Source organism: Dipteris shenzhenensis, chromosome 18 (genome assembly GCF_047967505.1).
Source record: "Dipteris shenzhenensis isolate YYH24624 ecotype China chromosome 18, Dip_SZ_1.0, whole genome shotgun sequence".
NCBI lineage: Eukaryota > Viridiplantae > Streptophyta > Polypodiopsida > Gleicheniales > Dipteridaceae > Dipteris > Dipteris shenzhenensis.
Genome location: NC_141613.1, coordinates 24866158 through 24938246, shown reverse-complemented (window position 1 = coordinate 24938246; position 72089 = coordinate 24866158).

Here is a 72089-nt window from a genome sequence, read left to right as displayed (position 1 = left end):
AAACAAGCACGGCTCTAGAAGTTGGGATACAATATGGGCAATGACACCACCCCAATACTCTTGAAACCTATGATCTACAATTAAACACAAGGACACACCAAACGTGAGGAATCTTAGCAGGTTGCTCACCACCCAACCATGATATCTATGAGATGCGATCTCGAATTTGGAGAAGTCCCCTTTGTGCCATGAGTTGAGCTACTGGCACAAACTCCCAACCAGATCTTGACCAGGCTTGTGTCCCATACCACCAAGTTGCGCCTAGAGGCTTGGGATGCGATCTTGAATCATGAGATGTCCCCTCTGAGCCACAAGTTGAGCTACTTGCACGAACTCCCAACCAGATCTTGACCAGCTTGGTGTCCCATACCACCAAATGGTGCCTAGAGGCCTGGGATCTGCTGTTGGGCCTTGGGCTATGCTAAGATGCAAGCATGCGTCCATGACTCAATCCAAGATTGGATCTAGTACCTAGGAACAAGACTTGCTCCCATCGTTTTGCTAAGAACTGAACTTTTGGGCCCCTTATATAGACTCGGGCCCAATGCACCAAAAATAGCAAAGACCTCTAACTGGTACCCTTGCCACTCAATTGGAGAATCAAGCCTACCTAGCCCTAAGCCTCCCTAGGCTACCTGAGCTAGTTTTGTGTACCCCAATACACATCAAATACCAATCCGTGCACATGACATACTTCCCCTTCTCTAAAAACTCACTCTTAAGTTTGCTAGAAAACACAAGAATGTCCTCTGGAGGTTAGGCAATGTCTCCCATGTTGCATCCTCCTCAACAAGATCCTTCCACTTGATCTTGTATTCTGTGATAGTTCGAATACGAATATGTCTTTCACGAAATTCAAGAATACTCTCAGGTTCATGTGGAATAAAAGTCAAATCTATAACTTCTATTATTTCTTGCGGAGAAACAATTTGATCATCCGCACCCAGTAACTCTTTCAATCTACTGACATGAAACACTAGATGTACTTTAAAATCATGAGGAAATTCTAGTCTATACCAATTGGTTAACCTTCTTTGTATTGCCATCATATTGTACATGATATGAGGAACTCATACTTAGAGTAGTTTCCAACTTCTCCAAAACAATTGTCCAAAATTTCCTTGTAAACTTAGAATCCCTGTCACTGACTATGTCGGATGGCAAACCATATAGATTAAACAATTGGTCCACAAACTCGTGCGCTGACTAAACAACTGAAATGGTCGATCTAGTAGGTAAGAATCTAGCCATCTTTGTCAGACGGACAACTATAACTCAAATGGAGTCATGATGCTCATGCATTCTAGGCAAACTGGTAATAAAATCCATGGAAATACTTTCCCATTTATTACCCGAGTAAAGGCACGCATCTTAGGCGAACAAAAGGTACGTTTCGCAAGAGACAGAGTCGGAGGTATACCTGGATGTCTAGCAATAGGAGCATCATGACACTCCTAGAGTTTTATTTTCGACGATCTAAAACATGTGGCACACATATCTTTCCATTTCGGAACAGCTTGTTCCTAATCATTCAATGACCTCCCATCGCTTGTACCGTAGGTGGCACAATCCCTGAGTCGTAGTCAACCATAGAGCTCCCATCCTGGAATTTTTGCCAATAAGAACTGAAGTGAGTATCAGTTGCGCAAAACTCTCTTAAGGATTGAAATAGGCCTGAGGATATTTTCGTAAATAACATAGCATTTACAAACTTGACTTAAGGCATCCAGCACACTATTCAACGAGCCATTTCAATAACATATTTCAAAATCAAAATCTTGCATTAACTCTGCTCAAATATTTTGGAGTAAGAAATTTCATTCAAAATTTGGGGAACTAACCTTACAGCCCATATTCTCCTCTTTCAAGCACCACTATTGGTTGACAATGCATCCATAGATTGCAATTGTCTTTTTCTCTCCTTTAGTCCCAAAGGTATTCCCTTCAACTTTAGTACTCGTTCTATCAAATTCTGAACTTGGCCATAGATAGACCTTTCCAAATCTTGTTTGCTTTCAGCGAGCTTCTGGATTGATTCTTCCAATTCATGTCACTCCAAGTCCAGTGCATGTGCTTTGTCACTAAGTTCTTTGTTTTGCAATTGGAGATCCTGCATACTATTATGCATTTCCACAATAGTAAAATTTCCCAAATGTGCAAGTTCTTTTGCTTGGGCTCTCTACACCTCGCTTGCTTGCATAGCCAATGTCTGAGAATGGTTCAATCGATTGCAATAACCGAGCAATCCAGCATGTCCCTTGCCAAAGAACCGAACAATATCATGCACTATATGAAAAGGAGGACTCTTTTGGGTAGTAGGGTCTCAAGGATACAAGTTTCCATCCTCCCAAAGGTCTCAAGATGCTTCTTCCCTTGCAATCAAAGACTGTGGAGTACACTTTGAAGAGTTTCACTATATCCCAAACAGCGTGTGCTTGCATAATTCTGCCTCCAGTTGTAGGTTCACATGGTACTTGTTGGATATGTCCTCGAATGGTGCCATGAGTACTCAAAGAGAGGTATCAGTGATGCGGGCTAAAATGTAGGGGAAAGCTGGAAAAGATGGAGCAGTGAGAGGGAGAGAGTAGCAAGGAAGAGGGAGGAGGAGAAGCAGATGAGGGCAAGAGGAAGAGGAGGAGGAGAGTAGGGCGATAGGTGTAGAAGGGAGGGAAGGAGCTGCTGTAGAAGGGAGGAGGAGGGGAGAGATGCTACAGGACAGAGAAGGAGGGGAGAGATTCTGTAGGAGGGAGGAGCAGAGGCGAGGGAGCTTGGGCGGCTCGAAAAGGAGGGGAGAGGAAGGAGGAGGAGGAGGGGAGAGGGAGGAGGGAGGAGGAGGAGCAAGACGGAGGCGGAGAGAGGAGGAGGGACGGGGAGGGAGGGAGAGGGAGAGGGAGGAGGAGGGAGGGAGGGAGGGAGGGAGGAGGGAGGGAGGGAGGGAGGAGAGAGGGAGGAGGAGGAGGGAGAGGGAGCGAGGGAGAGAGAGAGAGGGAGGGAGGGAGATTTGAAATTTGAAATTCGAATTTCAAAAAGTGGCCCCCTCCCCTCATTGATGGGGGGAGAGGTGGGCTCAAATGTGGGCTTAACCCACCTAGGTTGGGCTGGTTAGGCCTCTTTGGGACTCTTCAAGCCCCTTGCATTAGCCCACTAAGGATTCCCTAATCCATTCCTTATGAGGCCCTTTTGAGACCCCAATTCTCCCCTAATGGGTGCAGGCTAAAGCTTGTAAAGACTCGAGAATGGTATTCTCCTGAATGGCTTGATGTTGCTTCCTCGAATGCTACCACTAATCGTGACACCACAGCTCGTCTTCTTCGCTTTGATGGCAATGATCAAATGCGTTCATCTCCAACTACTTCTTGATGCTGCTTTGCAAGGAGTCTTCTTTCTTAATCTCGTTGTTTCTCCCTTCACAAACGTTACAAAAGTGTCTTCCATTACCGTTTTGATACCATGCCATTTCTTTCCTCAACCTGCAATCTATTCCTTGTGCCCTGACTAAGCTTTTCAACTTTCCTATCTTGCAGCCTCTGTCTGCTTCTCTTGCAAGCCATGGTGAGCTACATGTTGCCATGGCAACGATCATTGAAAGACGACAATGCCAAACCAAAATAGAGAGAAGCTAGATTGTGAGGCGAGCAAAGAATAGGAGACAAATTACCCGAAAGACAACAATACCAAACCAAAGATAGCACAAGGTCATGTCGAGGTGCATGCGGGTTGCAGGGCGGAGGCAAGTTGCAGGTACTTAATCTTCCAAGATTTGACGGGCAAGAGGTGTGAAAATTTGAAATTTATGCGAGTAGCAAAAATTTCAATCGTCGGTTTTTCCCCCTCCGACGATACACGTCAGCAGAATTGGATATCCCAAATAAGTGCAATGTGGCCTTAAATGCTTCAAAACACAAATAGGCAAAAGGGCATGCTATTGGGTTTGATGATGTGTATTATGAAATGCAATAACCTTTGGCATGCTTATGAGCCATATAGCAAGCAAGTGCATGGAAAAAGAAACAATTCAAAATTGTAAATAGTGTTGTATTTATTAAAAGATCTTTGCACATGCAAAAAGAAACAATTCAAAATTGTAAATAGTGTTGGATTTATTAAATAGTACAAATAGTGTTGGATTTATTAAAAGATCTTTGCACATGAACAAATTGCACATTTTCAAATTCTTCCATTTTAGGCTAAATCTAGATACCAATATCAACAACTATCGATGTTTTAAGACGACCATGTAGTAGTCCCACTAGTTTGGATTCCAAATTTTTAATCCGTTTTGGTTTCAACAAATCAAAAAAAAGTCATGGAGTGTGCCCTCAAATGGGTGTTCATCACTTTAGCACAACATTGGAGGCCCATTAACACATACCTAATGTTCTCATTTAGGTGTGTTCGTGGGTTGAGGAGAAGCTCACATAGTGTACTTTTGAATGATTACTTGGTTGCATGTATATATAGAAGAAAAGTTGATGTTTTTGAATAAATTGCTATATCCTATAGTCTTTAAGATGCATGCTTCACATGCTACAAAGCACTAGTAATGCTTTAACGAATTCATTCCAAATTGTTATTGCATAATTTTTTAGTTTCCACTTCAAATGTTATCGCCTCAAATGCTCACACCAATCATGACACCACAGCTCGTGTTCTTCACTCCGATGGCAATAATCAAATGCGTGCATCTGCAATTGCTTCCTACTGTTGCTCTACAAGGAGTCTTATTTCTTCTTGTTGTTTGTTACTCCCTTTGTAGATGTTGCAAAAGTATCTTCCATTGTCGTTTCGATACCCTGCCATCACTTTCCTTGACCCACAATGTGTTCCTCATCTGTTCCTTGTGCCTTTTCAACTTTCTTGTCTTGCAACCTCTGTCTGCTTCTCTTGCAAGCCATGGCGAGCTATATGTTGCCATTGATGCCCTGGCCACGATCAGTCCAAAATAGGCCCAGAGAAGCTAGCTAGCAAGGCAAGTAAAGATTAGAAGACAACTTACACAAAAGAAGATGTCCAATGCCAAACCAAAGTTTGCACAAGGTCACGTCGAGGTGCATGCAGGTTGCAGGGCATTTGCAGGGCAGAGGCAAGTCGCAGGTACTTAATCTTCCAAGATTTGATGGATAGGAGGTGTGAAAATTCAAAATTTGTAGGAGTAGCAAAATTTTCAGTTGTCAGTTTTCCCCCCTTCGGCAATACCTATCAGCAAAATTGGATATCCCAAACAAGGGCAATGTGGCCTAAAATTCTTCAAAACACAAATAGGCCAAAGGGCACGCTATCGGGTTCAATGCTGTGTATTATGAAATGCAATCACATTTGGCATGCTTATGAGCCATATAGCAAGCACGTGCATGGAAAAAGAAAAAATTCAAAATTGTATATAGTGTTGGATTTATTAAAAGATCTTTGCACATGCATAAATTTCACATTTTCAACTTCTTCCATTTTAGGGTGAATCTAGATACCAATACCAACAACTATTAATGTTTTAAGATGGGCCACCATGCAATATTCCCATTAGTTTGGATTCCAAATTTTTAATCCGTTTTGATTTTCAACAAAAATAAAAAAAAGTTATGGAGCGTGCCCTCAAATGGGTGTGCATCACTTTAGCACAACATTGGAGGCTTGTTAATCCATGCCTAGTGTTCTCATTTAGGTGTGTCCTTGGGTTGAGGAGAAGCTCACATAGTGTACTTTTGAACGATTACTTGGTTTCATGTATGTACATAACAAAATTTTGACGTTTTTGAATAAATTGCTATATTCTATAGTCTTGAGGATGCATGCTTCACATGCAACATAGCACTTGTAATGCTTTAACGGTCTCATTTGAAATCCTTATTCCATAATTTTTTGGTCTCATGTTCAAGTTTGGAATGTGTACTACAATTTGAAGACAAAGTTTGTCGAATTTTATGAGCAATGCATAGGTTATGGGTCATGGAAGATACCTATATACAAAAAATTCCCTGAACCTCACCAAAACTGGCTACACCAAAGCAAAGAGGAAGCAAACAATGACCCTTTATCACTCATTGTAGTAATTTGATCACTTTACTAATACACAAGAGGTATAATCTAAGAAAAATAATAAAAAAAGTACGCACAATCTTAGATACGAAGTCTTTTATCTATGGTCTATTGACCTTAGACATGTTTAGAACGATTGAACATAAGGTGAAAACACAAAGTGGGAGTTGAATAGCCCATTTATCACTTAGTTTTAAAAGAGAGTTTGATTGAGTGTGCATGTGCTTTCTAAGTTAGGAATGTAATTTTGCATCTTTGTAGGAAGTGGTATACAAGTGTAAGGGGTTCATTTATATTTTATTATTTTAAATAATTCATTCATTCTATAAATTCTTTCTTTCATTCCTACAAGAGAGAGAGAGAGAGAGAGAGAGAGAGAGATTTTACTCCTATTTTTTGATCGATTTTATTTCTGATTTCCTTGTTTATCTTTGCTTAGTCACCTTCTTTCTTTCTTCTTCCTTTCTTGTTTTCTTTCTCTCTTTTGTATTCGATGTATTTTAGTAAGCACTGGGTTTGGAAAAGAGACTCCGCGGGTCTTTAGCAAGCTAGTATAGCTGCTTATGCTTGGGCACCGATGACATGAGTGTTGCTTTCCTTACTAAGTATGTCTTTCTTTTGTTTTTAAAAAAATTTGTTATCTATTTCATTCTCTTTCATTTTCTATGTAGATTTTTGAACTTTATAAACATAAAAATTTCTAAATTTGTATGATTGGATATATTCTAGTTGTACAAAGATATATGTTTCTATCACCTTAGTGGACATGAGAATTCTTTGAATTTTTGTCCAAGTGGTGATCAACTATTCAACTACATTGAATTATCTTACGTGGGTGCAAAACCCCAACAATTAAAAATTCTCTATTATTATTTCTTATCATTTTGTTTTATTCTTTCATTTTAATTTTTTCTTCCTTTCTTTTTCTTTTTATTTAGTTTTTTTTAATTTCTTTATTTAGTTAACTTTAATTTTATCATTTTTATTATTTTATAAAAAGTGAGCTTTTGCTTATTGTTTTAGTTGCTCTTAGCAACTTTTTGTGTTCCTTTTGTTTATTTCAACGATCATTTCTCAATTCTTGTCTTTGGTAGTGTTGTTCTCTTCTTATTTTATTTTATTATTTTTTTAAAATTTAATTTTATCTTTGTATCTATCCTCTTCTCTTTCTCCTTCTTGGTGCTTCTAGGATGAAAAAGCCTGAGAGTGGCCTTGGAGCCTTGACTAACCCTACCTACAATCGTGGATGTGGGGGGTATATTGGCTTAGTGATACATGCTATGATGAATTTGCCTTTCTGTGCAAGCGAGCCCCCCCCCTAAATGCTAGTCTCGCTCCTGCTAGACTTAGGGGATATAATAAGGGAGAAGATGCCTTGGATGGACAGGGAGACTTCAAGCAAGCTCCCCAATGTTGGATTGCCTGACCTCACCAAACAACATTGGAAATGCTAGTGATGGTCTTGTCTCTTTGGTAGGTGATTTAGTTGGGTCTAGGTCGATAAATCAAAAGAAAAAGTTGAAAGAAACATATCTTTAACCTATTAACCATGGGCACCAAAAAAAAGAGGAGAGGACACCTGGCAGCTTGGAGGAGAAGAGCTTGCCATGTGTCACAAAGAAGGAGCTCTTGGATGGAGGCTTGGAGGGGGGAGGACGTGGAAAGACAAGAGGGAGGCTTTGGGGAGGAGGTGGAAAGAGAAGACGCAGCTTTAGGGGCAAGGAGGAGATAGAAGGTCAATGGAATAGGTGGAAAGACAAGAGGCAAGCTTGGAGTGGGGAGGAGGTGGAAAGACAAGAGGCAGCTTTGGGAGGAAGGAGAAGATGGAAGGTCACTGGAATGAAAGGAGGAGATGGAAGGTCTCACAGCCATGGGTTAAGACTTAGCCAAAATTAAAGAATCAAAGATCCACCTTCAGATGTTGAGTAGTTGAGGATGGTCATGCATCTTTGCCTGTGCAAAGCACGGGTTCAGTACTCGTATAGAGAAAGGTATAACTTTTTAGCTAGGTGAAACATGAATAATATTCATGATTTTGAGGAAGAGTGGTCTAACGTTGAGGGTTTATTAGTTAGCACACATCATAAAAATAGTAACATAAGAATTCTTAATAAACTAAGATGTCTTAGAAACAAGATCTTAAGACTTCTGTTCCTGTTAGTCCTATTCATGCCAAGTGCTATCTAGATATCCATTTTTGTGGAGACAAGGCGTTTGGAGGTTAGCAGGGAGGTTTTCCCACCGCTATTCAGCATCCAAACCTCCATGGGTAGAGTTCAAGGCAAAGCGTACTCCTGGGTGGAGTTCAAGGCTGCGCAGGTATAGAAGGCACGTCCAAATTCAGCTATGCAGTTTCAACGTTCGCTGGTTCCATGTGGCCGCTCAATCAGCGAATTTTCCATGTGGCCGCGCTCTTAGACTTTCATATCCAATGACGGCAGGATTTCTGCCTCCGTTATCTTTGAGGGGATCTTTGGTACCTCTTGCTTCACCATCATTTCTTGCTTTGGGAAAGGTGGATCGTGTGAGATCCAGGGGATGAGAACTTTGTACAAAGGCCTGAAGATACGACCGTATACTCGACAATAAGCAATCTATTATTTAAAATCGACGGGAATGAGTCGTGACCGAGTTTGATTTATACTTTATATTACGGCGATTTTTTGTAGCAGGCTGCTTCATGGAAACTCAGCACTGAAAGTTGGTCAAGCACATTGCAACAAAAGTGTAATCTTCTAAGATGCAGAATTACGTATTGCGCGAAGGTGGTGCGTTGAAAGCTGCTTACCCCAATGGTGGCAGACCGCTTATCTCGCAAACATGCTCCTTTGAAACTTTCATATTTTTGCATTGCTTTTTGTCGAACGTCGCGGTAGGAAAACAGACGGGACACCAAGTATATGGACCGCTGTCAACATTAAAGACCAACATAATGATTTCTTTCGTAATTCTGAGAAATCTCAGTTTTGGGCATTGCTTTTTTTAGGGAGCAAGATCAGTGCTAAGACATCTTTTTTGTGACCGTCGTGCTCGTTTATATTCTCCTGGGTAAGCGTGCTTGTGATTTTGATCAGCTGTGGACCATACATAGAACAAAACTGTGTTCATAGACGAATTGACTTGATTGGACTTCTACTGTACTCTACAGAGTCGGAACTTTAAATTCCTTCCCGAGCTGATGTTTCCTTGTTTACGTATACATCTCACGCCGAATGTGATATCCCTACCTCCCCAAGCTAAAGCACGCGCTCAACTTTAAGTCAGGGCAGGTTCTTTTCATTTCGTCACTAAAAACATCGAACCACAAACATCGCACAAGCTCAAAGGTGAGGGACCCTGCGGACTTGACTACCAGAAAAACATATATGAAGAGTTGTAGCAGCCGAAATTGTTTCTACTTTTTCCTTTCAGGATAACGAATCTTGTAGATGAATTAGAACCACAGGTTTCCAGTACAGGATGGACGGTCAAATCGACTGATCAAATCACGATTTAGCTCTCTGCAATCAATCCTCAATGAGGTATTTTAATGCATTGAGGTGAAAATGAATCGATCGTGCAGAACTCAATCCAGTTTAGACGAATAGTCGATGCTGATTGATATGCACTATTTAAAGTAGGCTTTCCCATTCAAATGCGCTGGTTTATGTCGCTACGCAAGGAGAATTGGATGGACATCAGGCTAGGAAACGCCCTGACACAAGAGTTTATTTCTTTTTGTTTGTTTTTGCACAGATCGGAGGGTCTAGAAGAGTCGTTGATTTGAGTTGAACAAGAAAACTTTATTTCTTTTTGTTTCTTTTGAACGCATGCACCTCATGCCAACGGCTAGGAATTATAGCGTGATGAGGGTTGTAATGGTCGGTAAAGGCCTTTGATTTGAGTTGAGCCGAGCTGATTTGACGCAGTCCACAGGCTATACAATGTCTAAAATATAACTATACTAGAGAAATCCGTGAATGTGGTGTTGTCTCGTCTTGTAAAGCCTGAGCTTATAGCCTCTAATCTTGATGATCAATGCTTGTGACATCTAGGATACTTCATTCTTGTGACATTTCTACGACACTAAAGATGGGCCTACAAATCGTCGTGTGATATGGACCCTTCGTATGCATGAGGTATCTTAATAGAAGATAACATCAACTATACCATATCAAAGTCACATATTCAAGAAATTAACTACGTATGCACCTAGTCATCTTAGCATCATTACTAGTGCTTAGAAGGGCACTCCAAGTTGAATTACACAAAATATTTGCAAATACATAAATATATATATATATACTAGGGACAATTGGAGCACTTTTAACTCTACATATCTAGATATCAATTTATTCTCTAAAGTGTAAACTCTACATATAAAGATGTATTTAACATGATTAAATTATAAGATTATTTATTCTTTGACATTAAAAAACAACTAATTGTAAAACTCCAAGTAACACATGCAGATTTTGACACTATTTTTCAATGCTTATTTTGAAAAAATGATGGGCATCAAAATAAGAGTTAATAATTTTGTTAGACATATAAGCATCATTATTATCATTGGTCTAAGCATCTATGTTAGAGTCATGGATTTCTACTTTTTCCTTGAAACTATTGGTGAAAATAAAAATGAGTGCATTCATGTCCCTTCTTGAACATATAATGACATATATATACATAATGGATACTGTAACATGGAATGATCATCTTCCTTTGAATCCTATGAGAACTTGGTCTCAAAGTGTTGCTTTGTTGCTCTCCCTTGCCAGTTTCCTGATCCTCTATTAAATCAAGTTTCCCACAATAAACATTAAAGAAGTCATTTGACATAAAGCTTTAAATCTTGTCCTCTCATGTTGATTACCTTGGCTTGGGTTGTCCATGCACAACAAATGTAGAGGTAGCTCTTTGGATTTCAATTCTCCTCATTCTCAACTTTGTGTCCTTGAACATGGATCTCTTTTGAGGTCCAATTTGGAGCACATACCACAATTTTCCATCCTATCAAACAAGTTAAAAACAAGCTAATAGAAGTACGTTTATACTACTTAATAGGTAGTTGCATTGAAAAGAGTAATTGATATGCATTTGTTTGCTAAAGTCAAAAGATGGGATGTTATAGGTTGGTAATGTTTGAGGAGCACATATGTGTATTTGATCCACCAAGACCTAGTGGCATTAATGTCATGCATGCATATCATAAGTGGGTCCTAAGCGGATCCAAATTTCTCGTCTTCCATTCTTGTAGTCTCCCCTCATTCCTTGACTTCTTGAAGAGCCTGGCTTCAACCATCTCAAAGTGCATTTTAGATGCAATGTTTACAGCACTTGCAAAATGATTGAGCCTCGAGGGGTTCACCTCATAAGATTTTAGTGTACCACGTGCATTCAAAAGGAGGGATATTTTAATTCAACTTTTGGGGAAAAAATTGTAGGATTAAAATAACAACAACGGTCTTTTAATTTAAAAAATCCATTAGTCAATAAGTAAAGAGGGGTGGTTTTATTAGGGTAAACATTTTAGTTGAGGGGTTTTAAAAATACCCCTTTTCATGCAAGTAATACCTAGGTTTTCTTAGTAGTGCATCCCCCAAGTATTGGGCTATAATAGGCTCCAACAATTCTAATGGTTCCCTTTTTCATGTGTAAGGGACACTTCTTTGTAGTGTCAATGGCAAACCTTTTGCCAACTTCATTGTTTATAAAGGTTCCTAGTAGATTTTGAAGTGCAACAATATTACCTCCTTGTTGTAAAATTCATTCCCAAATCAAATTGCCTTTACTTTTTCCCTAACTTTGCAAATGGACACTTCCACATCAAAAGCCACTCCTCCTCAAGGAAAGAATTAGGGGGGAAAATGTTATCTCAATGGCGAATTTAGAGGCTTCTCTAGGTCGGTTGTGCTAATTTTTAGAGTTCCAAGTTTAATATTTTAACTTGAATACGCATGTGCTATTTTTAAAAGCTTTAAATTTGATCTCTCTCTCTCTCTCTCCTCACACAGCCTGATTCCACTCTCTCACTCACCTCTCTACTATCTCCCCAAGACAATCTCATGCGCTTGCCGAGGTCATTTGAAATTCCAATTTTGGGCTGATCTCCCACACCTCTGGGAGTCGCCTCCTCTCCTGTGCCTTGGGGACCCATTTTGTTATCAAACCCTCCCTCCTAGACCTGCGCCTAATCAATTCCCACCTTCGAGAATCGTGCCATCATCAACTCATCTGCTTCGAGACCCGCATAGTCCCTGCCTCCCGGTTAGTCTGCCTCCTCTGGAGTCTGCCTCGCTCGTGCGCCACCATGTGGCACCTCTAACCTTTCCGTCCTACCTACACCATGCCATGTGTGCATGCTACTTGGTGGTTCTCCTCTCTCTTCCCCCCCTCCCTCCCTCCTCTCTCTCTCGTCCTCCACTCGATGACACATTGCACAACCCAAGCTTCAGTTTAATGACACATGGCACCAAGTTGGCCTCCTCCCTCCTTAATATATAGTACGATGATCATGATGATCGTGCAAATAGCTTGAGCATCACCTTTGCAATCTTCTAGTTTGCTTAAATGGGCTTAAATCTTTACTAACTGGAGTTCTTCCAAGCATTCTCTTTATCACATAGAAAAATACATGCCTATACTAGGCATAGCATGTAATCCACTACATCCAGGACCATTTAGTAAGGTGGGATGAATCCAATACCAAATGTACCCGATGTCTCCACCAAAATATGTGACATGAAGTTAGGGGTAATAAAAAGTCACGCACCTCTTAGCTTCCTACTGCTTTCAAACTTAGTGACAGAGATCTTTATCACTCAAAAAGGGGAAATAAAATTGAAACTTTCACGCTAAGAGACTCCGCCACACATTCTTCCCTTTCTTCCCTTAGATGCGAATGAAGATGGTAGCATCCCAAGTGATTTTGTACTCTAGATAGGGAGAAGGAAAGGATCAACAAAGGCCATAATCTCACCAAACCAATATGTGCCAAAGAGGAGAGCGATACGTTGTTGAAAGAAGATCTTGTGGCTCAATATGATATGAACTGATATATATCAAGGAGTTTGAATGGGCTAACTGAGTCAGATGGGATAGGTTCTGGGGAAACATTGCACCTCCTTCATAGATATCTCTACAATTAGCTCAAAACACTCTACAAACTGTCATCAAACACAGAGGCCTATACCTTCTAGTAGAAACATGATATCAAAGATTCAAATACATGTAGAGATGCGCCTTGAAATGTAAGTTCTGTAAGAAACAAATAAGCGGTTGAAACGTTATGGACATTTTATTAGAAGATAGTAAAATCTATTCAAATGCATGTAGAGCTGTGCCTTGAAATGTATGTTTTGTAAGAAATAGAGAAGCGGTTGAAAAATTATGGACATTTTATTAAAAGAGAGTAAAAACTATCTTTAAAAAATAGTCACACACAAAGACTTATACCTTTTTAGTTTGAGATGTGATTGCCTTAAAGAGAGCTTCATAGTGATATAAGTTTCATAAAAAATGTAGCATTGAGGAAAACGTTATGAGCAAAATATGGATAGGGGGTCAAACCATCACGAAAAACACCTACTCCTTCTACTGATGCCGACCTAGGACTGAATACTCCCTCCATGCTCAGACTTCATCAATGATTCAAGGCCCATAGAGGTCTCTTAGGAGGTAAGTCGTGGCTCGAGAAATGGATAAACCATGTATGCACAATGAGCGGCCGAATAGACATCACTTTTGAAGACTTTGGAAGAGAGAGCAATGGAAAAAGGGGAGAGACACTCAAGAGAGAGAACCTCAAGTGACCTTCATTACCAATAGAGTGAGACTCCACTTAAACACATCTCAAAACACTATAAATGAAAGGGATAAGAAGAGGTTTTATACATACAAGAGGAGGCGGGAGCTCCAAGATTATTCTATACAAGAGGGACAGAGAGGGATAATGGAAGAGGCTTGAAGAGACTAGAGCTACAGAAACATGAGGCTCAATGGTCGAGGCGATGTTGAACAAGGGAGAGGAGGGATCCTTTATATAGATTTTGTCACCCTCTTTCACCCATTTAATGTTGCTGCCTATAGATTCCTTTCCCCATCAATCATGCACAACAACACAAAGCAACTATAGACGCGCTTGGTAGACGCGCAAAATAGCGGGCGCGTCTATAGGCGTCGTTTTAGTAGAGAAATTACGGGCGCGTCTATTAGCGCGGCTAAATGCTCGTCTCTTTGCGCGTTAATCCCCGCGTTTATTTGCGCGTTAGACCAAAGAAAATACGGGCCCGTCTACCATCCCATTTATTAGCGCGTTTATTTACGCGGGTATTAGCGCGTTTATTTGCGCGTTTACATTGAGAATCAGACGCGCATTTAGACGCGTAAATAGACGCGCTCCAGAGAATACAGAAAGTGAGATTTTGGTGTACATCATTGCTTTCCAAACATTGCCCATGATTACCAAAGCACATAATTTTTTGCAAGCCCACATATACAAGAATTAAGGGAAATGAGGAGAATGAGACAATATGTAAAATAGTTTTGCTAATATCAATTGTGGGGCTACGGTTCAATCTCATCCTCAATGAGATCAACCCTTGCCAAACTATCTACTTCAAAATCCAAACAAGTGTTTAGATCTACAAATACATTCAACCCACTACTACTTGTGCCACTCATGTGCTCATCGAAATCAAGATCTCCAATGGTAGGCTCGTCTTCACGAGTAATGCCGGCCTCAATATCTATATCTCCTATCTCATGATCATCCTCCTCTCTTGTATCACGGTCATCATCACGTCCATGGCCATGATCATCCTCCATATGCTCCATATTAGTAAATGTACTATACATCACTTTGGAACGTGGCATAATAGGTATGACATGCCACCACCTATTATTATCCACCATTGGTTGATAGACAACCTAATTCAAACACAAATACAATCATGTTACTTTTCTTGCATCAAATATTTAGAAGCGAGTATTTTTATGTGTGTGCACAGTACCTGTTCACATTGTTGCGGTAGTATTAGTGTGTCCTTCCTACTTTGCCAAAACTTTGTGGAGTCAATAGTTACAAAGCCACTTGCATGGCGTTTGATTGTTGCATTAGGGCCTCTTTCCACCACGTCCTTAAACCACTTTACATTGAAAACATACACAAAGAAGTGTCGAAAGTCAAGCATAATGATATCTTGGATTATGCCACAATAATCATCCATGACTCCATTGGCTCCCTCAAAGCTAGCAATGATGCCGCAATCTTGTGTGTTTCTCTTATCATCAATCCGTTGTGTTCGAAAATGCTTGCCCTCACACCATATAGCATTGAACATAGTGCACTACACCAAGAAAAAATCAATTAAATAAGCAATCTAAATTATAAAAAGCTCCTAACTTATACATAACATTCTATATACCGACCTTGCTCATGCATCCCCTAGCATACTCCCATTCTTCCATTGTGATATGCATCCCCTCGTCTTTCTCTGCTTTCTCCATTTCATCAAGTAGCCAATCCACATGAATATCCTTTGGAAGTGCTCTTAGACGCTGAGGGTATGGCACACGAGATCCGTGGTGTGTACGAAAGAGGGCCCTTTCTTCTTGTCTTCTTGTCTTTGCATCCTCGTATCTTGTCACCCATCTTTTCATCACATCACTATTAAGCACGCAAAAGAGGTTGATACTATTACGCAACTCCGTGTCTATTACTTTGTTGCATCCTTTTCCTTGAGGCACAATAGAGGTCATCCTTAGGTCTTCATCATCTCTCCATAGTCGTGGGAGAGAGCTATCCACATCAACAAGAAACTCAGAAATATATACAAGTGACTCTTGTACCAACCAACCCTCGGCCATGCTACCTTCGGGTCTTGCATTTTGTCTCACGAAGCCCTTCAAGGTCTTCATGAAGCGCTCGAGGAAGAACAACCATCGTGCATGTATAGTACCGCATATAGCAATCTCATCCACCAAATGTACTATGAGATGTAGTTGGCTTGTGAGAATAGAACGTGGAAATGTCTCCTCCACTAAACAAACCGCCTCCACCGACATAACTCGAGCATTCTCAAGCGTGGTGGGATCTATTTCCTTTGAGCTCACATACCTCACAAGCTCGCCCATCTTGTAAATACAATCTTTCACGTCCTTTGATGCACTACGTGAAATGCTAGTAGGTAGTATGAACTGAACCCGCGAGGAGGTGGTTGATTAGTTGCTTATAGCTATTCACTCACAAATTTGAAAGGAAAAAGATATTATGCATATAAAATACTTACTTGGAGCATCTTGTGCCAATCATGAGATTTCAAGCCATATAATTGCTCTACACCTCTTTTCTTGCTCTTTGTAAAGGCTCCCTTCAAACACCTCATGCATCCAGTGGGAGTACGAATTGTAGTAATAGCGCCCTTCACCGTCGCCATCTCTAGCTTTGATAACATCCACGGTGCACGAGGTAAAAAAACACGCCCATTTGGTCTCTCTTGAGGCCAAGCTTCACGCATCCTTCCTGTGGTACGTAGATCCTCCCTTATGCCTGCCGAATCTCGTGTCCCATTCAAATGCTCCCAAATGGTAGATGCCACATTCTTGAAGATATGCATGGGATCGAGCAGGTGATTGATCTTGAGGTGGGACCAATATGGTAAACGATAAAAGATGGAGTATCTAAACAAAATATGGTGTTAGCGTGCAATCCTCACTTTCAACCAATATAGCCAATCTTTACTTCCAGCCAATAGTTACAAATCCTTACCGGCTCATGCCAAGTGGTGGAGGAGTCGTGGAACCGTCCCAAATTCTCATCCAATCTCCCGCGGTGAGTGATTGTGGGAGGACTTCATTCCAAGGGGCAACATATCTAGGATGATCAGGTGGGAGAAATCGATGGTGATTCTCATAGATGACCTTATTTAATGCGTCTGCCCGTGAGGCAACTAGCGAAGGACCACAAACAGGACATGCATGGTAACCCGATGTAGTGAGACCTGAAACAATAGATGCAATTAAGAGTGGAAGGTGGGTTTAGGGTGCCACGTCCTTGCCTATTCATAATTAAAAAATGCAATGCTTACCTGAACACTCGCCATAGCCTGGGAAGTCATGCATCGTCCACATCAAGACTGCTTTGCAGTTGAAGTCTCGTGACGAGGGAGACCTGCTCACATCATGCACCTCGATACCTCTCCAAAGTATCTCTAGCTCATCAATCAAAGGCTCCAAATAAACATCAGGATTTTTGACTTTATGCTTCCCTGGAATTAGAAGGGACAGCATGACATGTCCTTTCTTAATAGCCATAGAGGGTGGAAGATTGTAATTCACCAATACCACTGGCCATACACTGTAAGACGTGCTTTTGAGACCAAATGGGTTCACACCGTCCATACCCAATCCAAGTCTCAAGCTCCTAGGTTCTTCCTTGAAGCTTGGCCATGTGTCTTCAATATGCTTCCACGCAGGAGAGTCTGCAGGAGTTCTCCACTTGCCATCGGTTGATCGATGGGAGGAATGCCATGACATGAGCTCTGCAATAGATTTGCACTTGAACATATGTTGGATGCGAGGGATTATGGGAAAATGTCGCAATACCTTACGAGGCACGTCCAAGGTTTTGATATCTGCTCTATATCTTGCCTCTCCACAAGTAGGACACTCTCTTGCATCCTTATGTAGTCCACGAAACAAAACGCAATCGTTGACACATGCATGGATGCGCTTGTAATCTAATCCTCCAAGAGAGGTCACATGTTGCCTTGCCATATCTCTTGAGGTCGGTAATTTATTCTCCCTTGGAAGCATTTTACACAATAGCCTGCACGTGAAGACCATAAATGAGGAAAAGCATTCGAGTAATTGACCCACGCGCATAATTCACCATGTTTGCAAAATCAACTTTAAAGCTTACTTGAGTAATGCATTCAACCTTGCATTGCTCCATCCATAGATGGTTTGCAAGTTTAGTAACTCAAGGGAGGCATGTAGAACAGAGAATGTACACCCCTCAAACAGTGGAGTCGATGCTGCGGTAAAAAGATCATCCTGCTCCATGCTATTATCCCTCCCTTGATGGACATATAAATCCCGCACCATATCATCAAACACCTCCTCCTCTACGGCTTCATGAGGTAATGGTGGAGGGCTACTATCACCATCACTCCATGCATCCGTAACGGTCCCTCCTGAAGATCCCACCTCATATCGCCGACGCTTCGCTTCCTCACGACGGGCATAGGGTAACATGTGCGGGTGTGGCACTGCATCCTGTATCAAATTAAAACGGGATCATTATAACTCAAACATATGAACACCCATAGATATCTCAATCAACCTTAACTTACAAATCCTTACCCTGTTTACGGTCACATCCCATTCTCCATACTTTGAGATATGATTGAGCGTAATCCTGCGTGCACGATACATGTTTCCTCGACATCGATCACACAGACATTTGATTTTTTGCTCCAACCACATTTCGCGATGGTGGATACGGAGGGATTCATCCTCACTGGAGCTGCTTGTTGAAGATGGAGACATCCTACAAACAAACAACCCACCAAATTTGCTCTTCTTCAAATGCTTAACTTAAAAAACTCTGTGTTGCGTCTATCTTCGCGTCTATAGTCGCGTCTAATTCCGCATCTAAATGCCCATCTACTCTGTGTATTTTAACGCGCATTTAGACGCGCTAATAGACGCGCCTACTCTGTGTATTCAGACGCGAATATAGACGCGCTAATAGACGCGACTATACCCGCGACTTTTTCGGCGCGCCGCTCGCTTTGCTTTTCTTTTAACTACTTAAACTTCGCGAGCGGCTTTCCTTCTTCTTTATTAGCACTTCTATAGATTCGAAGCTCCCATACACAGTTCCAAGCTTTCACTCAAGACAAAAGAGCCGTACATACACAGCTTGCTTCCAAGCCTAAAGAAGAGGAGGAGTACGAACAAGGAGAAGAAACAAGCTTGGAAAAGAAAGATCCTTCCATACCTTTTTCCAGGTAAGTCCTTTTGAAGTTGTTCTTGCTTGCCTTTTCCAGTTTTGTACTCTTTCGCATCCACGAAACGCAGCATCTAGGTATGAGCGACACGTTCTTTTGTCGGGCGAAACGTCCTTTTCCACTTTTGAGTATTCTCGACTGTCGGAGTGCGTGTATAGAGGCGTCTGAGAGCGCGTCTAAACTCGCATCTACAGGCGCGTCTATATGCGCGTCTGAGAAGAGCCAGACACTCACAGACGCGAATATAGACGCCTCCACAGACGCCATGTTAAACGGAGTTTTAAACGAAGTTTTAGACGCGATTTTAGACGCGCTGTGTAACGCACTGTTAGACGGATTCTAGAACGGATTGTTAGACGCTTTTTTAAACGGAGGGTTAAACGAAGTGTTAGACGCTCTGTTAGACGCGTTTATAGACACGCAGATCAGACGGGTCTGTAGACGCGCTCTGACAGAGCCTCTTTTTTTTTTCCCCCCCTTTCTTCTTAGCTCCCAAAGTAATAGATTTGTTTATTTTTTTCCAGTTCAAGATGTGGCCAGGAAGTGCTTCTAGCTCACCTGATCCGCGGGAATCGATATGGAAGGATTTATATAATCTTTTAGGACACCCTCCTAGTCCTGCGGAGTTATACGGGTACATGACGGGTACCCTTAACACTCCCCAGGAGTCGGCAGTACAGACTCCGCTGAGAGCGCGTCTAAACTCGCGTCTACAGGCGCGTCTATATGCGCGTCTGAGAAGAGCCAGACACTCACAGACGCGAATATAGACGCCTCCACAGACGCCATGTTAAACGGAGTTTTAAACGAAGTTTTAGACGCAATTTTAGACGCGCTATGTAACGCACTGTTAGACGGATTCTAGAACGGATTGTTAGACGCTTTTTTAAATGGAGGGTTAAACGAAGTGTTAGACGCTCTGTTAGACGCGTTTATAGACGCGCAGATCAGACGGGTCTGTAGACGCGCTCTGACAGAGCCTCTTTTTTTTTTTCCCCCCTTTCTTCTTAGCTCCCAAAGTAATAGATTTGTTTATTTTTTTCCAGTTCAAGATGTGGCCAGGAAGTGCTTCTAGCTCACCTGATCCGCGGGAATCGATATGGAAGGATTTATATAATCTTTTAGGACACCCTCCTAGTCCTGCGGAGTTATACGGGTACATGACGGGTACCCTTAACACTCCCCAGGAGTCAGCAGTACAGACTCCGAGCCACCCCACACCGCCTGAGATCACCCCAGCGGAGTCCGCACAGCCGTCTTATGCCCCGTCTTATGCCCCTTCCCTCGTACCGTCTTATGCCCCTTCCCCCATGCCGTCTTATGTACCGTCTTATGCCCCTTCCCCCATGCCGTCTTATGTCCCTTCTGCCATCCCGTCTTATGCCCCTTCCCCCATGCCTTCAGGAGGTCCTTCTGCCTCAGCGAGCCGTCGACGTACTCCCCAGCTGTCGAGACTCGGTTCTCCAGCTACGAGTGGTCAGCGTAGTCCCGCGCGGTCCCCAGCTACGAGTGGCCAGCGTACGAGCTCGACACGACAGGGTAGCAGGCGTAGTAGCAGGGAGAGCGGTGGCGGATGCTGCTTTGGGCCATGTGGAGGTGAGGAGGAGGATGATTCAGATGATTTAGACGTGCCTCTGGGTGATGGTACGATTTATTATGACATCACCCAGACAGGAGGCATCTTGATGGATGCGCGGGGGAAGGACATAATGGCCTTCATGCGCTCTGTAATTGCTAACAATTACAGAGATTGCTTTATCCACTATAAAGACCACCCAAAGAGGTTGGCTGATGAGACCCTCGCTACTGTTCGCTCTAGGTATCCTAACCCCCCCAATCGCCAGTTCACAAATAAATGGGGGAAGTCAAAGATTGTTACGATACTTAGCAATAAAAGATCTTCCCTTAAGAGGCAGGCACTAGCGGAGCTTGCCAGACTTGAGGCAGGTCAACCTCCAAGGGGCCCGCCCCACACCGCTCAGAAGCGTGAGTGGAAGAAGGCAATGAAGTCAGCGAGGGAGGAGCCCAGTCTGCAGCACGTGGAGGCACGGAGGATCCAGATGGAGGAGTATGGGAGCGCGCATTTTGGAGCAGGGGGTGTTGACTCATGGGAGGCCCAATTTGTAAGTATCGATCTCAAATTATATTGCTTATGTAGTTTATTAGGAGGTTGGTTGTTTCTTTGTACTAATCCCTCCACAAAGTGTATCGCGGTCATGCAGCTTGAGATCGTGGGCAGATACCCTACTCCAGTGGAGACAGCCTACCACCGCCACCATCGCAGAGGAGATACATGGAGGCACTTCTATGATGACGGGTTGATTATTGAGGAGCAGTATACCCGAGCTACTGGACAGGCCCCCCAGGTATTTGAAAGTAATTAAATAATGCCAAAATTATAAGTAAAGATTTGATTTTTCATACATTGATATATGTTGTCCCTTGTTTACAGGGCACCCTTGCACAAGACGACGAGGAAGACGAGGAAGGAGGTGCAGAAGGCAGCGCAGAAGGGAGCGTGGAAGGCAGCGAGGATTAGTCGTAGAAGTAGTGCTACTATTCTTTTTTGTACTTAAAGCCATTGGCTTGGCTTCGTGCCTCTTGTATATAGACTCCTCTTATTTTTTGTACTTGAAGCCACATGACATGGCTTAGCTTCTTTATTCTTTGTACTTGGAGCCACATGACGTGGCTTACCTTCGTGCTATATGTATATACAAGCACTTTTTGAGCTTTCAATTTTATTGCGTAATATTTTATTTGCAATTGTAATAAAAATGCTGTTGGCTGTAAGAATTGAATTACAGAATGTGGATATGGGATTCTTGTAACTATATAGCATACACAACATACACAGTATTCTGTAAAAATTTTTTTTTAAAAAAAAGGCACGGCTATCAGTTCGTTTAAAAACGCGTTTATATGCGCATCTGTCTGTTCGAAATGCGTTTATACGTGCGTCTATCACGGCGTTTATAGGCGCGACTATATATGCGTGTATAAGCGCGTCTATACGCGCGTAAGTTTGATATATAGACGCGCTAATAGACGCGGGTCTCCTGACGCGCAAATAGACGCGCCCGTAAGTTTTTTATTTAGTTCATGAAACGCGTCTGTGCGCGCGTCTATGGGTGCTTTGTCTTGTTGTGATGTAACCCCGTGTGACACCATCCATGTCATTTTTGGCTACTCTTGACATGTGTCCCATCAATAGATGCTCAAGACTCTTAAAATATTGAGAAAGTCAAGAGTCTCCCCACATGGAGCCCATAGGGACCCTTTTTTTTCCAAATGTCCACATCCTCTTGACTCAACATAGGAATTCTAAAAAGATGCCTCTTGACTCCACACTCCCCCACATATGCTTGACATGTGATCTCTCTTACATTATTGGAACACATGGATATGAGACCCACTCTTTATATGACTCAGTCTTCCTATTTTCTAAAATACCCATAATATCCCATATACTAATAATTTTAACCCCCTATCAAGGTATTTATCCTTCATACACATGGTATTTACAATGATCCATTCTACTCATCCTCTCAATTCATACAATATCTTAGAAAATAGAAATAAGTGCGAGCTACTAGGCTATCACTTGATACTCACACTCTTATCAAACATAGAGAAAATCAATACCAATGCCAAATAAAAGATATCAAATTTTGGCGTCACGCATGTCTTTGGATTCCTTATGGACCCCCCTTTCCTCCTTTGTTTGAATAGTTTCCCTTTAAACTTCATCGGCATTTAACTTCTTCCTTATACACATGTTAGGGTTGTCCTTAGGATTGAGAGCTTTGGATAGTAATTATGCATCTCTTTGAACCATGCCCAAGAGTGGTGCTTCCACGTACCATCATGCCATATAATATATGATGGGCATGAAGATCTATGGGTTGATAATGTTTTGATTATGGCCTATGCATATTGATTTGATGTGGCCCAAGAAGTAGACTATAATTAGCTCAGTTGGTTACAATATTCTTTAAATGTCTAGAGCTTGATGAGGTAGCTTGCCTGGATGACTTGATGATGATCTATCGACTTGGATTTTAGTAACAGTGATAGTGCTTTGGTAGGATTCAAATACTGGGGCTTCAAAAAGGCTATAAATGGTACTCCATTCATTGGTACTTGGTTTACCAACCCTTGTAACTCATTCACAAAGTACCACAATAGTGTAAAGTATTCTTTGACTATATTGAGGTCCAGTTCTTTTCTAATGTTGTTGATAGGAAGATGTAGGGCTAGCTAGCATCCTCATTTGTCTAAAATGGTGGTAGTGTTGTTGTGGGGATCAAAGTTGGTGATTAAGGGAAAGATGGCCATTAGGTCTAGATGCCATTCATGCAAATCCCAATTGATCTAGGTATGACATCCCCTTAGGATCTTGTCAGGATTGTAATAACTCGAGGGTGTGGTACACAAGCTTGAATTCAGCCCCTTTGTGAGTGTACGTGTATGTTGAGTAACGTTGTGGCCTTTGAGTTTCCAAAGCCACTATTCACCTAGCCATGGGGAGTCTCTTCTAAGGGTCATGTTGTTGTACTGCATGGGCCACTCTTGTATCATAGGTCTTTTCTCCTACTCACAAACATGGATGATTTTTTCACGTTAGTTTTGTTAAAAAGTGAAACTTTTATATTGGTGTCAGAAGTTTGTATGCCTTAATAAAAATATATATTTGAAACATTCGCCAAGATTTGAAACTTATATGAAAAAAAAATTCAAGTTTCACCAGGATTTACATATTTAACTTCAAAATTCAAAAGAAAGTATAAAATCATACTTAATTTTTATTTAATTCAATGAAACTTAAAAAATATATCAATGAAAAATATATGTTTAAAAAAGAGTTTCATTGATATTCTATATTAATATATAATCATAGCTTCAATAAAAACATCCATGTTCACAAGCTCACAAAATGTGTACCATCGCTACCATTATTTTTTATCCACTCAAGGGGAGGGGGGGGGGGTCAGTCTTCATAAAAAACCCCATATAGCATGTGTGAGCAAGAATACATGTATAAAAAATACCCCTATTCTTTCATTTTTACATTTTTCATCTAATTGATTAACCCCCTCTTGCATGTACACATTTTGCAATTGTAAAACTCTCACATCCCTCCATAAATATACACATATAGATTATACTAAGTTGCTATTTTATAACCCCCCTTCATGCATGTAAGTCCCCCTATTAAATAATACCCCTATGTGCACTAATGTGCTATGCTGCATGTTTTGGGTGACTCCCCCGGCTCCCCCGAGGTGATCCAAAAGAAGTAATTATGAATGAGCGAGCTTTCTCTAATGCATTTTTTGGAAGCTGTCATCAATAACAGCTAAGGCCTATAATTTGTATCGGCATAGAGACACATTAATCTTTCAAAACATATTGAGGCAATGTAAAAAATCTTCTCCTGAAGCACATGAAATTGTTATTAGCACATGCATGTTATTGCATGTGCTAACAAGTACATGCAATTACAAGCATTCCATGTGCTAAATAGCATCTGGCAGTGGTAGATGAAAGTGCTGATAAGCATTGCACTTGTGCTAACAAGGATGGAAGGTGCTAACAAGCATTGCAGGTGCTGGCAACCACAACTGGTGCTGGTAGGAAGTATAGGTGCTAAACAGCATATGGAAGTGGTAGATGAGAGTGCTAATAAGCATTGCAAGTGCTATCAAGGATTGTAGAGCCTAACAAGCATGGTGCTAGCAACTACAGGAGGCACTGGCAAGAATGGCATGTGCTAACATGCACAAACATTTCTTGCCAACACATGCTAAGAAGCACATGAAATTCTTGTTAGCACATGCCTGTTATTGCATGTGCTAACAAGCACGTGCAATTACAAGCATTGCATGTGCTAACTAGCATCTGGCAGTGGTGGTAGATGAAAGTGCTAATATTCATTGTGAGTGCATGTGCTAAAACCCAAACTAGAAGCGTTTGTTGCCAGCACATGTTATCAAGCACATGCAATTGTTATTAGCACATGCATGTTATTGCATGTGCTAACAAGTACATGCAATTACAAGCATTGCATGTGCTAGCTAGAATCTCGTAGTGGTAGATGAAAGTGCTAATAAGCATTGCACTTGTGCTAACAAGGATGGATGGTGCTCACAAGCATTGCAAGCGCTAACAACCACAAGTGGTGCTGGCAAGAATTATAGGTTCTAAATAGCTTATGGCAGTCACAATAGATGAGACCATTAATAAGCATTGCAACTGCTAACAAGGATTGGCGGTGCTAACAATCATGGTGCTAGCAAGCAGTGCAGGTGCTTGCAATAATGGCGTATGCTAACATGCACAAACATTTCTTGCCAGAACATGCTAACAAGGACATGCAATTCTTGTGAGCACATGTCTATTACAAGCATTGCATGTGCTAACTAGCATCTGGAAGTGGTAGATGAAAGTGCTAAGAAGCATTGCAATTGCAAATAAGGATTGCAAGTGCTAACAAGCAGTGGAGGTGCTAGCATCTGCAAGTGTTTGTTCTGAGATCAGAGTGCTAATTGCAAGTTATAGCCAAGATTTATAGTGCTAACAAGCATTGTAGGTGCTAACAAGCGTTGATTGTACAGAGATTCTGGATGCAGACATCAAGGTTGTAGAATATAAGAGAGCCCAAGAGATTTACGAAAAAGATGAATTTATGATCTGGTGACTACATATCGTGATCATACTTACCAAAGCTTCAAGAAAGCTTGATTGCAAGGACATCCTGACAAGATTATGGTAGCCCCTTCAATGTAGTCTGAAATGATTCGTGTCATTGGAGAGAGAGCGAGTCCACATGAGAGAATACTACGACTCAACAAGGATTCTTGGTAATGGAGCAGGCAAGAAGAATCCTGCAATTGTGTGTGGGTGTGTATGAGAGAGAGGTAGTCCAGGCACTAAAATGTCACTTGCAACAACAACAGAGTGACTGAGAGGGAGGACAATAGTTTCTGGCGATGGAACAAGCAGGAGGAAGATTGCACCTCTGTTAGAGAGAGAGTGGAGCAGGTAGAATGAACACTGCACCTTTGTGCATGAGAGAGAGAACCTGTAACTGAAATTCAAATTCAAAAGATAGATACACTCCACATATGGGCTAAGTGTAACTGCTAGTTAACATTATGCTCACTTACAAACAAAGCCAAAACATACTATTCAATTGTGCTTCTTAGCATTGTCCATGGACATGCTTTTTTGAGCGGGTTAACATGCTTCCACCCTTCATTTAGATCTGTGTGGACCAGTGCCAGTATTATCTAAAGGAGGAAGTCAATCTTATATGACATTTATAGATGATTGTAGCTGAAGAAATCTAAGGCTTTCAAATGTTTCACACAGTACAAAAGCATGGTTGAACTTCACACAGGATGCAAAATCAAAATGTTTAGATCTAATAATGGAGGAGAGTACTTGAGCTCAGAATTCAAAGATTTCTGCAAGGAGACAAGAACTCGACGAGAATTGACAGTTCCATGCACTCCTCAGTTGAATGGTTGGCAAAACAAAAGAACATAACTACAAACAATTCTGCTCGCATGATGCTATCTAACAGTAATTTGGATGCAAGATTTTGGGCAGAAGTTAGGCATACTACTATATATATTCAAAATTGTCTTTTGTTGAAGTCACTTCCTCTCACCACTCCTTATCAACAATGGATGGGACATCGACCAAATGTCTCCTCTTTTCATGTGTTCGGGTGCTAGGAATTTGTAAAAATCTAGTCCTCCCTCATCTCCAAGTTTGATCCAAGAAGTCGTAAGTGCATTTTTGTTGGTTATCTCATTGATCAATGTGGACATAAGTTGTGGGATCCAATACAATCTCGTATGATCATCAGCATTGACGTTCTTTTCTCGGAGGAGATATTCACTAGTACCACAAATGCTTCTAGTACATGCTCTTCCTATGATTTTCTTGATAATAAAGTAGAGCATGTACTTCGTCCATCATAGCATTTGGTTGACATTGATTTGTTCAATGGATCAACACACCCGGTTGTTTGTAGCAATCAAGTGATCCATCAATAACAATCACACTTGGTCATTAACTAATATTCCTTCTAATTGGATCTTCAAAACAAAATTTCATGCTGATGGTACATTGTTGAAGTACAAAGCTAGATTAGTAGCCAAGGGCTATTCTTAGGTAGCAAGTCTGGACTATTTTGACACATTCTCCCCCTTGGTAAAACTCACTACCATCCGAGTTCTTCTTGCCTATGTTGCCCAGATGGATCTTGATATACATCAAATGGATGTCAAGACGGATCTTGATATACATCAAATGGATGTCAAGACCGCTTTTCTCCATGGTGATCTTCATGAAGAGGTATACATGGCTCAACCACCAACTTATGAGATTTCTAAATTTTCTCATCAAGTGTGTGGACTTCAAAAGTCCATCTACGGCCTCAAACAAGCTTCCCAGTCATGGTTTGAGAAAATCAATTTCTTTCTGAAAAGTCTTCAATTTGTTTCGTCCTCTGCAAATTCCAAACTTTACATTCTTAAACAATCGTCATATCTTCTATCTTTAAGTCATGTTAAGCACCAGCTTCATTCTCATTTTGACATGGTGGATTTAGGTTAGTTAGGCTATTGTCTTGGCATGGAAGTCATTCGTGATCGTCCTCACAGTCGTATTCATCTGTCTCAAACGAAGTACATCCGCGATCTTTTGTCTAAGTTTCGCATGCTTGATTGCAATACTGTTGCTGTGCCTATGGACCCCGGTGCTCTCGCTTTGCTACATTCTTCCTCTGCAACATTGTCTAATTCGTCATCTCCTCCTCCTTATAGGAGCCTGGTAAGAAGTTTGCTCTATACAATGGTGTGTTTTTGGCCTGATATTGCATTTGATATTATCACGTTATCTCAATTTAGTTCAACCCCTTCCTACACCCATTGGCAGCACCTCAAACAGGTTGTTCGTTATCTTCATGGGTACTCGAAACTATGGACTTCTCTTTCAGCGCGGCAAGAAGAATTTACATTTCATGCTTATTCTGATGCAAATTGGGGGACAGGAAAAGCTGCAGGAAGATCGGTCACAGGGTGAACATTGTTTCTTGATGAATGAAACCACAATCACTTGGCTCAGCAAGTCACAGAAAGTCGTTGCTCTGTCTCCACCAAAGCTGAGTATCTCTCTGCATCCACTGCTTTAAGGGAGGTTTTCTGGCTTCGCCGATTGCTTGCAGATATTACAGGACTGCTCTCTGGGCCAACTACCCTTTGGTGTGATAATCAGAGTACTATTGCAATAACCAGGAATCCGGTACTTCATTCCCGCACTTTGCTCTTCACTATCATTACATTTGTGAATTAGTAAAGGATGGTGTGATCATTGTTCAGTACCTCTCCACCACTGATATGCTAGCCGGCAAAACTCACAAAGCCGCTCCCTAGACCGCGGTTTCAAATGTTTCGATCTCCTCTTGGGATGACACTGTCTTCTCAAGGTGTCACATAAACGGATCAAGTTTATTCTTCCGTCGTGCTTGAGGGGGGATGTTGGAACACGTGCACGCAACGTGTACGCCTCAATTGTAATGGAGAACTGCATGCATGTCACCATTACTCCTGTATGCATGCTAGGTAGTAGTTGTTAACATGCAAATAATAGTTGCAAGCACGACCTAATGACAAGGGAAGCTAGCATTCACTTAGAGCACGAGCTAGAGATGAATTGGCCGCCTCAACCAGAGGCGATGATTAGGGCCAAAGTGCTACATATGAGCACCGATGTAGTGGTTTCTTTATGCAATCTTTGATGTGTGTTTTCGTGTGTGAAGGCGATTGGTTGTTTTGTATTCTCACTGTTTTTCATAAAAAACAGCATGTATTCAACTGAGGAAGACGGAACGATTCAGATGTAACCTACAGACATGATGAGGGTATCGTGAATCGATGAAATACTGCAGCTGGTCCATGTAGATCTCCTTAGGAATGTCTCCATGAAGAAACGTGGTCTGCATATCCAGGTGATGAATTTCTAGATCGAGTTGTGAGAACCAACCTGTCTCCTGGACCACACGGATCTCACGGATTCTTCATTTACATTAATATTCAATTTATGTAAAAGTGTTTAGCATTAAGATTCTACAGAAGGAAGCGTGAAAACTGCAGAGCAGCAGTAAATCTTACGTTTTACTTGGATCGCTATAAGTTACAGTGCAGTCGTTCAACTAGGGTAGTTATGTCGGTAGGACAGTATGAAATGCTGCGAATGAAGAAGGAACATATTCTACCTCTCACCGACGGAGAGGACCTTCTCTATATTAACACAGGGCAACTGCCCGATTACAACTGCCAGCCATGTGGCACTACACCTCACACCTCCCCGTTTTAGGTGAAGACCCTGACAAAGGGTTTGAGATGGCACACATGAGCACAGGTGGTACTTCCATTTGATAAGCGTTGGAGCTTAAACGTGTATCTGCAGAGGCGATGTAGAATTTTGTGCGTCCCTGATTGTAGTGGCGTTGTTGACGGGTCTGAGCGATTTGGAGATTTTTTAACAGTGTTGTTCGGAGAATCGGCTGGACTTGTTGCAAATGGTTATACCGATCATTGGCATCTCGAAATCTTGTTGGAATGATCAGATCAGGAATCTGCGGTGGAAACTGTGGGTCTCTTCTGTAAAAGAGCTTTGAATGGAATGTAGGGAAAAATTATCTGATCCTAGTTATCGTGAGACGGGCTGATGTAGACCTTGATCATCTGCTTGAATGTTTTGTTAAGTCGTTCAGTGAACCCGATAGTTTGATGATGATGTGGACTGAAAAAAGTGGTTCACACCCAAGCATTTTGCTAAGTGCCATAACTTGGGACGTGAAGTTGAATTCTTGGTCAGACAAAATTGTCTTTGGGCATGAATGGCGAGACACCACATTGTCAATTAGGAACTTTGCAACTATATTGGCGGAGATATCTGGAGCTGCTACAGCTTCACACCAACGAGTTAAATATTCAGTTATCGTGAGACGGGCTGATGTAGACCTTGATCATCTGCTTGAATGTTTTGTTAAGTCGTTCAGTGAACCCGATAGTTTGATGATGATGTGGACTGAAAAAAGTGGTTCACACCCAAGCATTTTGCTAAGTGCCATAACTTGGGACGTGAAGTTGAATTCTTGGTCAGACAAAATTGTCTTTGGGCATGAATGGCGAGACACCACATTGTCAATTAGGAACTTTGCAACTATATTGGCGGAGATATCTGGAGCTGCTACAGCTTCACACCAACGAGTTAAATATTCAGTTATCGTGAGACGGGCTGATGTAGACCTTGATCATCTGCTTGAATGTTTTGTTAAGTCGTTCAGTGAACCCGATAGTTTGATGATGATGTGGACTGAAAAAAGTGGTTCACACCCAAGCATTTTGCTAAGTGCCATAACTTGGGACGTGAAGTTGAATTCTTGGTCAGACAAAATTGTCTTTGGGCATGAATGGCGAGACACCACATTGTCAATTAGGAACTTTGCAACTATATTGGCGGAGATATCTGGAGCTGCTACAGCTTCACACCAACGAGTTAAATATTCAGTTAGAGAAATGATGTATTTATTGCCTGCTATGGACTGTGTGGAAAAGGAACCATAACATCCCATGAAACCAATTCAAACGGTTTTGAAACATGAATACTCTGTAGGAGACCTGGTGGCTTAGAATGTGAAGGTTTAGTAGATTGACAAATAGGACAAGCTCGGAGATAGTCTGTGATATATGTGCACATATGAGGCCAATAATATTGTGTGCGGATTGCTTGCAAGATTTTATGGACACCCAGATGATCAAAAAGTAGATGAGAATGGAAATTAAAATGAAGATGTGGCGACTGTGGGACGAAAAGCCTCGGATCTTGATGCGGAGGGACATAAAAAGGAGGTTATCCTTAATTTAACGGTTTTGGTCAGGATGTGGTTTGGGACTATTGAGATGAGAGATGATCTATGCGACTTGAGGATCGGCTTGTTGAACAGTTGGAAAAGTGGAAAGGTCGACTGGATGGACAGAACAAGGTATTTGGAAAATAGCCATCAGTGTTTGAGATGTGGGAGACAACTCGAGTGTGAGGTCCACAGGAGTATGCTGGACCTGTTGAACTTCATGACTGTTGGACAAAGCTTCAGCTATTTTTTCCCCTCTCTGTGTATATTGTATCTTAAAGCAATAGTCGTGAAGGCAAAAAATCCAGCGCATGGAGCGCCCCGGAGGGTGTTTCTTCTTGAGTAGAGGTATAAGAGGTCGGTGATCAGTTTCAACTATTACATCGGTCCCATGAAGATAAGGATAAAGTTTGGAAAAGGATCATATAATTCCAAGAAACTCTTTCTCTGTTGAATAATTCTGCTCTAAAAATGTTAGTGCTCGGCTGATGTCGAATAATTCTGCTCTGAAGATGTTAGTGCTCGGCTGATGAATGGTATGGGTCTGAGGTTGCCATCTTCTTCTTGAAGTAAAACTGCTCCCAAACCCTCATTAGAGGCATCGATCCATAATAGAAATGGTTTTTGAAAATTTGGATATTTGAGTACCGATGAGTTGGCCATAAGGGCTTTCAATTTATTTATGCTTCCACGCAGGTAAGTGACCAATGGAACTTTGTATTCTTTTTAAGGAGATGGCGGAGTGGATGAGAGATACAAGCGTACTGTGGAAGAAACCTTGTTGTGAACTGGATCATTCCGAGAAACCGTTGAAGCTACTTTCGATTTTGTACAATAGGGTAATTAAGAATGGACTGTACCTTGGCTGGATCCATTTGTATGCCGGCTGCAAAAATAATAAAACCAACAAATTGGATAGATAAACAGGGCCGTTTTTGGGTTGAATCTTGAGATTGTGTTTTTGAAAGCGACGTAAAACTTCTTCTAGAACATGGACATGTTGCTCTCAAGTTGTGTGAATCAGGACATCATCAAGATAGACAATAAGAACTTTTTGTTGCATCGAATCATGGAAAATGACGTTGACCATATGTTGAAAAGTACTTGGTGCATCCGAAAGGCCAAATAGCATGACATCAAATTGATAGAGGCATGTGGGAGTGCAGAATGTTGTCTTCTTTGCATCTTCAGGCACAACAAGACAAAGCACCCATAGACGCGCACACAGACGCGTTTACTGAACTAAATAAAAAACTTACGGGCGCGTCTATTTGCACGTCTATTTTCACGTCTGGAGACCCGCGTCTACCAATGCGTCTATATATCAGACACGCACGTATAAACGTGCACTTAGACGCTTAAATAGACGCGCTTATAAACGCATTTATAGACGCAAAAATAGACGCTTGTCGAACAGACAGACACGCTTATAAACGCGTTTATAGATGCACTGATAGACGCGCTTTATTTTTTATTTTTTTTAATTTATAGAATGCTATGTATGTTGTGTATGCTGTATAGTTACAAGAATCCCATATCCACATTGTGTAATTCAATTCTTACAGCCAACCGCATTTTAATTATAATTCCAAATAAAACATTACAACTCCAAAACGCAATAGAATTGAAAGCTCAAAAAGTGCTTGTATATTTATATAGCACGAAGCTAAGCCACGTCATGTGGCTTCAAGTATAAAAAATAAGGAAGCTAAGCCACGTCATGTGGCTTCAAGTACAAAAAATAAGGAGTGTATGTACAAGAGGCATGAAGCCAAGCCAGTGGCTTTAAGTATAAAAAAGAGTAGCTAGCACTACTTCTACGACTAATCTATGTTCTCCAGGTCCTCGCTCCCTTCCACGCTCCCTTCTGCGCTCCCTTCTGTGCCTCCTTCCTCGTCTTCTTCATCGTCTTGTGCATGGGCCTGTAAACAAGGGACAACATATATCAATGTATGAAAAATCAAATCTTTACTTATAATTTTGGCATTATTTAATTCCTTTCAAATACCTTGGGGGCCGTTCCAGTAGCCCGGGTATACTGCTCCTCAGTAATCAACCCGTCATCATAGAAGTGCCTCCATGTATCTCCTCTGCGATGGTGGTGGTGGTAGGCTGTCTCCACAGGAGTAGGGTATCTGCCCATGATCTCAAGCTGCAAGACGACACACTTTGCGGAGGGATTAGCACAAAGAAACAACCTGCTAATAAACTACATAAGCAATATAATTTGAGATCGATGCTTATAAATTGGGCCTCCTATGATTCAACAGTCCCTACTCCAAAATGCGCGCTTCCATATTCCTCCATCTGGATCCTCCGTGCCTCCACGTGCTGCAGACTGGGGTCCTCCCTCGCTGACTTCATTGCTTTCTTCCACTCACGCTTGTGAGCGGTGTGGGGCGGGCCCCTTGGTGGTTGACCTCCCTCAAGCCTGGCAAGCTCCGCTAGTGCCTGCCTCTTAAGCGAAGATCTTTTATTGCCAAGTATCGTAACAATCTTTGACTTGGCCCATTTATCTGTGAACTAGCGATTGGGGGGGTTAGGATACCTAGAGCAAATAGCAGCGAGGGTCTCATCAGCCAACCTTTTTGGCTGGTCTTTGAAGTGGATAAAGCAATCTCTGTAATTGTTAGCAATTATAGAGTGCATGAAGGCCATGATGTCCTTCCCCCGCACATCCATCAAGATGCCTCCTGTCTGAGTGATGTCATAGAATATCGTACCATCACCCAGAGGCACGTCTAAATCATCTGAATCATCATCGTCCCCACCACCACATGGCCCAAAGCACTGTGCCATGCATCCCCCACCGCTCTCCCTGCTCCACGCTACCGTGTCGTGTCGAGCTCGTACGCTGGCCACTCATAGCTGGAGACTGCATGGGACTATGCTGACCACTCGTAGCTGGAGAACCGAGTCTCGACCGCACAGGAGTATGTCGACGGCTCTGCGAGATAGAAGGACCTCCTGACGGCATGGGGGAAGGGACTCCTGCCCATTTCACAGATGACGCGCATCTTGCGCTCTGCTACTCCATTTTGCTGTGATGTATGCGGCGGGGGTTTCTGCCTCTTGATCCCGTGACTTTTGTAGTAACTTTCGAATTCAGTTGATGTGAACTCTCCACCTCTGTCTGATCTCAATTTCTTCACCTTCCTCCCCATTTCTTTCTTGACCATTACATGCCATTCCTTGAACTTACTAAAAGCCTCGTCTTTAGTCTTCAGGAAGTATATCCATATCCTTCTACTGTAGTCGTCGATTAGCGAAATAGTGTATGGTTTCAAATGAATACCACGTTCACACACATACACACACACACACACAGTAATTCAGCCCATCCTCACAAATCGGTTGACAAAGAGACGGTGCAAAATACAGAAAAGATAGTTTATGCATCAAATGTGATGGTGCACATAAAGTTTTGGATTGTCCATTCCGTAAAATCAAAGGAACAACCCCAAGCCTGGAAAGGGTAAAGCATAGGTGAAGGGGAATTTTCAGGACGTGAGTCCATTCTGTAAAACTGAAGGAACAACCGCAACAAAACAAGATGCTGACAAGAGTGACAAAGTTAATTTCAATGAGATAATAGTGTGAGTGGAACTTGCATAGAAAGGAAATAGGGCTGGCTTGTCACCAACACTACCCCAAGCCTTCAGAAAGTGTGGTCTGGATCATTCTCCCTCACATCCTCAAATACCTCTTCCACCTACGCTTTATAGGTGAAGGTCCGTTCAAAAGAAAAACAGGATGAGGAAGAGAATCAGGAGCAGAAACTTGGGTCATGGGGGGTTGTCTCAGGAAGAGGGTCTCTGAAGGAGATTGAGGGGGAGCAGTCGGCATAGTTGGAGCAATACTTACGCCTTGAATGGGAAGACCGGTTATGACGCTGGCAATGACGGCCTTGAGGCACAGATAGCTGGTCTCAGAAAACAGGGCCTGTAGGGCAATATTGTGATGAAGATGGCAGTCAAGGTCACATTGGAGGACGAGGGGCACCTGATGGAGAGGGTACATACCTGTGCATCCAACCAGTCAAAACAAAATAGGTCAGACAAAAAAATAAGGCAGTGACAGACCCAAAAAAGCACGCGTATACACATGCATTAGGATCCAGGCATTATCTAATTTAGCTTGATAAATGCAAGACTGCTTCAAACCAGAGATAGATATATATATTTCTTAACAAAGAAAAGAACTTTCTATTGGAAAACTTTTCTATTCAGAATTGTGTGTGAGTGTGTGTTTTTCACAAAAATGTGCATGTGTGTGTCTCTGTGTGTGTGTGTGTCTCTCTGTTGTTTTATTGGGTTCGTTACTGGGCACTTTGGACCCTATGGAAGGACCACAATCATAGGGTCTTTGGTGATCCCCCTCTGGCTAAATATCAGTTCTTCGAAGCATCTCTACGACGATTATTTTATGATTGTCTACATGCGCAGGATCTAGATTATCCTGCCTTCTTGTCATATAATGCCATGTTCTGATATTTGTAACTGGCTGTCCCTTTCTTTGGGACTGTCCTTTGTAATATAATGACAAATAAATTTCACACCCAAAAAAAGTCTCTCTCTCTCTCTCTCTCTCTCTCTCTCTCTCTCTATCTATCTATCTATATATATATCGTAACTCTCCCTCCTGCTCCTCCCTTTTTCCTCGTAGTGGCGCAACAGCCTCCTCACACTCTCCGGTCCGCTTTCCCCCTCTCAGCAGCTTGCAGCAGCACAGAAGCCCTTTCCACTCTCCAGTCTCCGCCTCTTGTAGCAGCCCCCTCCCGCCTCTCACAGCAACCCCTCCTGCCCGCGGACTTTAAAAAGCACAAGCTGCACACAGTTGACAGCAGCCACACAACCCAAGGACACACCTAAATGATAACATTAGGCATGGGTTAATGGGCCTCTAATTTTGTGCTAAAGTGATGCATACCCATTTGAGGGCACGCTCCATAACTTTTTTTTGATTTGTTGAAAACCAAAACGAATTGAAATTTGGAATCCAAGCTAGTGGGACTACTGTATGGTGGTCTTAAAACATTGATAGTTGTTGGTATCTAGATTCACCCTAAAATGGAAGAAGTTGGAAAAGTGCAATTTGTGCATGTGAAAATATATTTTAATAAATCCAACACTATTTACAATTTTGAATTGTTTCTCTTTCCATGCACTTGGTTGCTATATGGCTCATAAGAATGCCAAAGGTCATTGCATTTAATAATATACATCATCAAACTTGATAGCGTGCTTTTTTGGCCTATTTGTGTTTTGAAGCAATTTAGGCCACATTGCACTTGTTTGGGATATCCAATTCTGCTGACGTGTATCATTGGAGGGGGAAAACTGACGGCTGAAATTTCACTACTCTTGCAAATTTTGAATTTTCACACCTCCTACCCATAAAATCTTGGAAGATTAAGTACCTGCAACCTGCCCCTACCCTGTAAACACGTCGCAACCTGCACGCACCCTGACCTTACCTTGCGCAGACTTTGGTTTTCCATCGTCTTCTTTCGGGTAAGTTGTCTTCTATTCTTTGCTTGCTTCACCAACTAGGTTCTCTGGGTCTATTCTAGATTGATTGTGGCCATGGTGTCAATGGCAACATGCAGCTTGCCATGGCTTGCAAGAGAAGCAGATAGAAGTTGTGAGATAGAACAATTGAAAAGCTAGGTTAAGGCGTATCACTGCTCCATGCAAGGTGTTCATATTGCTAATATGGTGTACTTTTTCATTTCTAGGTATGTGAGCTCAAAGGAAATAGATCCCACCATGCTTGAGAATGCTCGAGTTATGTCAGTGGAGGTGGTTTGTTTAGTGGAGGAGACATTTCCACGTTCTATTCTCACAAACCAACTACATCTCATAGTGCATTTGGTGGATGAGATTGCTATATGCGGTACTATACATGCACGATAACAACACATGATCTCCTGCTTTCTTAGCTCTTCAAGAACTTAAATTTATAATGATGTTGATACAAAGACAGGAGTGTTGATAAAAGAAGGAAATGGTTTTTCAATGACCACGAGGAATTGTATTTAATTGATCATGAGGAAGCTGTCACACTTTGGGGAGAATGTCCTCCTCTACCTTGAGCCTCCATGTAAATGCCTTGCCCTCAAGTGTGACTTGAAAGTGATGTAGTTCTTTGTATGCTCCCATGGGGTTCACCCCCTGCTCCAAAATGCATGCTTCTATATTGCTCCATTTGGATCCTTCGTGCCTCCACGTGTTGCAGACTAGGGTCCGCCTTTGCTTCCTTCATTGCTTTCTTCCACTCACACTTGTGAGCGTTGTGGGGCTGGCCCCTTGGTGGTTGACCTCCCTTGAGCATGGCAATCTCAGCTAGTGCCTACCTCTTAAGCAAAGATCTTTTATTGCCAAGTATCGTAACAATCTTTGACTTAGCCCATTTATCTGTGGACTGAACATTGGGGGAATTGGGATACCTAGAGCGAACAACAGCGAGGGTCTCATTAACCAAAATTTTTGGATGGTCTTTGTAGTGAATAAAGCAATCTCTGTAGTTGTTAGCAATTACAGAGTGCATGAAGGCCATGATGTCCTTCCCTCGTGCATCCATCAAGATGCCTCCTGTCTGAGTGATGTCATTGTAAATTGTACCATCACCCTCTCGCACATCTGCATCAATTGAATCATCCGTGTCCCCACCACTATCCCCCCAAAGCAGGCTACCACGCATCCCCCACCGCTCTCCCTACTACTACACCTGCTGCCCTGTCGTGTCGAGCTAGTGCGCTAGTTGCTCGTAGCTGGAGAAGCGACTCTCGACTGCACGGGAGTACGCTGGTCACTCGTAGCTGGAGAAGCGACTCTCAATGGCACGGCTCTATAGCCGACTGGGCTGCCTCGTCTCTGCTGGGGTAATCTCAGCTAGTGTGGAATTGGGGTGGTTTGGAGTCTGTACTGCCAACTCTTGGGGGGTGTTTGTAGTACCCATCATGTATGTGTATAACTCCACAAGAGTGGGAGGGTGTCCCAAAATGTTATATAACTCCCAAAAGATGGCATCTCGAAGATCAAGTGAGGCTGATGATCCTAGCCACATGAGGAACTGAAGAAAAGAAAAGAAGAAGATTACCATCGAGCATGCTCGTCACAAGATGCAAAAGAAAAAATAGAGTGATAGCTTGACATTGAGCAAGCATTTATAGACTCCTGCATTCTTTGAGTTAGAGTGATAGAAGTCTGTATCTGCTTGCTCAATGTCAGGCTATTGAAGCTTCACATGGGGAAAAAGAGAGAAGGAAAGAGAGGAAAAGAGAGGAGAAAAAAGAAAGGAGATAAGAGAGAAAAGAGAGGAGGGAAAGAGAGAAAGAAAGAGATAAGAAAAGAGACAAAAAGAGAAGGAAAGAGAGGAGATAAGAGAGAAAAAGAGAGACGAAAAGAGAAGGAAAGAGAGGATAAAAGAGAGAAGGAAAAAGAGAGACAAGGTGAAGGAAAGAGGGGATAAAAGAAAGGAAAAGAGAGAGAAGGAAAGAGAGGAGAAAAGAGAGGAAAATAGAGGAAAATAGAGAAGAAAAAAAGAGAGAAAAAGAGAAGAGATAAGAGAGGAAAATTACCATGAAAAGAGAAGGAAAGAGAGGATAAAAGAGAGAAGGAAAAAGAGAGAAAAGGTGAGGATAAAAGAGAGAAAAAGAGAGAAGGAAAGAGAGGAGAAAAGAGAGAAGGAAAAAGAGAGAAAAGGTGAGGATAAAAGAGAGAAAAAGAGAGAAGGAAAGAGAGGAGAAAAGAGAGGAGGGAAAGAGAGAAAAAGAGAGAAGGAAAGAGATGAGAAAAGAGACGAAAAGAGAAGGAAAGGAGATAAGAGAGAAAAAGAGAGACGAAAAGAGAAGGAAAGAGAGGATAAAAGAGAGAAGGAAAAATAGAGGTGAAGGAAAGAGGGGATAAAAGAGAGGAAAATAGAGAGAAGGAAAGAGAGAAGAAAAGAGAGGAAAATAGAGGAAAAGAGAGGAGAAGCAAAGAGAGAAAAAGAGAGGAGATAAGAGAGGAAAATTACCACGAAAAGAGAAGAAAAGAGAGGATAAAAGAGAGAAAAGGTGAGGATAAAATAGAGAAAAAGAGAGAAGGAAAGAGAGAAGAAAAGAGAGGAGGGAAAGAGAGAAAAAGAGAGAAGGAAAGAGATGAGAAAAGAGACGAAAAGAGAAGGAAAGAGAGGAGATAAGAGAGAAAAAGAGAGGAAAAGAGAGGAGAAAAAAGAAAGGAGATCAGAGAGAAAAAGAGAGGAGAAAAGAGAAGGAAAGAGAGGAGAAAGGAGAGAAAAAGAGAACGCAATCCCTTATTTTCTCATGAATGCAATCCCTTTCTTCAATCATGCTTTCCCTTTCCATCATTCATGCAATCCCTTTCTTCAATCATGCAATCCGTTTCCATCATTCATGCAATCCCTTTATTCATTCATGCAATCACTTATTTCCATCATTCAATATGCAATCCTTTTTTTCGAAGTGGAAGTGGAAGGGGAAGGGGAAGGGAAAGAGAAGGAAAATGACGGGGAAAGGAAAGAACAGATAAGACTATTAGAGTGCGTCTATAGACACGTCTAACAGCGCGTCTATAGGCACGGCTGTCTGTTTTTCCAATTGACAGACGCGTCTATAGACGCGCTCCGACAGATGCCTTTTTCTAAGAAATTGAAAAGAACATGTGCCCAAGCCCAAAAAGAACAACAATAGTACAAAAAACATCCATTCCCTGCATACAACAAAGGACAAATCCAAAGAGAGCAACTTCCAAAGAAGATCAACCGTCAAGAGACTTACCTTGGATAGAGGTATGGAAGCTTCTTGTCCTTCTTCAAAGTTGCTTCTCTATCTTCTCTTCCAAGTTTGTTCACCCTCTGCTTCTCTTTCTTCTTTTCCGTGTTCACCCTCTTCTGTTGTGTGCTTGGGGATGATTGTGTAAGCCTAGAGATGAGTGTGGGTGCTTGGAGATAAGTGTGGATGCTCAGAGTTGTGTCTGTCTGTTAATAGGAAAGTAAGTCGTGCGATGCCAAAAGTATGTGAAGAAAAGCAAGCGCGTTAAAAGTAGGTTCAAAAACCAGCTCGCATTCTGCGCGTCTATCTACATGTCTATCTGTGCGTCTATCAACGCATCTAAAGTACATTTTAAACGTGCCTATAGATGCGCTCCACAATACAGACACAGTGTTAGATGCACTTTTAGACGCTCCATAGAGTTTTGACATTTACAACTCATGCAAGACAAATTTTTTGGGTTGTTTGTATGTAGGATGTCGTCATCTTCAACAAGTAGCTCTAGTGAGGATGAATCCCTCCATATCCACCATCGCAAAATGTGGTTGGACCAAAAAGTCAAATGTATGTGTGATCGATGTCGAGGAAACATATATCATGGATGCAGAATTACACTCAATCACATCTCAAAGTATGGAGAATGGGATGCAACCGTAAACATGGTAAGTATTAGAGTTAAGGTTGATTGAGATACCTATGGGTGTTCATGTGTTTGAGTTATGATCCCGTTTAAATTTGATACACGGTGCAGTGCCACACCCGCATATGTTGCCCTATGCTCGTCGTGAGGAGGCGAAGTGTCGATGATATGAGGTGGGATCTTCAGGAGGGACCGTTACGGATGCATGGAGTGATGGTGATAGTAGCCCTCCGCCATTACCTCATGAGGCCATGGAGGAGGAGGTGTTTAATGATATGGTGTGGGATTTATATGTGCATCAATCCTCAGGTAGCGCTAGTTGCCTCACATGTAGACGCATTGAATAAGGCCATCTATGAGAATCACCATCGATTTCTCCCACCTGATCATCCTAGATATGTCGCCCCTTGGAATGAAGTCCCCCCACAGTCACTCACTCCGAGAGATTGGATGAGAATTTGGGACGGATCCATGACTCCTCCACCACTTAGCATGAGCCGGTAAGGGTTTGTAACTATTGTGTGCTATATTGATTGGAAATAAAGATTGCCCACTAACATTAGCTTTTGTTTAGATACTCCATCCTTTATCGTGTACCATATTGGTCCCACCTCAAGATCAATCACCTGCTTGATCCCATGCATATCTTCAAGAATGTGGCGTCTACCATTTGCATGTCTTTTTACCTCGTGCACCGTGGAGGTTATCAAAGCTAGAGATGGTGGCGATGAAGCAAGCTATCACTGCAGTTTGTACTCCCACTAGATGCATGAGGTGTTTGAAGGGGGACTTCACAAAGAGCAAGAAAAGAGGTGTAGAGTAATTATATGGCTTGAAATCTTATGATTGGCACAAGATGCTCCAAGTAAGTATTTTATAAGCATTAAATCTTTTTCCTTCCGAATTTGTGAGTGAATTAGAAGCAACGAATCAACCATTCCTTGTGTGTTCAGTTCATACTACTATGACGCCAAAAATTGATATTTTTTATTTGGCATTGGTATTCTTTTCTTCTATGTTTGATAAGAGTTTGAGTAGCAAGTGATAGCCTAGCGGCTCTCACTTATTTCTATTTTCTAAGATATTGTATGGGATGAGTGGAATGGATCATTATAAATACCATAGGTATGAATTATAAATACTTTGGTATGGGGTGAGAGTTATTTGTGTATGGGATATTATGGGGTTTTTAGAAAATAGGAAGAGTGAGTCATATAAAGAGGTGGGCTCATGTCTACGTGTTCCAATAATATAAGAGAGGCCACATGCTAAGCGTGTGGAAGGCATGTGGAGGAGTGTGGAGTCAAGAAGAATCCTTCTAGAATTGCTATGTGGAATAAGGAGGATGTGGACATATGGAAAAGAGAGGGTCCCTATGGGCTCCATGTGGGAAGCTCGGGGGGGTCACTATGTATAAACCCTCTATATCACGTGTGTTCAAGGCCTATATTTAAAATCCCTTATCTGTAAAAGATTTTGTTAATAAAACGTACCCCTTTTCTATACAAATCTGTAAATTTTTTCCAAAACTATTTTAAATAGTCCCTTATGTATATTTATTTCTGTAAATTTTAGAAATAAAAAATATCCTTCTGTTGAACTCACGTGATAGGGTTACATATGATGAGTGACCCCCCCGAGGTGGGAAGACTCTTGACTTTCTCAATATTTTAAGAGTTTTGAGCATCTTTTGATGGGACACATGGCAAGAGTAGCCAAAAAGGACATGGATGGTGACATACGGGCTTATGCGATTGATGGGGAAAGAAATCTACAGGCAGCAATTGTAAATGGGTGAAGGAGGGTGATAAAATCTTTATAAAAGGAGCCCTCCTCTCCCTTGTTCATCAATCTCTCCACCATTAGGCCTCATGTTGCTGTAGCTCTAGTCTCCTCAAGCCTCTTCCATGAGCCTTCTCTCCCTCTTGTAGATATTCTCTTATGTAGACTCTTGAGTCCATCTCTCTCTAGTTCGTCGTTCTCTCTCTATGAGTAGTCTTGGAGCTTCCGCTCCCTCTTGTATGTATGAAACCTCTTCTTCTCCCTTGTGTTTGTAGTGTTTTGAGTTGCATTGGAGTGGAGTCTCACTCTATTGGTAATGAAGGTCACTTTAGGTTCTCTCTCATGAGTGTTTCTTCCCTTTTCTTTCTTTCAAAGCCTTAAAAGCTCAGGGGGGTCACTATGTATAAACCCTCTATATCACGTGCGTTCAAGGCATATTTCTAAAATCCCTTATCTGTAAATTTTTCATTAATAAAATGTACCCTTTTTCTATACAAATCTGTAAATTTTTTTGAAAATTGTTTTAAATACTCCCTTATGTAAATTAACTTTTGTTAAATTTAGATATTAAAAACATCCTTCTATTGAACTCACGTGATAGGGTTACATATAATGAGTGACCCCCCTGAGCTTAAAAGTTCTTTCTATTCGGCCGCTCATTGCACACACATGGTCCATCCATTTCCTCAGCCACCAAGGGAATTACTTACTCTCTTCTAGGCAAAATCTATGAGTGGTGGATCTTTGATGCAGGTGGAGTTTTGAGGGAGCATCCTGCTTAGGCAAAATTAGCATGGGTGGAGGACAGTTTTTATGATAGTTTGACCCCCTGTTAGTATTTTGCTCATAACTTTTAGCTCGATACTCTGATTTTGATGAAATTATATCATTGCAAAGCTCTCTTTAAGGCTCATGTCAGTATATGCTTAGATCTTGAATCAGATACTGCTACAAAAAGTTATGAGTCTCTGTCTTTGAAAGTCTATTTTCATGATAGTCTTTACTCCCATCTAGTAAACTGCCCATAACTTTTTGGCCGCTTCTTTGTTTCTTACGAAACATATATCAGCACGAAGCTCTCTTCAAGTTGCATGTCTCTATGTTCTTAGATCTTAAATCAAATATTGCTGCAAAAAGTTATGGGTCTCTGTGTCTGACAGTCTATTTTCATGATAGTTTTTACCCCCGTCTAGTAAATTGCCCATAACTTTCTAGCCGCTTCTTTGTTTCTTACGAAATGTATATCAGTGCAAAGCTATCTCAAGGGCATCTCTTTGTGTAATTGACTCTTTGATATCATGTCTCTACTGAAAGTTATAGGCCTCTATGTGTAATGACAATTTATAGAGTGTTTTGAGCTAAGTGTAAAGGTGTCTATGAAGGAGGTGCAATGTTTCTTCAGAACCTACCCATCTGACCCAATCAGCCCCTTCAAACTCCTTGATATATATTAGTTCATGTTATGTTGAGTCGCAAGATCTTCTTTCAACAATGTATCGCTCTTCTCTTTGGTGCAGACCGACTCGCTGAGATTATGGCCTTTGCTGATCCTTTCCTTATCCCTATGCTTGAGTACAACATCACTTGGGATGTTACCATCTTCATTCTCATCTGAGGGAGGAAAGTATGGTGTGGTATCTTGGCATAAAAGCTTCTTTTTAATGTCCCTTTCTCAATGATAAATATCTTTGTCAGTCAGTTCGAAAGCAACATGAAGTGAAGAGGTGCGTGAAGTTTATTACCCCCAACTTCATGTCACATCTTTTGGTGGAGACGCCGAGTACGTTTGGTATTGGATTCATCCCACCTTACTAAATGGTCTCAGGTGTACTTGATTGCATGTTATGCCTAGTATAGGCATGTGTTTCCAATGTGATAAAGAAGATGCTTGGAAGAACTCCATTAGAAGAGATTGCAACCCATTTAGGAGAACTAGAAGATTGTGAAGGTGATGCTCAAGCTATTCGCACGGTCATTATGATCATATCCTTTATGTTTGCACTCTTGAATATGTTGGTGAATCGGCAATGCTGTCAGTAGGCACAATGATAGATTGGGGATTCTTTCATGCACTGGCAGCTTGGTGTGAAGAAGAGTTGACTCTTTGGGTAGTTTTTGACTATAATAGTGGAGTGGTGATTCTCAATGTTTTCAACTTCTTTTGCTATGCAAATGATGGAGTACAACATCTTGAAGCTGTTATGTGCACTTCCAATTGTGAGAAGGGTGATTCTTGAATGCATGTATACACAATGTTTTTGTGGTGCTAGTTGGTCACTTATTTTTAAAGATTTTGTTGAGGATCACATTGTGGAGGGTTTTTAACAAGTGGTTATGCATAATAAGTTGGTCTTGGTATCCTAAGGCTCTGTGGGATCTTGTTTGGATCTTGTTTGGATCTTGTTTGGATCTTGGTGTTTCCTTTTTGTATTTCATCATGGTAAAGATTCCAGTGTTTCGAGGGACCCAAGGGGAAGACCCGTACTCTTATCTTTGGGATTTTTTTCGAGGATGCGAGCTTTCTGGATGGTCCATGAAGGATCGAGCAGAGATTTTGCATGATTTTCTTGAAGGTGTAGCCTTGAGTTGGCATGAGGCCTTGCCAAACTCTACCAAGGAGGACTAGGACCAAGTGGTGGCAGCAATGAAGCAGAGATTTGGGGCAGTGGAGTCGCCAAATTCTTTGATGTTGTAGTTGGACCAGTTCTATCAAGGAGAGGGTGAGATGGTCTTCGCGTTGGCAATCCAATATGAAACTTTATGGACAAAGTATGAAAGGGCATCTTTGCGAGCTGTGGCATCTACATCATCGACCCCTCAAAGTCTTTCAGGGATGGAGCACTTAAAGATGAGCAAATTTGTTATGGCTTTGGAGCCTCGTCTTCGCTCAAAAGTAATGAGTAAAGATCCAACAACCTATGTGGAGGCACTTCGCATTGCGACCAAGAAAGAAGCTTCTCTAAAGATCGAATCCTCTTTTGTGTCTTCAATAGCTTCACGTAATAAGGTGGAGGTAATGGGCACTCCTCAGGTACCAAAGTCCTCTGAGTTAGATCATAATATCTCCCAACTGATGGCAGAGTTTGCTGATTTGAAAATGCAATTGGTTAATGCACGACAACCTAGAGCACCAAAGAGTGAAGATAGGCCTCGAGATAAGAGTGGGGTCACTTGCTATGAATGTAATGAAAAAGGTCACTATCACCTTGAGTGTCCTAGATTGAGAAAGAAAGAAGAAAAACAAGTATCCTTGTTAGAAGCTTCTTCAGGGGATGAGGAAAGAGAGGTAATGATGGCTAAACGGGGGCATGGTAAAGCAAAAGAAGAAGAAGAAAGTAAGGAAGAAGTAGATGAGGAACATCAGGAAGAGGAACACCATAGTAAGAAAAAGAAGGCATCTAGAAGGAGAATTAGCTAGTTAGACTTTTCTTTAGGACAAGGCATTGGAAGCTATGACTTGTTGTCCGACCTTAAAGAAAAGGAGGCTCATATCACCTTTGGTCAATTACTTGCTTTGTCTCCAAAACTACGGAAAGGATGGGGAAAGCTAGCAAGCACAAGAGTGTCAAAGAAGAAAAAAAGAAAAGTTCCATCCCTGTTGTTCAAAAGGTAGATATAGATGTTGGTGATGATGTACCTGTGGTTGATGTGATCATTGATGGTCAAGTGATTTCTAATGTGTACATTGATGGAGGTGCATCGATTAATGTCATGAGTGAGAAGACCATGATAGATGCTGATTTAAAATACTCTAGTACTAGCTCTCCTTATCGCATCAAATTGGCTGACAACACTAGGGTTAAGACCTTATGGCACATAGAAAAATGTCCTTCTATGGGTTTTAAGAGCCACAATCTATTGGTAGTGATTGAATAACACAACCCAAGCATGTGGTCAAACTAATTGCATGGACCATTACAACTCTAGTACTGGGAAACCCAACTCTTTAGAGAGGTCTCTCCAACTGGATGAACGAGAAAGTGATGATCCAATAAAATGTGAACCTTGAGGTAGTGGAACCCCCCAATGAGGAACAAAATCTCAATAAGGTACCAATTAATAAGCTAGGCTAGTATTTTGAGAATGACAAAACCAACACACGTCTTCCCATCTCCTACCAAGATAAATTGTTACAATAATCTTGGATGGGGGAGCAAGTGTAAGTATAGTGAGTAAGCAGTGCAAGCCAACTGGGGACAACCTAAAATGAAGAGAACAAACCTCATCAAATTAGTTGATGGAGCCATAGCTCAATTGGTAGGAGTGCTTACGGATATCAAAATCAAGGCCTTTGATCTAACCTACCAATTGTGGTCTATGGTAATGTATTTACATGACCAATTGGATGGTATCATAATAGGTGTCATATTAGGTAGACCTTTCATTCATACTACAGGATTAGTCCATGACTAGAGTGCAAATAGAATCTATTTACATAAATATGAGTAGTTCATGAGGGTCAACCTTCAAACATGGAAATCCTATCCTATGTCTGATAACCTATTTGCATTTGAGTCAGATAACATTCAGCTAACCACCTAAGTAAATGTGTTTACATTCATGCAAGCAATCAAAAAGACATGGTTTTAGATAAGCTATGGGATAGGAGACAATGTGTGAGAATCATTATGTCTACCCTCTTTCTTTCCTTAGCGAGCTACCTTCTTTCGATACACTTCCACCTTGGGCCCTCATCTTATCTTCCACTTGCTTTATCTCCTATGTGAGCCACCTTCAACCATTGCATTCTCATTCTTTTTGAGCTAAGTCTTGTGAAGCCTTATTTTTTCCCTCAAGTCCATACAATGAGGTTGCACTTGCTCACACTCTCATACTGTACATCTCTATTGCCAGCCCCCTCCCAATCTCATGCTCCCAAGAACTTACGCTCCCCACCTCCTAATTACAAAGTTCACTTCCAACAGTGTAGAGATACTATGTTTTGGTCTCCAAGGGTTCACCTCCAAAAATTTTAGTGTACCACATGCATTCAAAAGGAGGGGTATTTAAATCCCAAATTTGGAAAATTTTTAATAGGATTACAATAAGAGGAGGGGTTTTTTAATTAAAATTTAGAAAAAAATCTCTTAGTTCATAACTAAAGAGGGGTGGTTTTATTGAGGAAAAATATTTAGATGAGGGATTTTTTGAATACCTATTGAATGCACGTGATACCCAGGATTTCTTAGTAGTTCATCCCCCAAGGTTTTGGCATTCAATATAGGTGGAGCCCTAGGGAAGTAGTTATCCTTGCCATCTTCAATATGCTTTGAGAACTCACAATGATGAACCAAGTGTTCATAGGCACTACATAAACGGAATACTTAAGTATGAATCATCATATGGGCGTACCACCCATCACTAGCTAATGATGCAATACACCAACCTATACTGTTTTTCCCAAGCTTCTCGTCCCATCTCAAAATATTCTTCGCCAGATACAAATAGGTTTCACACCATATATTCAAGCTCGTGTGGAAGAGGGACACACATGGGTGACAACAATGTGAGGCAATGGGGAAATGGACTTCTTAGGAGAGGGGAGCATGCAAGCTGCTAAAGAATTCTTGACAAATAAGTCCATGGTCACATTCTCTCACATTGTTTTCACCCATGTGTGTCCCTCTTCCACACAAGCTTGAATATATAGTGCAAAACCTATTTGTATCTGGCAAACCATATTTTGAGCTAGGACAAATCTTGGAAGAATTAGAACACGTGGGAGTATTGTGACATTATTAGTGATGGGTGGAACACCCATATGATGATTCATACTTGAGATCGTATATCTCTCACATTTAAGTATTGCATTGAGTGAGTTCTCAAAGCATAGTGGAAATGGCAAGGCTAACTGCTTCCCTAGCGCTCCACCTATATTGAATGCCAAAACATAGTATTTTTGCACTATTAAAAGTGAGATTTGTGGGAAGGGGGGAGCAAAAAGGTTAGGTAGGCTTGACATCTTATCTAACTCGTTGTTTGACTACCTCCAAGAGTTGAATCCATGGCTAACTCTTTTAATAAAGTGTGTTGTAAGGGCTCCTTGTGCATGATTCTTTAGGGTATCCCCTTTCAATAAAGTATTTCATGTAGCTCGTGGTTGGTTGGATGTACGCTTATTTTGAGGGCTCCTTAGTTGGGTGTGGTGGTTGATTATTTAGGGTAATAGTGATGGAGAGTAGTGAGTGTGTTGGTTGTGTGTGCATAGTGTAGGAAAATGACACAGTTTAGAGCTAGGTTTTGTGTAACTACTATGTGAGCCCATAGTAGCAAAGACACTACTATTGTATGAATCTCAAGGTAGACATATCCACTTGATTTGTGAGCTACTCAAGCTGAAGGTAAATGTGTAGCAATCACTCTCGCTTATGATCTTTTAGTGTCCATCCCCGACAAATGTCTATTCTAAATCATAATGGCTCTGTCCCTCGAAATGCCTGTTGAATATGTAATTCATCTCATAGGCAAACATTAGAGTGTTAAATCTCTTTCCAACCAATATTTTTTCTTGAATGAGTGCTTTACCATGACAAGGGCTAGAAAAAGTCCTAACTATAGAAAATGGCCCCCTTCCTAGATACTCTTGCTAAGAAAATAGAGGAGTTTCTTTTACATCAAATTTCCTATATAGGAGGGTTGTTTTTTCCTATTTGGAAACTTTCCTATGCAATATTTTTTTGCCATATAGCATTATTTCCTATATAGGGATTTTTTGGATATCAGATTTACTATGTAGAGAAAACTTGGAAAAGAAAAGTCAAACAAAGTACTATCACTCTCATGTTGAGAACAATAACAATGCAAATTTAAAAATATAAAATGACTTGACAAAACTTCCAAATTTTCCATGAATATCAATGCGCTATGTCACCTTAATATACTGTGCAAATTCTCTAATTTTCACCTTTCGATCTTCAAATTGATGTAAATAATTACAATAAAAAAGTACTATGAATATATTTGCAAGCTATAATTACCTTCAACTTTGTTTTTTCTTTACAAGCTCCAATGTTCGATTCCCTTTTCTTTTCCATTTCATTACCAATGACCCTTTTCAACCTCATACTCACCTATCAATTAGAAAACCATCTTACTAAACATGAAACCCCACTCTTGTTTGCCTATGATTATTAAAAACATCAATTTATACCTTTTGTGGGAATTGACTCTTCCTAATATAGTCACCAATGACAATCTCAACACTTATTGGTTTTTAATTTTGGAAAAGAATACACTGCATATTAGAATGAAACTGTGATACCGCCAACACATCAAACTTTCAAAGTCGAGTCATAATATTGAAAAAACAGATGTATACCATATTTGAAGGTGAATAGCCAATGCCTCTTTTACTTGTGTTATGTAGTCATATAGCTTCTCCATTCAAAAGTTGAGCACTTCAAATTTTAGAAGAAATCATAACATAAAAAATATGGACCTATAACTGCTTTGAAGGAGAAGACTCGATACCTCTACCACTTGTGTTATTTAAACAAATGGCTTCTACATATAAAACATATAGACTTATAACTAATTTAAAGGAGAAGACTCCATACCTCTACCACTTGTGTTATTTAAACATATGGCTTCTACATTTAGAATCTAAAGATTCAACCAAATTCATAAACATAATATCTTTACAAATATCTCTATGGAGAAAACCTTCTCGAAGTTAAAAAGTCTAAGAGAGCTGAATTTTATTCTATAGTTTGTATAATATAAGGAAAATGCAAAATGCAAACATTAAAAACAACATAGAGTACATTACAAATTTTTTCCATCAAATAATAAGATGATTAACCTAGAATGGCTAAGATTGAAAAATGTTTACCTGCATACACGATGCATCTTGTGGATCTATATCATTGTTTCTATCGACACCTCGAAGAAGCTATAAAAATGATCCATGACTTGGAAATTGTGTCCCATCTTCCATGCTCTCTACAAATGAATTACCAAAGTTACAAATCAATGAGGCTAATCATCTAAGTTTGACTCAATCTTGGAAAGATGAAAAATATGCAATTAAAACTAAATGTGAAGAAACAAAGAATTAAACATGAACAAAGTGACTAAGTACTTCATTCATAAAAGAGCCATCCACATCGCAAATGTGATCTGTATGGTAAGTATATCATTATACTACAAAATTTTAAGTCCATCTAAGTCAAAATATAACCAAACTCTAATTGTTTAAAATCATCATGAAAAATAAAATGCATGTGTTAAGAAACTAATCTACATGAATACGAGCTCTATCTGTTTAAACTAGAAATAAAGATAAAGTTCTAACTTTGTATGTTACTTTTATATCATAGCATACGATTAGATGGCAATACCTTATCCATGTAAAAAGTATCCACATGTTGTGAATGGATTCATTATGCATCTTATTCAGAATAATGAATGAAAATTTCATGACTAAAATAAATATGCATAAACATAACAAATTCTTAAAATCTCAATCATATTTATTCATGTCATAAGATTGAAAGATACTACCTTCTCCATGTGAGAAGACTCCACAACTCTTATGTCGTCATGATCCTCCATTGAATGGATTCATTGTGCATATCCTTCAAAAAGATAAAAAAGATAAGTATATCATTATCTTATAAATTTTCAATTCCATCTAAGTCAAATAACCAAACTCTAATTGTTTAAAATTCATCATGAAAACTTAAAAGCATGATTTTGTTAATAAGCTAGCACAACAAGACAAAGCAACTAGAGACCTGCTTGATAGATGCCCAAAATAGCGGGTGCATCTATAGGCACTGTTAGAATGGCAAAAATATAGGCACGTCTAATAGCACATCTATTCGCACGTCTAGCGCATTTATTAGTGCATCTATTAGCACATCTGCACTGTGAATTAGACGTGGATCTAGATGCAAAACAGAGAATACAAAAAGTGAAATTTTGGTGTAAGTTGATAAATGTACATCACTGCTTTCCTAACATTGTCCATGATTACCAAAGCACATAATTTTAACAAAAATATCAATGCTTTTTGGCAAACTCACATATACAAAAATAAAGTGAGGTGAGAAGAATGAGACAATATGTAAAATAGTTTTGCCAATATCAATGATGGGCTACAGTTCAATCTCATCCTCAATGAGATCAACCCTTGCCAAACTATCTACTTCAAAATCCAAACCAGTGTTGAGATCTACAAATACATTCAACCCACTACTACTTGTGCTACTCATGTGCACATCGAAATCAGCATAACCAATGGTAGGCTCGTCCTCACGGGTAATGGCCTCAATATTTGTATCTCCTATCTCATGATCATCCTTCTCTCTCGTATCACGGTCATCATCACCTCCATGGCCATGATCATCCTCCATACGCTCCATATTAGTAAATGTACTACACATCACAGATTTGGAACGTGGCATAATAGGTATGACATGCCACCAATTGTTATCCACCATTGGTTGATAGACAACCTAATTCAAACACAAATACAATCATGTTATTTTCCTTGCATCGAAGGTATCAAATATTTAAAAGTGAGTATTTTTATATGTGTTGTTACCTAGAAAAGAAATCAGGACAAGAGGCTAGACACTAAGCATGGCGACGCTCAAGGGCCATAGAGGAAAGGAGAATGTGAGGGCGAAACATTATCATGGGAGGGGAAAAGGGATTAGAAGGGGATGGAATGAAGAGGGAGACTATGGCACAAGGGGAAAGGGAGAGGGGGAAGAGAAACATGTACATGATGGGAGGAGGAATGTAAAATGGAGACATCAAAGAAAGAGGGCCATGCTTTATTTGAAAGGAAGGGAAGGGGGAAATCAAAGTACTAGCTAGGTGGATTTACAAGAATGAGCGTGTCTCATCAAGGAATAGCCCCCTCCTTTTATAGCCAAGAGAGAGGGTCTCTCCCAATAAATACATCCTCCCACATGCATGGTGTGTGTGGAAGAGTCTCCCATGTGGGCTAGGCGGTTACGCACTCTCAATTGTGTGTGATAACGCTTGGCCACATTTTTCCACATATATCAACTCCCATATCCCAAGTCTGTGATACTCCCTTGGTCTCTTCCCAATTTTATAATACGTTCAAACATCTAGGAGGACAAGTGGAGGGTTGGCATAAGGAATCTTGCCACCTCATCCTACTTTTCCCATTATTTAACTTGCACTCTTGAACCTTCTATACCTCCCCCACATGGGCCTATCCTATATGGAGGGAATAAGATATAATATCCATCTCCACCTATTTTATATTACTTCTCCCATGGACTTTGGGCCATATCTCACTAAATGCAGGCATGGGATGGCCTAGGTGGAGGGGTGGCACATGGAGGAGCCATGCCACCTTAACATTTTATAATATTACTACCATGGATTATGTACAACACACCTTGTGGGTCCTCTTACGTGGAAGGGTGGCACATGGTCATGCCCTGCCACCTCAACCCTGGGCCCTATGCACTCCATATTTTATTATACTATTGCCACACATACAAGCACACACTCATATTTATGCCTTTTTACTTTGGTCAAATTTATCCATAACAGTTCCCCCCCCCAGGCAGGGAATGCACAACATTTCCATGCCTGGGACCATCATGCACAAAGAAGGTCTTGAGATAACGCTTGTTGATCACCTTCTTGCCATATGGCTCATGCAGCTCCTGAACTTGTACAGACCCATTGCTACGTTCCTTGATGACTTTGTATGGACCGGTCCACAGTGGCAAAAACTTCTTATCCATTTGGTGGTCCAATCTGTTAGCATAGCACGACATCCCCCTCAGCAAAGTGTCTTTCCCATCCCTTGTGAATCTTAGCATCCAAGCGGGCCTTTTGTCAATTCTTTTGGATCTCTATTTGGTGTAGTGCAAGGCGTCGGGTTTCATCTAACTTCTCAAGTTATACCAATCTGGCCTCTACATGTTCATCTTCTGTCATCCTCTGTTCTTGTGCCAATCTCAAGGCCGGAATCTCTATCTCTAGTGGTAAAACTGCCTCAGTACTGTACACTAACTCAAAAGGAGTGTGACCTATAGACGTTTTATGGGTGATGTTGTAAGCCCACACGGCTTCAGTGACCTTCTGATCCCACTGGCTCCTGTTCCCTGTAGCCATTTTTCCCATGGTTTTACAAAGGAGGCCATTGGTCCACTCCGTTTGACCCATGGATGCTAGATAATAGATGCTAGAAGTGCGATGATCAATACCCATGCGATCCATGAGTAACTCCACTGCTTCATTTAAGAATGGACTCCCATTGTCAGATACTATTTCCATGGGTGTCCCAAACCTTGTGCAGATACATTCAAATATGAAATTTGAAACTACCTTACCATTTGCTGCGGGGAGGGCGATAGCTTCAGCCCACTTAGTGACATACTGAGTGGCTACCAAAAGATACTTCTTTTTGCAGGCAGTCATGGGCAGGGGCCGACAAAATCTATTCCCACTTCTAAAACGGATGGATGGACATCACTGGGTGATGTTGCCTAGGACACAAATCCTTCCTACCAAAGAATTGGCATGGTTCACAAGTTTTGCAATACAAAGTGACATCCTTGAATAAGGTCAGCCAATAGTATCCAGCATGAAAAGTCTTCTTAGCTATATAGTCACTGGCATAGTGGCCTCCACAAAATCCATCATGATAATGCTTCAATACCTTAGGCACTTCATCTGCATCAATGGCCCGTCTTAGTACCCCATCCATGCCTTGATGGTACAACACCCCATCAAAGAGGGTGTAGCGCCTACTATCTCTGCGGATCTTCTTTCTCTCATAGCTAGTACTTTCTGGAGGAAAGGAGAAAGCAATCAGAAACCTATAGATACCACCATACCATGGATCCCCAACTTCTATGACCACTACAAGGGTTACATTGAGGCACTCCTCTAAATCAATCAAAGCATTCTTCAAGTTGGAACAACCCCCTTTTACAATTTTGAAAGAAAAATCATATTCTTTTAAAACGGCCAACTATTTGGCCAACCGGCCCATGGGATTTGGCAATTGAAGAACTTGCTTTGCAAGACCAGTGCTAGTGAGTATAATGAAGGACTTTCCAGCCACATAATGCTTAAATTTCTCAATGCAGAACACCAAAGACAAGGCATGCTTGTCAGCCTCTGAGTAGCATCGTTCAGTGTCGAGCAATTGTCAAGAAGCAAATCGAACAGGATACATGAACCCATCCTCCCCTTGCTAGAGAAGAATACCTGCGAGAGTGTGCTCACCAAACCCATATAGAAAGTCTTTGACCAATCAGGATTGCATAGAATGGGTTCTGAAGCCAGAGCATTCTTGATTTGTGCAAACCCATGATCACAATCCTCATTCCAAGATAAATCAACCCCATCTTTCAATAGCATAGTCATGGGTCGTGTCAAAGTAGCATATTGGGTCCTCCTCAAACATCTTATGGCTTAGGAGGAGTGAATATCCTATTGATGACCCTTGGGTACATTACTTGTCCACTCTTTTAGATACATTGGAGGATTTCGGGGCTCTATCAGTAGTCTGATAATTAGGATGGATAGTGTATAACGCTTTCCTTGCCTCAAATTGTTGCTCAAATCTTTCTTGGCAATAATGCACGAGCTGTTGTGCCTTGGAAAGTCCTTGTTTCTCAAAGGTTTAGATAAGTTATTATCTAGAAGGTGTCCAATGAGGACACAACCCCTTGTCCACCTCATCCTCTTCTAGTCATAATCCCTTGGATTTTAATCAACTGTCAAACAGATGGGTTGAGACTACAAGATTGTTGACCTATAGGAAACCCACCAACCCCAAAGGGCAAGAATAGTAGCAAAATTCCATCCTTTTCCCACTTTAACTACACCCTTATCGATTTCCTCTCTAGGCTAGGATGTACTAATCTTATCTCTCTTGGACTACTTACAAAGTTCCTTACTAAAGGCTCTTGCCTAGCACCTGGTGAGTGCATTCAATGGTACTAAAAATATGTGGCCTCTTTCTACATTTAGCAAAGTAATGCTGGCTTTAGGGTTGGTGGTAATTCTAGATGGCCTTCACATTGAGAAGTCCTCGTAAATATGGCTCACTCCATATCCAAAGCACAATGGTGCACCTGCATTGGAGGTGGTTTCCACCAGCATGTCTTGGTCATCAGTATATGGTCAATTCTTTAAGAATTGAGGTCTTAGGTACTTGTAGCATGACACTTGCTACTTGTTTTCCATCTTGTATTGACACTCACTAGCCTTATGGGGACCTTGACATGTATAACATTAAATAGAGGGTTTTTTGGTCAAGATATTCATATCCCTAGCCATCTCAAAAATAGGAACCATTTGGTAGACTGTAATTTTTTTATCATCCTACATAATATAATGTATTATATGGATAAATTCATTCGCAGAGCTCTTGTATTGATAGTGGTAACCCACAATCGTGATGTGATTAGATTATTCCCAATCACTAGGTAATTCTTCCACTAACAGTTGCTTCATTGATATGATTCATGGTGGAGGTGGTTGACGTCCCAATATGGGTGGAGCTAATGAGAGATTTTGAGCCTTGAATTGGTAGGGTTAGCTCTTTGTACAGCTAACTAGCCTAGATTTTGTTGAGATATGGTATCATGTGCATATAGATTAAAGGCTAAGGTATGGTACAGGAATTTATTAAAGTAGCCACCATAGGATGTGGACTACAAGAAATTAAGATGTGGATTGAGGACATCCACAAGGAGAGATGTGGATCAAAGGATCCCACAAGTGTGGACTATTCTAAAGGCTCTCTCTATATAAGATGCGTATTATGTATTGTGGATGACACACATTTGGAATAGATTGAGTATTGCCTACCGTATGTCCCTCTCATGGAGTTTCTTCTATGGTTTGATCCCCCTTGATCTTTTGCCAATTCCACATTGCACTAGGAGAGCACAATCCGCACTTGCGCATGGTATCAGAGCTTAGGTCTAGCTCTCCTTGATTAGTTGTAGGCACACCTTGTTTTCTCTTGTTTTCTCTTGAGTGATCTTCTTGAAAGTTGGATTCTTTGCCATTCATTTCCTTTTGAGAGCGTAGAGAGATTTCTGGTGTTACAAACTTGTATCAGAAAGATATTTGCTCTTATGTCTATGCGGAATTTTATGAGAGATCTATTGTGAGTGACAGAGACTCTAGGTTCACTGAAAGAGACAGAGAGAGATCTCTATCTTTTGAGGGAGAGAGATCAAGCTTCCTTGCCCTTCATCTGAAATTCTTGAGGATAGAGTGTTCCACCATTTGGAAAAGGAGGCAGTTTTTTGTTTTTTTTTGGCAAAAAAGTAGTGTGTCTTTATTGCTTTATATCATGTCATGCATCAAAAATATAGAACCAAAGTTGCCTATTGTGGCTAAAAGAGCCCTTACATCTTGAAGAACAACAAAAGTATAAACTCCTAAAGAAGTCAAGAGTGACATTTCAAGGATGAAATGAAAAGCTGGAGGTTTCTTCCTTGAAATTTGAGGCAGTAGTATAGCAGAGGTGTCTTAAGAGTGTCCCTAGGCAAGAGTAGTGTCTATAGAATGTCCCTCAACAGCAGTAGAAAGGCCCTAGAGAGGGTCAATAGACATAGATGATGACTGGGTGAGATCAGCAAGGATAGGAGTGAGGTGAGCAAAAGGGCTAGAACCATGGATTTGAGTGTTGACTCCAAGAGAGGCATCTTGAGGCTGTTTGGATGGATCCACAGCCACAAAGGGGGAATTGATGGAGAGGCACCCAAAAGTAGAGGTAGAGTGGATCGGACCAGCAACAACAAAAGTAGAGGGAGCTTTGCTTGAAGAGGCATGAGGAGTTGAGCCTGGGGAAGAGGGTAGGGGGTCCCTAGTTGTGGCAGATCTTCTTCGAAGAAATGGGGGAAGCTTTGCATGATCATCTAAAATAAAACAAGAGCGCTTGCGTCTGGAAATATCTTCACTTAATCTCTGATGTTCAAGGTTGTATGCACTAATATTTTTTCGAGTTAGGTGCCCTGCATGGTCTGATATAATTCATGTTTCTCAAGAGCAGATGGGTCCAATCCTCGTCTGGATGGAGAGCAGCTTTGATGATCTAGGTAGCAGAAAGTTTTTTGGTAGAAGAGGAGATGTCAATCACCCCTAGCCCCCCTTCTTCTTTGGGTTTGATACAATATTCCCATCTAACCTTGGAGATTTTGTTAGACTCCCCCCATAAAAAAGATCTACATAGTCTGATAAATCTATCCAAGCCAGTTTTGGATGGAGACCAACAAGATAGATAGAAGATAACAATAGGATAGATACAATGATTCAGAACCAGTTTCCTACCAGCCAGACGGGCTTGGAAGCTTCTCCATTTGTCCAAACTTTTCTAGAATCTATCCAATACCCAGTCCCACCTCTGTTCATTGTTCTCACATCAAACCCCATTGGTATCCCGAAGAGTCTGAAAATTATACCTTTTTGTATCTTCATGCATCCTAACTATTGGAGGACCCCCTGATCTCTTCCACTGAGAGTAGCATATGCTGTTTTGAAGTGAGTAATACATGAACCTGAGGCTTGATAGAAAACTTCAAGGCAGTCCATTACACACCTTACATCTTGATCAATCTTTCTAGGAGTTAGGGTGGTATCATCAGCAAACTATTGGCATAATAATTGTTTGCCATTACTAAGTTCTATCCCTTTCAGAGATCCCTCTTGTATTTGATTTCTAAGAAGCCATCCTAGAGAATCTGCAGCAATTGCAAATAAAATAGGAGCTAGAGGGCAGCCTTGTCTAATTGATCTCTTGAGAAAGAAAGGGTCACTCATGATACCATTGACATTGACCCTAGCTATAGCATTAGTAAGCAAAAGCTTAACACTAGAGACAAAGAACGGGCCCAATCCGATATCCTGCAGAGATTGGATTATAAAGTCCCACTCCAGCCTGTCATAAGCTTTATCAAAGTCCACCTTAAGAAAACAGATATCCTGTTTGTTTTCCTTAGCATACTCACACCCTTCCCAAATGTTGATGATATCTTCCAAAAGGTGACGTCCCTCGATGAACCCTTTTTACTCTGGTAGAACCCAATCCTTCATTTTGCCTTGATTCCTTAGAGCCAAAGCTTTGGCAAATATCTTGTAGCTATAGTTTAACATTGTGAAAGGTCTCCAATTTTTTAACTCATCCTTATGGCCCTCCTTAGGAATCAATTTTATAATTCCTCCATTTATGTGAAGGGGAAGACAACCTTCCATGACACTTTCCTGCCATAGCAGTAAAAGGTAACGTCCAATTAGTTCCCAAAAATATTTATAGAAATGTTTTGATATTCACTTGAATGCAATCCATCCTTTGAGCCCTGATTTGTTGAGCCCTTTTTTTTTTTTTTGTCCTTAAGATATTTTGAGTATCTTGGATAGCCATTTCCCATGCATGTGATGCTAAGGTGTGCTTTGAGAAAGCACTATGCGAGGACACCTTTATTAGATTCTGCACACTCTTAAATTTGAAAAGTTTGGGGTTAGCTTTGAACTAGGAGGGACTCCCCTCCCCAGGGCCGAAATCACATCTTAATAAGATAGGCTTGTGATCTAACAAGCTTAAATAAGAGTATATTGTTACAACTCTTAAAGAAAGATGTCTGTTTAAGAGGTTTTGGGAAATATAAAATCTGTCTAGTCTAGCCTCCCTTGTGTTTTCCCCTACCTGACTGTTGCACCAAGTGAACTCTCTGTTATTACTGACATCAACCATCTGCCAGTGTTCTTTACAATCTTGCCAAGCAAGTAATTTAGATCCTTTGATGCATGTGCCCATCCCCTTCCATCTGTCTGCTTTGCTCTCTATCATATTGAAGTCACCCATTATTATGCAATTGCCATCTGGGTATTGTAGAGATTCCCATAAAGCCCTCCTTTCTGAAGCTGAATTAGGGGCATAAATAGAAATGACAAAGACATCAATTCCTTTCACACAACACTGCTGCATTAACCATCTATTGTGAACATCTGTAATAACTTGAGAAATGCAATCCTTGTAGTGAGACAAGATACCTAGAGCTGTGCCTCCTTTGCCATCCTCATGAGCAGTGAAATACCAAATTCTTCTTCTATCTATTTCCTTTAGTCTATCTTCAAGAGTAGACCTACTTACCTTGACTTCTTGCAATGCTAAGAAGAGAGGTGAGAGTGAGTTAGCTCTTAGCCAGAAAGCTAATTCTTCACTCCTACTAGGATCCATCAATCCTCTAACATTGAGAGTCCAGAAAGTCATTGATTTATCTAACATTCTTCTTTTGCCCCTTTTTAGCCCTAGGGTTAGGGCTATTCACTGGCACTGTGGTTGCTTTGGATTGTCTTTTCTTATGCTGAACTACTGTGAATGCCTTGCCTTGACTAGTGCCTTCCTGAGAAGATATAGTATTTTTAGTGGCCTTTCCTAGATCATCCTTTGAGTCTTCCTCACTAGCTTCTGCCTCTTCCATTGCATCTTCCCTATTAACATCCTCCTCAAATTCTTTGGACCAACCAACCTTTATGACCATGTTATCATCTTGGTTGACAGTGTCCCTCTTCTCCAAACTCTCCTCTTATTCCTTGAGAGAATCAAAGAAATTTTTATTGACCGTTTCTGATTGTTTGTTGTGTTTTTTCACTCCTTTTATTGGAAATCTGACTAGTGGAATGGCTTTTAGAACAAGGATTTTGAGTTTTAGGCACTCACTTTTTAGTGGGAGAGTGTTGTTTGGCAGCATTGGCTTTTGTCTCCTTTGCTTTGGGTCTTTTTAGAGGACAATTCTTAAGCACATGTGTGGACAGTCCACACAAAAAGCAAGAATGAGTGTATTTTTATAAGAAAGGGTTGCTCCCTAAACACACTACTATTTCTGTTAAGAATGGTAAGGGTTCCAGACATCTCTTCTACTATGTCCATTTTGATGCAAATCTGGGGATTTCCTCTGGGATTGATAGACAAAAAAGCCTTTCTTGAGAAATCTTACATTCAAGACATTCATACCTTTCCTAATCTAATTCATCCTGATCCAAGACTCAATGAAAGTGAGAGGGGGCCTTACTCTAGGTAGAAAACCTACTAAAGCATGAGTCCTTCGCCAAACTAGAGAGTCTTGAAGCAAATTGTAATCCAAGAAAGCCTTTATTGACTTACCTTCTATGATCTATTGGATTCTCTCCATTAGAGTGTTGTGCTTTGTCCTCATCTGGTTGTGCATCATGCTAGGGTTCTGTGATGCTCGATGGTGGGAGGTCCTCAATTTCTTCCTCGTTGGTTACGGGTAGCCTCTTGTCTCCTGAAGTCGAATCAACTCTATCTCCTCTTGAGGAGGAGCCTCCACGGGTTGAGGGAACTCTGTCTCCGGTTGCATTTGGTCGACCTCCATTGTCTCTTGTTTGATCATTTTGCAAGGTTCCGCATTCATTGCTTTGGTTGAGTGGATGCTTGGAGGTAGAGCTAGCACTGGTGCCTGATGCTCTTCCTTCAATGTTGCCAACTACTTCCACAACAACACAAAGCAACTATAGATGCACTTGACAGACGCGCAAAATAGCAAGCGCGTCTATAGGCGTTGCTTGAATAGAGAAATTACAGGTGCGTCTACTAGCGCGTCTAATAGCTCGTCTATTTGCACGTGTATTAACATGTCTATTAGCACGTCTACACTGAGAAAATATGGGCCCGTCTAACATTGCGTTTATCAGTGCGTCTATTTGCGCGTGTATTAGCACATCTATTTGTGCGTCTACACTGAGAATTAGACGCATATTTAGACGCTAAACAGAGAATACAGAAAGTGAGATTTTGGTGTACATCACTGCTTTCCAAACATTGCCCATGATTACCAAAGCACATAATTTTAACAAAAACATCAATGCTTTTTTGCAAGCCCACATATACAAGAATTAAGTGAGGTGAGGAGAATGAGACAATATGTAAAATAGTTTTGCCAATATCAATGATGGGCTACGGTTCAATCTCATCCTCAATGAGATCAACCCTTGCCAAACTATCTACTTCAAAATCCAAACAAGTGTTTAGATCTACAAATACATTCAACCCACTACTACTTGTGCTACTCATGTGCTCATTGAAATCAGCATCACCAATGGTAGGCTCGTCCTCACGGGTAATGGCCTCAATATTTGTATCTCCTATCTCATGATCATCCTCCTCTCTCGTATGACGGTCATCATCACCTCCATGGCCATGATCATCCTCCATACGCTCCATATTAGTAAATGTACTATACATCACTTTGGAACGTGGCATAATAGGTATGACATGCCACCATCTATTATTATCCACCATTGATTGATAGACAACCTAATTCAAACAAAAATACAATCATGTTATTTTTCTTGCATTGAAGGTATCAAATATTTAAAAGCGAGTATTTTTATATGTATGCACAACTTACCTGTTCACATTGTTGCGGTAGTATGAGTGTGTCCTTCCTACTTTGCCAAAACTTTGTGGAGTCAATAGTTACAAAGCCACTTGCATGGCCTTTGATTGTTGCGTTACTCTTTCCACCACATCTTTAAACCACTTTACATCCAAAACATACACAAAGAAGCGTCGAAAGTCAAGCTCAATAATATCTTGGATTATGCCACAATAATCATCCCTCGGGGGGGTCACTCATCATATGTAACCCTATCACGTGAGTTCAACAGAAGGATATTTTTTATTTCTAAAATTTACAGAAATAAATATACATAAGGGACTATTTAAAATAGTTTTGGAAAAAATTTACAGATTTGTATAGAAAAGGGGTACATTTTATTAATGGAAAATTTACAGATAAGGGATTTTAGAAATAGGCCTTGAATGCACGTGATATAGAGGGTTTATACATAGTGAACCCCCCGAGAATCATCCATGGCTCCATTGGCTCCTTCAAAGCTAGCAATGACGCCGCAATCTTGTGTGTTTCTCTTATCATCAATCCGTTGTGTTCGAAAATGCTTGCCCTCACCCCATATAGCATTGAAAATAGTGCACTACACCAAGAAAAAATCAATTAAATAAGCAATCTAAATTATTGACAGCTCCTAACTTATGCATAACATTCTATATACCAACCATCCCCTAGCATACTCCCATTCTTCCATTGTGATATGCATCCCCACATCTTTCTCTACTTTCTCCATTTCATCAAGTAGCCAATCCACATGAATATCCTTTGGAAGTGCTCTTAGATACTGAGGGTATGGCACACGAGATCCGTGGTGTGTACGAAAGAGGGCCCTTTCTTCTTGTCTTCTTGCCTTTGCATCCTCGTCTCTTGTCACCCATCTTTTCATCACATCACTATTAAGCACACAATAGAGGTTGATACTATTATGCAACTTCGTGTCTATTACTTTGTTGTGTCCTTTCCCTTGAGGCACGGGGTGTTGAATCATGGGAGGCCCAATTTGTAAGTATCGATCTCAAATTATATTGCTTATGTAGTTTATTAGGAGGTTGTTTCTTTGTACTAACCCCTCTGCAAATTGTGTCGTCTTGCAGCTTGATATCGTGGGCAGATACCCTACTCCTCTCGAGACAGCCTACCACCACCACCATCGTAGAGGAGATACATGGAAGCACTTCTATCATGACGGGTTGATTACTGAGGAGCAGTATATCCGGGCTACTGGAGCGGCCCCCGAGGTATTTGAAAGTAATTAAATAATGTTTATATTATAAGTAAAGATTTGATTTTTCATACATTGATATATGTTGTCCCTTGTTTACAGGCCCCTGCACAAGAAGACGAGGAAGAAGATGAGGAAGGAGGCAGAGAAGGGAGTGCAAAAGGCAACGTGGAAGGGAGCGAGGACATGGAGAACTTAGATTAGTCGTAGAAGTAGTGCTAGCTACTCTTTTTTGTACTTAAAGCCACTGGCTTGGCTTCGTGCCTCTTGTATATACACTCTTATTTTTTGTACTTGAAGCCACATGATGTGGCTTAGCTTTGTGCTATATGTGCATACAAGCACTTTTTGAGCTTTCAATTTTCTTGTGCAACATTCTATCAATTAATGCCTTGTGAACTAAGCGTTTTGGAGTTGTAATGTTTTATTTGGAATTGTAATTGTCGGCTATAGACGTGCTTACAAGAGTGCTAATTAAAATGCGGTTGGCTGTAAGAATTGAATTACACAATGTGGAAATGGGATTCTTGTAACTACATAGCATACACAACATACACAACATTCTGTAAATTTAAAAAATATTATGTAGCGCGTCTATCAATGCATCTATAAACGCGTCTATCTGTTCGAGGAGCGTCTATTTGCACGTCTATAAAAGCGTCTATAAGAACATTTATAAATGCATCTATACATGCGTTTAACGATGCATCTGTCTATTTTTTAAATTTTCTAGCAGAGCGTCTATTTACACGTCTATATGCACGTCTATACGCGCATCTGTCTACTATATATAGACGCGCTGTTAGATGCGGGTCTCTAGATGCGCAAATAGACGTGCAAATAGACGTTCCCGTAAGTTTTTTTTAAGTTCAGTAAACGCATCTGTGTGCGCATCTGTAGGTGCTTTGTCTTGTTGTATTCTCTTCGTTGGAGAGATTGCATGATGTGGGCTTTGTGTAGGTCTTTGGCCACCGAGGTTCCATCTGCATTGGGAGAGCCAACAATAGAACGCGTTCCTGAGGGGAGGCTGAAGAAGCCACCCCATGGCTTTTGAGCTGCATGCACATAAGAGGGGCGTACATCTCTTCCTCGTCCTCCTCTTCCACCATGAGAAATTGAGTGAGCTCCATAATGCAAGGGTGGTGCTTCACATTCCTCAAACTAGTTGGATACAAGAGCAGGAAAGTGGGTTTTGTCAACTATATTGAGGTGGTCTAGAAGCTGAGGCAAGTGAGCGTTGAGGTCACTCGAGAAGTCTGATAGGAAGCCAGGCTCAAAGAGTCCCTGAGGTAAGTCGCAAGAGATATCCACTGGGTTGATGGGAGTGGAGGCGTATGGATGGAGGGATCTAGCCTCACCCTCAAGGCCTCTGTCGCTCTCACCATCGTCTTCAATCTCCATCGTCGGAGGCAGTTGTAGCTTCAAAGAAACCTGCTTTTGTTGGCCTTCATCTCATACATCAAAAGCAACTGCTCTAAATCTTCCTCCCCATGCTCTCTCCCATTGCATATCATTCTAAATCATAGAAATAATTGGACAACCCGAATTTGGAATCGCCTAGCATGGATTTTAATTGAGAATGCCGTACTCCCCCCGCTTGGATGACCCCCTGCTGCAACTCGACCAGCCTGATCACCACCCTCCACGATTGTTTTCCCCCTTGCACATCGCCAGGCCTGTGCATCTTTCCCATCACCAGAAGGATGCTCTGCATCAGGTTTGCTCAGGGCCGGGATGCTAGGATCGCAAGGCGTCACCTTCATTACCAGCAAGTACAATGTCAAATGCAGAGCTCCTAGCAACCTCTGCAATAGCCCCGACAGGCAACACCAGCACAGCTAGCAAAAGGTCTAACAAAGGCTAGACCTTAGGACACGTGGCAACCATGTGGAAATGCCATGTGATAGTTAGGTGTAGTGAAGATAAGTTTGGGTTAGGTGAAGAGTTGACCATAGGTTGGTCCACCTGGTCACGTTTGCCACATGGCAGATAAAACCTAACTCTAGTAAGGTCAAACATAGCAATGGTTAGATTATGGGGTTAGATAAAAGTGCCACATCACCAACTGCCACCTAAGCACACAACTTCTTGCTAAGCATAGTGCGAGTGCAGCATGTGAATCCCTCTACCACATCATCAAAGGCCTATTTTTCACTGAAACAAGTCATAACTTCCAATCCAGGAAGAATTTGAACACGCTCCAAAAAGGAAAAGTGATCGATTTTTTGAGATATAAAGTCAAAATCATCGTTAACAATTAGACACTACCATTGAAGCAAAATGAAGCTCATGGTGAGACCTTTGCAATAAATTCTAAAGCAACACATGAACGCGAAAAGCATGCTGGAAGCACAAGTGCATGAGATGACCATAGCACAAAACATGGCATCCACACATAAAGCATTAAGGCACATGGTAGAACAAATCGTCATGCATCATTATACATCAAGCAAAGAAGAGAACACTATCGACATCAAGCATTGAGAAGCAACAACCTTGCCACCTTTAGCCCACATGTTTGTAAATCAATCCTGACCACTTGAGAGTAGCCATGTAAGCACCCAGGGGAGGATTTGATCTTGTAATACCCACACTTGACCACCTTATGTAGCAAGGTATACACTAAGGGGAGGTGATGGAATGTAAACTCACATCTGACCACCATGCAGTAGCCAAAGGATCATGGCACCAAGGGGAGGTGTTGAGATATGGTTCCATGTTCACATAGATTAATAGCTAAGGTATGGTATAGGAATGTATTAAAGTAGCCACCCTAGGATGTGGACTACAAGATGTGTATCGAGGACATCCACAAGGAGAGATGTGGATCAGAGGATCCCACAAGTGTTGACTATTCTAAAGGCTCTCTCTATATAAGATGCCTATATTGTTGATGACACACATTTGGAATAGATTGAGTATTTCCTACCGTATGTATCTCTCATGGAGTTTCTTATATGGTTTGATCCCCCTTGATCTTTTGGTAATTCCACATTGCACTAGGAGAGCATAATCTACACTTTCGCAGATTGGATAGATTTGGTGGTGTTGGTAGTGTAAGAGGTGGCCTACATTGGTTGGGCCATGACTTTACAAAACATCACTATCAGGTCTCAAGATTTTCCCATTGTATACAATGAGCACAGTATAGTGCTGAACTCATCCTAAGGTGATGGCACTCATCGTTGGGATGATTCCTTCTATAGATTGCACACCACACATTATCACAGCTTGGAGTAGGTGAGTCCTTCTAGGGGATTCCTTGGGCCTTTCCTCCCTTAAATTACTGGCTCAATTGATTTAGCAGATTGGTAGACAACTCTTCCATATTAATTCCCTTGGTAGGTTGGGTTATTTCCTTAACTTCATGTGAAGCAGTGGTCTTCAAAGTTTGAGATACCTTCAGAGAGGTATGGTGGATAAAATTACAATGTAGGCATAGTGGCCCATGTCAACCATAGTGATGGTCAAAGCTAGCCTTTCCCACCATCATGATGGTATAACCAACCAACTAAAACCATACATGTCAATTCCCACACAAAATATTTTTTGAATCCCTTAAATAAACAAGGTGGTCCCAAAGCTTAACTAAGATTGTATCTTAAAATTTCCCAAAAGCTTATATAAATAGCAAGATTTTCAATAAGCACTATGCTTTGTTTTCCAACTCAGCTAAATGATCACTTTCTAGTCAAATGAGGTGATCTAAGAGCATATTATGTTAATATGTCAAAAAGTACACTACTTGGGTTAAGACTTAGTCAATCTAATTGGTAGCAATGAGACAACAAATTAAATTCTTCATGTGCTGATTCTTGTTAGGAAAGACACTAAAATCTTAGTACTCTACAAAATTTCTCGAAGGGCATAACAACTATATGTATGTTAGTAAGTTTTCATTACAAAAGGTGTACTTTTGATATAAGAAATCTTTGTAAAGGCTTGAACTGCTCAACTTTTCTTTCACTTGATAAAAAAGATCTACTTAACTAGTGAGTTACTTAACTTTTCTTCTAATTAGAATTACGCTCATTGATTCAAGTCAGTGACATAAATGGAATAACTCCTACAAGATGGTTTTCATGGCTTGGTCAACCTAGGCATGTGACCCATATAGAATATACCAAAAAACATTGTCTATGTGAGAGTCAAATGGGTAATTTTCTTGGATCAAATTTGGCAGACTACCAACGATGAAATATCATGCTGCATTCTTCCCACTCACTAGACATGGGAGAGAATGGCCACCACTTTGGTGAAAGCTATCTCAAATCTAGGAACAATAATAGAATAAGCTGGAGGTAAGATATAGCACTTGGTAGATATAGAGGGTTGAGAAGGAGCTTGAGGGCTTCACCTCACAGAATTTTAGTGTACCACATGCATTCAAAAGGAGGGTATTTTAATTAAAACTTTGGAGAAAATTTAACAGGATTACAATAACAAGCACTACAAGGCATAGGCCATTTTCCGACGGAAATACCGATGCTTTTTACATTAAATTTTTTTTTTTCATGAGCGCAAACGTCGCTATAAGTGTCGCTAAAAGCATCGGAAAAGGACCGTCGCTATAAAGCGTCGCTATATAGCGACACTGGCAAATGTTGCTATATAGCGACGATGCAAACGTCGCTATATAGCGACACTGTTAATCGTCACTATACAGCGACACTGGTAAACATCGCTATATAGCGACGATTAACAGAAGTAAAAAAAAAGGGTTAGTGGGGCTAAACAGGGCTTCCTTTTGGCCCTGTTTACCCCCACTAATCCTTTTTTTTTTTGTAATTACAAAAGAAAGTTTTTTATAATAAAATTTCCCTTGCTTGCAGGGTGATACAAAATTGTTCTTGTGAAATGATGAGTAACAAATGCATATACATGTCGGACATATACAACAGTGTTTGTAACAAAATTACCCTTTCGAAAGGGCGATACAAAATTGCTCAAACGAGCGGATATACAAAATGCTACTACTACTACTACTTATCCGAATCTGAATCATCTTCGTCTTGTTGGCCTGTTCCTTGGTCCTCGACACCTGCGTCTTCTCCCTCATCCTCGCCACCTGCATCTGATCCTTGGCCCTGTTGATCACTCGCCTCCGATGATGGGACGCTTGAGCTTTGACCCTAAGAGTGAACCATATAAATCAAAAATTAGATTGGAACTTAAATTAAAAAGTGAGATTACAAGTAGGAGTAAACTTATCAAAGCCATGGTTCATTGAGCAAGAGGCAATGGGAGCGATGGTCGATTGGGCTGAGGTGGCTGCTCGCACGGGTGAACTTGAAAAAGTTCAGAATCTACGATCTAGTATCAGATATGAATAGACCACATGAAATGAAGTACTTTTTCTTTTTACAACAAGAGGAAACTCCCTATGGTTAGAGAGTTACAGTTCATGAGATTTCACCATATAAGCAATATCTTTACACTTTGCTAGCCCATTTGTAAGTCTTCCTTTTGTGAATGGGGAGATCTTGGGTTCAATTCCCACTCCTTAATAAAAAGAGAGGAGAGGAGAAGAGAAAGAGAAGAGGAATAGGATAGGGGCGCGAGATCTTTTGCACGAGCCCGAAAAGTCTATGATCCGAAATGCACGTCGCATCTCTGCATCTGTAGGAACACGACCCATCGCAGCTTACTGTGGATCCAATTTAGAGAGTTAGAGTTAGCTAAAGTGCATGTAATATGTAAGTAAAACAAATAGAACAATACATTAAATGAGAAGAAGTAGACTTACCACGGTTGCCTCGAATGCATACCGTCCACCTGCACCAAAGTGCGAAGTACCTACGATGTCCAGCCGTCTCTTCGCAGCCCTCCTCTGACCCTCGAACATTTCGGGATGGTCCCTATGTTACTTCTTGAAGTACTTCCAATCAGCTTTGTCTGCCCAGGTAGGTTTAGCCAACCCCTTTGTGATGGAAGTACGCAAGGTTGATCTACGATGCTTCAGGACCAAACCCATGTGCTCTCGCATATAATCATCATTAAACTCCACATTTGGCGGATTAGGGTATCTTTGTTTTAACTCATCGCTTCTTTTGGGCATCTTGATACCGCCAATCGGTATTTATGCCGCTCTTGAAGTGATGACTCATCAACCTCCTCATGGCGGCCATCACTGCTTTGCCCTTTTTATCTTCTATTATCTCTCCGGCAGATGTGATTTGATAGGAGAGATCCCCTGATGAGTAAGGGGGACTGACGGTAGCAGAGTGTGAAGGAGTGGAAGCTACGCGAGCGCTTCCGGAGCAAGGAGTAGCAGTGAGAGTAGGAGAGGGAAAGGGACTTGACTGATACTGTGTCTCCGGACCAAGTGGAGACCTAAAGGAGCGTGAGTGTGCTGACTCGTCTACATCTCCCGAGTCAGCACAACATGAGCCGCCCGTCCTACTCTTCCTTCCCTTGCGAGAGGCATGCACAGGTGATGATCCCGCGGTCAAAGGGGCGCGAGGGGATGGCTGGGCAATACATCCACCCGTCGGTGTAGGGGAAGGAATTGCTGAGGTCCTCTGAGAGAGCAAAGAGAAGAATCTCACTGCCTCCTCAGCGCTCATCTGCGCTACAAACTCGTCGGGACTCCTGACAAAGCCATGCGTGGCTAGCAAAGGAGTTCCCCGAGGGGTAGTCGCAGTGCTACGTGGAAGAGGAGTCGGACCCGGGGTAGTCGTAGTGCTAGGTCCAAGAGGACCAGGGGTAGTCCTCGGGGTAGTCGCCTGAGAGGAATCAAAGTCCTCTGGAGCATATAGATCGTGAGCTCTCCTCCTGCGAGGCTGTCCGTACTCGTCGGATGAGCGACGTGATCCCATGTCTAACATAGACACAAACACGAAAACAGAAAACAAAAAAACAAACATAAGCATAGGCATAGGCATAGGCATAGGCAAGAAGAAAGAAGAGGGAAAGGAAAGAAGAGGGAAAGAAAAGAGGGAAAGAAGATGGAAAGGAAAGAAGAGGGAAAGGAAAGAGAAGAGGAAGAAAAGGGAAATAGAGAAAAAGAGTTAGAGAGAATAAGCAGCTCATGCTTATGCTTATGCGGAAATAGAGAATGAGAGAAGGGGGAAATAGAGAAGGGGAAAGAGATGAGGGGGAATGAGAGAAGCATAAGCATAAGCTTATGCAGAAATAGAGAATGAGCTTATGCGGAAATAGAGAATGAGAGAAGCATAAGGTCATGCTTATGCTTCTCTCATTCTCTATTTCCGCATAAGCTCATGCATAAGCATAAGCATAAGCTCATGCTTATGCTTATGCGAAAATAGAGAATGAGCTTATGCGGAAATAGAGAATGAGTTTCCGCATAAGCTTCTCTCATTCTCTATTTCCGCATAAGCTCATGCATAAGCATAAGCTTATGCGGAAACTTAAGCATAAGCTCATGCTCATGCATGAGCATAAGCATGAGCTTATGCTTATGCGAAAATAGAGAATGAGCTTATGCGGAAATAGAGAATGAGTTTCCGCATAAGCTTCTCTCATTCTCTATTTCCGCATAAGCTCATGCATAAGCATAAGCTTATGCGGAAACTTAAGCATAAGCTCATGCTTATGCATGAGCATAAGCATGAGCTTATGCTTATGCTTATGCTTAAGCATAAGCATAAGCTCATGCTTATGCTTATGCGGAAATAGAGAATGAGCTTATGCGGAAATAGAGAATGAGTTTCCGCATAAGCTTCTCTCATTCTCTATTTCCACATAAGCTCATGCATAAGCATAAGCTTATGCGGAAACTTAAGCATAAGCTCATGCGGAAACTTAAGCATAAGCTCATCCTCATGCATGAGCATAAGCTCATGCTTATGCTTATGCGGAAATAGAGAATGAGCTTATGCGGAAATAGAGAATGAGTTTCCGCATAAGCTTCTCTCATTCTCTATTTCCGCACGAGCTTATGCGAAAATAGAGAATGAGCTTATCCGGAAATAGAGAATGAGAGAAGCATAAGCATGAGCTTATGCTTCTCTCATTCTCTGTTTCTGCATAAGCTCATGCATAAGCATAAGCTTATGCGGAAATAGGGAAATAAAGAAGGGGGAAACTTAAGCATAAGCTTATGCTCATGCATGAGCATAAGCATAAGCTTATGCGAATGAGAGAAGGGGGAAATAGAGAAGGGGGAACGAGATGAGGGGGAATGAGAGAAGCATAAGCATGAGCTTATGCAGAAATAGAGAATGAGCTTATGCGGAAATAGAGAATGAGAGAAGCATAAGCTTCTCTCATTCTCTATTTCCGCATAAGCTCATGCTTATGCATAAGCTTATGTTGAAATAGAGAAATAAAGAAGGGGGAAACTTAAGCATAAGCTCATGCTCATGCATGAGCATAAGCATGAGCTTATGCTTAAGCATTAGCATAAGCATAAGCTCATGCTTATGCTCATGCATGAGCATGAGCTTATGCGAATGAAAGAAGGGGGAAATAGAGAAGGGGGAAAGAGAGAAGGGGGAATGAGAGAAGCATAAGCATAAGAGAATAAGAGGGAAAGGAAATAGAGAATAAGAGGGAAAGGAAAGAGAGAAGGGAAAAGAGATGAGGGGGAAATAGAGAAGGGGGAAAGAGAGAATAAGAGAAGAGGGAAAAAAGAGAAGGGGGGAAAAAGGAGAAGGGGGAAAAAAGAGAATAAGAGAAGGGGGAAGAAGGAAAGAGTGGGAGGGGAAGAGAGGGTTCCTACGCCCATCACTGCAGCTAGCGCTTAAGGCGCAGCTAGCTGCAAGCCAATGCAAATAACAAAAATAATAAATGGAAAAAAGAGGAAGCACTTACCTGAAATAGTATGTCCCGCTCAGTGTAGTGGACTGGCCCTACAAAAGAGAGAAAATTACTTGAAATAGTATGTCCCACTCAGTGTAGTGGACTGGCCCTACAAAAGAGAGAAAACAACCCATTTTTTCAAATAAGATGTTAGTGGAAGGAGGAGATTACAAAAGCAACTTCTTGAAGGGAGGAGATTGAGGAGACAAGGAGAAAGAGAAGGAAGAGAAATATAGAAAAAAGAGGTGAGTTTTCTTTCTTTCTTGAAATCTCGTTTTTTGTTTCAATCCTTTCAAAACAAGCATGAAAACTAGTTTACAGGTTTAGCAATACAAGAAGAAACACTCACAAAACTAAAGCTAACAAACAAACAACCTACATTGTTGAAACAAACTCACCTCTTGAAGAACTTCCTTTCAAGAAACCAAAGAGGGAACAGGATAGAGAGGGAGTACAAGAGGTAGGAGAAGGGTGAGGAGTGGAAAATAGAGTGGGAGGTTGCTTGGAATAGGTGGGAGGTCATCGAAAATAGGTGGGAGGAGATTTTGG